Source organism: Bos grunniens, chromosome 18, assembly GCF_055505025.1.
Source record: "Bos grunniens cultivar Pamir isolate PY7600 chromosome 18, Bosgru_T2T1.0, whole genome shotgun sequence".
NCBI lineage: Eukaryota > Metazoa > Chordata > Mammalia > Artiodactyla > Bovidae > Bos > Bos grunniens.
In genome coordinates, this window is record NC_141182.1 from 7,034,339 (window position 1) to 7,106,427 (window position 72,089).

Consider the following 72,089-nt stretch of genomic DNA (forward strand, 5'->3'; position numbering starts at 1 on the left):
CACCTCCATGCTGTCAGGAGTAGCCCTGCCCTCCTGTCCTGCGTGGCAGCCGCTGGCCTAACACGGAGGGTCAGAGCCTGCTCCGAGGCACCTGGGTGGGGGCACAGCAACCACGGGGCTGGGGGGGGGACAGGCCTTCTCCTACAATTGTGGCCTTCACAATTGTGAATTCAAATAACCCAGTTACATAACGTGGCATTTGTGACGGCCCATTGTTCTGACCAGCCCTCTCTGCTTTTGTCCCCTCCTCTGTGCTCCAGACCCTGAATGCACACCCATGCAGGGACCACGCGCACACTGCATTCTTCCTTTTCCCTTCAGCTGAATTGGATCTTTGCATCCGCTGGTTATTTACAAGTATTCCAGCTTCCTCCTCCACAGCGTGCCACAATATTTCCTAACTTGCCAGCACTAGAGAACAGGGACATGGGGGAAGAAAGGTAGAAAGAGGTACTGAAGGAAGGAACAGAACAAGCTCCATCCTGAAAGCAGGACTCCACCTTGGGCCGGACTGTGGACTTGAGCTCTATGCCCAGTATTTATGGAAACGACAAACCAACTGGAAAACCAGACCCCTCCCTGCCGCCCTTGGATGGAAGAGCCCCAGGGCTCGTATCTAGACTTTCCATCGCCTAAAAGAATACACTAATTATCTGTGTAACCAAATAGAATCGTAAATTCTATTATGCTTATTGGGGTATGACCACAGGCCTATTGATAATTGTCCACTGTTAACTTAGCCAGACTTAAGGCATACGAATCACGGGTTTAAGGCATATGAATCATGGGTTAACTTTGATTGTATCTTTCTTTTCCTTTGTTCAGACTAGTTTCAGAGAATCTGGGGAGGTGGGTTTGGGCACGTACACTTAGGGTATATAAGGTTTTCACAAAAACTGGCCGGAGTCCTTGGCTAAGAGGAGACTCTGCCTTGGGCCGCCGGTGTAATAAACTGCACTCCGCTATCTGCATCGTCCTTCTGACTGAGTGTGTTTCCTGGAACGCGTGGCTACAACAGTACCTGCATGAGGGCCTCTGCGAATAAGAGCTGGTTGGGGGGAAATTGCAAGAGGGACGCTAGTCATTGTCTGGACGTGGAGGAAACCCTCCCCCTTTCCCTGTGTGGCTTATTTTAGGATGTCAGCTTATACCCAGCTCTAATAAAATCCAGTTACCGTTGTGCGCCAAGCTGGGGGTTGACCTGAAATATTTGTTTTTTCTTCCAGTAACAAACTGCTTTCTTTTATTATGCATGTTTCTTTGACAAAGAAAAAAAAAGTAGATTTTAAAACAATGACAGGCCATACCAATGTTGGTCCAGATTACCTCTCCTTTAGAAAAATTAAAAAGATGGAGTGATACACAGTTAAAACAGAAACATGTTTGTAGATTTCTACCTTTGGCTCCTTGGAGAGGCTTGAAATGAATAGATGCCGGGAACGAGGCTAGGTTTAAATCTGACTTTGTCCATCTGGAGTTGCCGGCTCAACCAGTTTGAAGGAATGGGACAGTCTTGTGATTCAGTGGCCCCTCTGTGGGTAGCCTAGTCCCAGGGGTAGCAGTTTGGATGACTGAAGGGTTAATGGTTCCAATACCTGCAGAGGCTTCCCAGATGAGCCCTGTGGCTCTCCGGGTCTCCAATTAGACTGTTCATCTTTCTTTTAGGATCTGCCTCTGTATTCCAGGATCTGTTGTGAGACTCATCCGTCAGGTTTATGAATCTGGGAATATGTGTTGATCTGACCTAGTACAAAACATGGCTTGGATTGCAAAACTTGAGAGCTGTGTTAATGGTGATGATGTTAATGGTCTTATCTCCTTCTTTGTGGATGTATTCATACATTAACCCACCCATGTAAAGATCCCATGTACAGATAACACTTGTCCAGTGATTACTGGGTGCTGGGCAGTGAATCAAACGCTTTATGAGTATTATATCACTTAATCCTAACAACCCTATGAGTATCCCAGTTCTATGGATGAAACAGTGAGGCCTGGAGAGACTGATCGAAAAACTCAAGGTCAGACAACTACTAAGGCAAGAATTTGAACTTTGAGTCAGGGAAGCATGATGTCAAAAGAAGAAAAACCTATGCCCCCACCCAGTCTTTCTTTCAAGAAACACGCTTCAATCACTTTTACGCTTACTTCAAGTGAAACAATGTCCTTTGATTTCGCAGCCAAAAGAGCTGCGGAGTGAAAACCCAACAGTGTGATATACTGTGACGTGTTCATGGATGGAGATTGTGTTCATCTGCTATGGCTGTCACAAACTCCCCCAAATTTAGCCGCTTAAAATGACACCTTCTTAGTACCTGACAGTTTCCACTGGTGAGGAGGAGAAGTCCAGGTGGGCTCAATGGAGTTCCTGCTTAGGGTCTCACAAGGCGAGAGTCCAGGTGTCAGCCCGGTGGGGTGCTGAGGTTTGGGGGAGGAGTCTCCTTCCAAATTCATTCAGTTTATTGGCAGAATCCAGTTCTTCTCTGTTGCAGGACTAAGGGGTAGCTTCCTTCCTGGCTGTTAGTAGGACCACTCTCAGCTTCTAGAAGCCTCTCGAGATCTTCATCACGTGGCCTCTTTCATCTTCAAAGCCTGTTATAGCATGTCAAGTCCTCCTGGTGCTTTAAAACTTTTTGACTCCGCTTCTGCCGATAGCCAGAGAAAACTCTCTGCTTTCAAGGGGCTCATCTGATGGGGTCAGGCCCAAGTGGATAATCTCCCTATGTTAAGGTGACTTGGGACTCTAATTATATCTGCAAAACCTCTTCACAGCAGTTCCTAGATTAGCATTTTAGTAAATGATCAGGGGTGAGAATCTTTTGCGGGGGACATCTTTAGAACCTGGTTCACTACAGAGATAAAAATGGGCGCAGGAGGTGACGGGCGACTGAGATGTGGATGGAGAGAAGTCGGGGAGGGGCTGTGCATCTGACGGCCCCTCCTATGTTTGCCCCTGTAGTGCCCTGCCTGTGCCTCCACCAGATGACAGCATCAACAGATGGATTTCCTGTCTATCTGCCAAGTCTCAATTTCCCCATTTGTGAAGTTGGAGGTAAGATTATTCACAGGGATTCGAGAGAATTAAATTGAGGTGGGCTTCCCAGGTGATGCTAGTGCTGAAGAATCTGCCTGCCAATGCAGGAAGTGCAAGAGATGCACATTTGATTCCTGGGTTGGGAAGATCCCCTGAAGTAGGAAATAGCAACCAGTTCCAGTATTCTTGCCTGGAGAACTCCATGGACAGAGGAGCCTGAGCTGTAACAGTCCATGGGGTCTCAAAGAGTCGGACACAACTGAGTGCCTGGGCACACAACGTGCAATGCTTGTGAAGGGCTTTACACAGCACATGTGTGCAGGTAATAGACCTGCAGTAAACACTGGCTATTTTCTTTCCTGACGTTATCTATAGTTAATTATGTAATTAGATGCGACATTGTTAACACTAATAAAAATGTAAGAATAAATACATGGAATGTTTTAAGAGGAGGTGATGCTTGGGCTCCTTTCTGAGGACGATTTAGAAAGTATCTTGGGCTTTTGCCTTCAGTCTCAACAGTACAGCTAACGTGATTGTTTCATCTTCTGCTCGGCTGCAGGTCCTCGAGAGGGCAGTGTGCCCCACCTAGGAAGTCCTCAGAGCAGCCAGTTTGCAGGAATAATAATGCCAACAATACGCAATACACCTAGGACTTGCCGTATGCCAAGTTCTCTACGACACACTTTACAGAGACTGGCTCATTTTCTGCTACAACTTTATGAAACAGATACTAATATTATCCCCATTTACAGTTGAGGAAACTGAGGCTGGGTGAGGTCTGGCAGCCAGTGAGAGGCAGACATGCCCACATACCCAAGCTGTCTGGCCCGGATTCAAATATTTCTCTCCATGCTCTTCCTGTCCTGCTCTGGTTTATCACCCACTTTTCCTGACCATGTTCAGATAGCTCATGCTTTGCGCACAGCCTGCCCACTGCCTGCACGGCCACTTTCCATTTTCCACTGCTCCATCTGCCTTGCTCTTAGGTTTATTCATCTTCTCAAATTTTAGAATTCTCAAATGGCCTGGAGACAGGCTTAAAATGAACATTCTAATTTTGGACTCTGGGGTGAGGCCTGAGACCCCACATTTCTAAAAAGCACTCAGGGATGAAGATCTGTGGACCACTGTTTGAGTGGCAAAGACTCAGGTGGACCAGGAGTTCCGAGAGGGTAGATGTTATTATTTGTTATTTTTTATTATTTTTATTTTCTGTTATTATTCTGTTATTTCTGCAGCCTGGGGCCTGGAAGTCAGCTGGTGAGCCTCACGGGCAATTCTCAAATAAGTACACAGTGAATGGATGAATGAATGAATAAAGTTATATCTTCCCTCCAGCTAGATGTTCATTATGGTCAATTTTAAGTGACTGACGGACTCAGTCCCTGAAGTCAGAGAGGCCTTGACTAGAATCACATTTCCACTTAAGAACCGGGTGGCCTTAGACAGGTTAATAGTCCTGAGTCTCAATTTTCTCTTCTATAAAACAGGCATAAACCACACCTTGCCCATGCGTGCGTGCCAAGTCGCATGCCAAGTCGCTTCAGTCATATCCCACTTTTTGTGACCCTGTGGGCCACAACCCGCCAGGCTCACCTGTCCATGGGATTCTCCAGGAAAGAATACTGGAGCGTGTTGCCATGCCCTCCTCCAGGGGATCTTCCTGACCCGGGGATTGAACCCATGCCTCTTAAGTCTTCTGCATTGGTAGGCGGGTTCTTTACCACTAGCATACCTGAGAAGCCCACCCATAGCTTGCTTTAAACAGATGTGAGAAAATGAGACACTTCAATTCCCATCCATGCCTGAGTTCAAACGTATCACCGCTGAGAGCAGCCACTGGACTTTCGTCAGCTGTCGACTCGTCGGTCCCTCGGGTGGGGAGGTTCTTGTTACCTCAACAGTCCATTCTCAGTAGATTCATTCACAGAGTGAGCCTTAGTGCCAAAGATGGGAACAAGAAAGAGCCAGAGGAGGATCTGGGGCCGGCAAGAAGTGGGGTTAAAGGCTCTGAGTATCATCTGTTAGGTGGGGGTTCAGCTGAGGTCACAGTTAGTTACCTCAAAGGGTGTTGCAGTAAAAGACGAGGCCAAGAAGACCAGTTTCCATGATGGGCAGCATTAGCTGAACCCATTCTCCCCTCCCACCCACCACTTTTTTCTTCTTTTCTTCTCAGTTTCCAAACCTACCTAGAATTTATTCCGAGAAGTTGATCTTGGCTTTAGCCACACACGACCTAGGTAAGAAGTGAGTGTCCAAGCCCAATATGAATTCTTCAATGTATCCCCCTTTATATTTGAGTTGAAATGTTCATTGGGTATCTTAGTTTCTCTTATTTCCAGATCTCCTATGAAAGTTTTTTTTTTTTCCTTTGCAGGTATTTTTTTTCCATTCCATGGATTTCCCAAAGAATGGGAGAAAAGAAGAAAAAGAAATTTCCTTTCCCAGACAAAAGGCTAAAGTTTCCACCAACACAGATGGTCTGGCTTAAGGAAAGTTTTTATAGCCGTCTCCTTTTTTAAAAAATGTATTTAAGTTTTCCCTATATGGAGCAAAAATAAAGAGAAAAATAGCTCAAGAATGGACTGAGATATCAAGTGAGAGGCTACTCAAGCACACAAAATGACAGAAATGACCATGGTTCAGACAGGTTTAGTAGGGAGGACCCTGGAGCTGGGGAGTAAGTGACAACCAGCTGGAAGCCCTCCAGGGTGACTTACACACCCGCTTATGTTCACCAAGAGTGATGCCTGCGAACGGCAGATGGATCGCTAACATGCTTCCTAAGCGCACTTCCCCTCCCCTTGCCCTGGTTGTGTACATGATGTTCTGGTGGCTTTGGTTTGGGTTTGACTGAAGTGCCGTCACTTCCAATGGCCTCTGCCTCCATCTCTGGCAGCCAGCAGCCTTCTCCTCATCCCATGCCTTCATCTGGACCTTTCCATGATTCCTAACTAGTGGTCATTCAGTCATAACTGAGGCAGGGATCAGATCCTTGCCTTATAATCAGAGCTGGCCACTCATCACGGGGCTCAGCAAGTTAATTCAATGCCACAGGGAAATATATCATTCTGGGGTTTGGTTTAGACATTTATCTCCCTGATTTCTTCCTTCTTCAATTTTGGGCCATTACCCAAAACTTTGTGGGGCTCTGACGTAAAGCAGACCTCTGTTTGAACCCAGCTTCTACGAGGATCAGGCTGGAGCACCTCAAGCAACTTTCCTGGGTTCTTAGGGTCATCTTTTGCACTAAAATGAGGGGTTTAAAACATGAGCCTCATAGACATGTTGTAAGAAATAAGTGAAACAAAGTCCTGGTATCTACCTGGAAAAAGACAACACTTTTCAAAACATAAGCCGTGGCTCAATTGTCTGTTTGGTTTTTGTTTTGTTCTTTTGGTTATATCTGGAAAGAGTAAGAAATAGCCCAAATTCAGTGGGTTCCAAGTATCCGTGGGATAAATAATTTTGGCCACACAGATACATTCAAACAGGAGTGCTTACATATCAGAAAGTCAGTACACTTGCATTTCAGAAATCGTGGCCAGGGTTAGGGCTGGATCAGTTTGCATGTGGACAAGCAAGACCTGCTCTGAGCCCCTTGGCAAGTGGCTGCTTGTTCGCCGCTGTGTGCCAGCATGTGTGGCTTTACCGTTGCCTTGGATCACATGCTTCCTTTCTGCCTCAGGATCTCTGAATGGGCCATTTCTTGTTGCTTTGGGTCCTTATCCTTCACTCAATAGAGCCACTCAAAAGTGTCAGGCACTTTGGTAGGGCACACACTGGTGACTGTGACCTCACGGAGCATATGCTTCATGGGTATATGAGGATAAGGATCACTGCGAGAAGACTGAAGCAAGTGATCCAATGAAGGTATAATTTTGCCATATAAGTACTATGAAAATAATTAAACAGGGTCATGGTAGAGAAAGTGACTGGATACAAAGGTCAGCGAAGCCCTTTTTCAGGAGGAGCTATTTTCAAATGAGGAGATATTTTGAGCCGAGAGCTAACAATGCAGATCATGTGAATATTTGGGAAGGATCATTTCAGACAGAACAAACAACAAGGGCAAAAGCCACGTGTGATAACTTGTTCCCAAGATGGCTCCAGTGATTCCTTCCTCCCTGTAGGTTGATGCCTTCTTGCCACCAGGAAGTATAATCTGATTCCCTTTTGTCCTTGAGTTTGGGCTGGCTTTGGCAACTCTCTTGAACTGCCTCAGAATGAGAGAGGAGTGACATTCTGGAATTACTGAGGCCAGGTCATACAGAGTCTTGCAGGTTCTACCTGGACCCCTCAGATACCACTCATGGGATGCTCCCACTCTGATCCCAGACACCATGCTTTGGTAGGCCCAGAGACCGCATGGAGATGCTCTAGTCAACAAGCCTGGTTGAGCTCCTAACCCACAACCAGCAACAGTCGCCACGTATCTGAACATCCGCCTCGGATGTCCAGTCCAGTCCCAGTTAACACCCAGGTGCAACCCGAGCAAAATTCCGCCCAGCTGAGCCCAGCCAACCACAGCACTGGGGGAGGCGGTCATGAAGTTCTGTGAGAAGCCGCTACCATTTCAGGGTGATTTCTTACACAGCAGGAGGCAACCCCCCTCGGGCTCTTCTCAGTCTCCATCCAGCCCATTTAGCCTTGCTAATTCCTTCTCATTTTTCAACTCAAACATTCTTCCCACAGAGAAACCTTCCTGACAACCCTCACCCCAGATGCTGAGGTACCTTCCCACATGTTCTCGTAGAAACTTATAGTTTTCCTGCATAGCACTGACAACAAGTTAGACTCTGTATTTCTTTTTATGATCATTTATAATTGTCTCCCTTAGTAGAATCTATGTTCATGATGATAAAGTTTTGTGTGTTTTACTCACTGTAATATCCTCAGCACTAAGTATGAAGCCTGGTACTTGGTAGGTACTCAACAAATATTTGTAATAAAGGAATCATGGAACAAATGGTTTAGCTTCAGAAGAGAGTTCTGGTGGTTATAGTCAGCCGACTTTGATATTAGACATTGCCCCCAAACACTAATTCAAATCTAGTGGCCACATGTGACCAGAGGTTTAATCAGAGGAAGCTTCCAAGTCAAAATATCAAGGGTCCAGGGCATGTGAGGCCCAGAAGAATTGATTAAAGGATGGTTCTGTGGTCTGAGAGGACAAGGCATCCATAATTGGACATATACCCTAAGCATTCTGGTTCTCAAACCGCTCATAGGAGAGTTGGCAACTTGAAGTTCCTTGAAATATTCCCAGCATCTCACACGAAAGCCATAAACAACACACACACACACACACACACACCCCTCCATGGGCAACATGGCCCAGGAAATTCCTCCTGGCTTATTCTCTTCCTGGTTCAGAAGCCTCTCTGTTCTCTCTGTTTTCCTGCTAGCTGCCTTTAGTAATAAAAATACTTTTTATATCTTGCTACTAGGCATTATGAATTTACTATTCACCACTTGCTATGCCAAGTGCTTTCTACTCATTATCTCATCCAATCCTCTCAGAAGCCTATGAGGTACAGAGTCTGTCTCAATTACAGATGAGGAAATCAAGGCACAAAGAGGTTAAGAAATTTCCCCAAAGCCACAGGGCTAACAAGAAGCAGAGTGAGGTCTTAAAAACAAAAACAACAAAGAATCAAGCAAACAAAAAAGATCTGAATGTCTCCTAAATGCAGGTTCTTGTCCACTCTGTTCAAAGCTCATAAAAGAGAGTGTGCCCTCTTTCTTGCTAGGGCCCATCCTGTCTTGGAAATCTGGCTCTGAACTCATTAACGTGGCCCTGAGCTGGACATGCCATGGGTGAAAGCTCACGGGGATGACCCACCAAGTTTCCATGCTGGCAAACCTGTGGCCCTGGGGATCAGGCGCCCCTTCTCCAACACCCGCTCCCACCGAAGTCCAGAGACACGGCAGGATGGGCAGTTCTTGTGCGGAGAAGGCGCTCCACCAGCAGCCACCTGCAGGCTGGCCCCGCAGGACACTGCTGGGTGCTTACAGAACCCGAGAGACGGTGGAGGAGCCGAGCACATTGTCGGGCTGACAGCTGGGGAAGGAGCTTGGAAATCGGGGAGAATCCCCCAAAGTGCAGCCAAAATGAAACTTCAGGTGCAAACAGAGCTTTATTCTGGGTGGGCCCGTTTTGAAACTCAAAACTGATAAACATGTCTGGGAATTTGAAAGACTGACTCAGAAATCCCCGGGCCCTTGGCTGGACCATCACGTTAAGGCCATGGATCCCACAAGTGAGCTTGCTCTAATCTTCTCAGCGCTTCCCTGACTCTGCCCCAACCCCCGCCTCATCCCCGCCCTGCAAGATAGCTGCCTCATCAAGTGTGAATCATGAAACCGCATAAACTGCAGCAAGGCCATCCTCCTGCTGACTTCTGGGAACATAAACAATAATAACATAAATACGACTGACTAAAGGCTTAAGCCAAGTGCTTAAAGGAAATCTATATTTTTTATGTAAACAGTCTTCTGTTTACCGACGTGGTCTGGTGGCTCTGCTCAACTCAGGAAGATCTGAAACCAGCTTGCTGTGGAAGCAAAGGGGTATAACCCATGGCCTGGAGACTGCCAAGGAAAGAAAATGCAAAAAGCAAACTGAGATGGCCCGTTCCTCTTCTGTAGTGTTGGAAGGCATTAATTAGCGACGTGAGGTTAGGTGATTAGACAGCAACATAGTCCTTTCTTAGCTCGGAGGGCAAAAAGGTTTGGGGTGTATGGGGTGTGTGTGTGTGTGTGTGTGTGGCTTAGATGAGACAGAGGGAGAGATCAAAGGTGTTAGAGAAGTTTAAACTCAGACTCTGCACAAACCATGGAAAAATTTCCCACCGTCCTTCTGTGTCTCTTTGTCTCAGGGCTGACTGCTGATCCTGGGAGGTGATCTGCACGGTTAGAAGATGTCAGACAACTTGAACATTCCTCATTGTTGCCAACCACAAATATTTGGGGTTTGTGTTATCTAGGTTATAATGAGAACCTGCCAGGGAAAAATTCAGACATACAAATCTCTGTGTAAACTACCTTAAGAGTCTTAAGCTGACAAAAGCCAGAGCAAAGTCTGAAATTCTGCCCTCAGAGTACCCATAATTGAGGCTCTGGCTCTTCACATATTGTAACAGGATTCCAGCAGGGCTCGGGTTTTCCACGTATGCCATTCTATGTTTGGGCCAGAAAAGTCTTGCTTGGTTCAACTGTGGCCTCAGCCTGACGCAGGCACTTTTTCAAAGCTTCTAAGTATCTGGGAACAGGAAGGGTGATGGGGTAAGGCAGTCTTCAAGGCTTCTTAGAGATGATGGCAGGGGGCAGGGGTGAGGACAGTCCTGACATTATCCCTTCCATTGTCACTGGACGGGGCATTTCCAAGTTTAGTTTTTGCATTTTCTTTCCTTGGCAATCTCCTGACCACGGGTTGTACCTTTGGCTTTGTCTGTCCAGAGCCCATTCTCCTCCTTCTGCTAAGACCGTAGTGAAGTCGTTCGTTCACTTTCAGAAATGTAAACCTTGAGCACACTCTCTCAGTCCAAAAGCAAAGGCAGCTAATCATTTCCAGTGTCTCTGTGCTAAAGAGGCTGGTTGTGAATTCGAGGCCACTGGCCTTTCCAAGTCTTGCTGGTCCATCTCTTCCCTGTAATCTGTGACCGGCCCAGTGTCTTTCAACACATCTCACATTTTATGCTTCAGATCATCAGAGTTGGCTTCCGTTGCTTACAGTCAAAGAACCCCAACTAAATCCTCTCCTTCCAGACATCGTGTTAGCAGCTGGGGATTGAATGGTGAACCAAACCTCTCTCTGGACTTTTTTTTTGAATAAGACCAAGTTTCGCATTCATTTTCTTAAACATTTCATCTGGAGTCTCTCCTATGTGTGTGTTACCAGCATCCAGCAGTGAATGAGTCGATATGCCGTCTTTCCTTACCAGTGGTGATGTCCGTGGGGGAGGAGAGATACTGCACGAGCAATTACTACATAACACGCAAGCGCTATGTGAGGCAAAGCTCGGAGCATAACCAGAACGTTTCTCAAGAGCCAACTCATCTTGGGACCTGGCAGGATCCTGCCCTTGATGGGCTTGGTGGTCCGACGGACAGTTAATAATGAATTATCTCATTGAAGCCAGTGAGATTAACGATAAGACAGAAGTGACTGTAGGAACATGAGAAAAAGGACCACTGATGCTGGTCACCCCTGCCTCCCATCCCGGAAAGCCAACCTGTGCTAGAACAGCTTAACTATATGTTGAGATTAACTACCTTAGCTGGGTCTCTGACCCACGAATGGAGGTGCACCAGGGTCTTCACCTTTGTAGCTCACAGGCACAGGGATGGTTGTTGCTTTATTTTTTGAGAATTTTCTTGGGTGGGGGTGGGGGGTGATTTTTAATTAGATTAAAATATACACAACAAAATCGGCCATTATAATGATTTGTAAGTATACAATTGTATACTTGCATTCACAATGTGTGCAACCCACACCACTGTCCATTACCAAAACGTTTCATGATCTCAAACAGAGCTTGGGCACCCATGAGACGGTAACTCCTCCTTCCCCCGGGGAACGTCTAGTCCGGGGTAACCTCTAGTCTACTTTCCGTCTCTATGAGGTCACCACATACAAGTGCATCATCCAATAACCGTCCTTTGGCGCCTGGCTTACTTCATTTAGGCTACTGTTTCCAAGGTTCATCTATGTTGTATAGTGTTATCAGAATTTCACTAGTTAAACAAATTTTCATTGGAGGATGATTGCTTTATAATATTGTGCTGGTTTCTGCCGTACATTAGCATGAACCAGCCTCACGTATTCACGTCCCCTCCCTCTTAGGGAACAGACCTGGGCACACAGTGTGGGATGGAGAGGGCGGCAGGCCCTGAGAGAGCAGCAGAGGAAGCACATACACTTCCATATGTAAAATAGAGAGCCAGCGGGCATTTGCTGTGGGACACAGGGAGCTCAACCCAGAATCCCGCTACTTTTTAAGGCTGAGTAATATTCCATCATTTGGATAGACCACACTTTGTTTACTCATTCATCCATTCATGGACATTTGTGCTATTTCCACCTCTTTGCTAGTGTGAACAGCACTGCTATAAAACACTGGTGCAAAAGTTCCTGCCTGAGTTCTGGCTTCCAGCTCTTTGGGGGATATACCTAAGCGTGGGATTGTTGAATCATATGGTAATTCCATGTTTAACTTTTTGAGAAGCTGTCAAACTGTCTTCTGTAAGTCTTCAAGAAACCAGATGAGTGAGCCTACCTATACACAGGTCTCATAGGGGGCAGGTGTGCCCTAACTATAGAAGAGAGATCAAGCAATTAACAACAAAAAAGAATTGATACCTTTTATAAGACACCTAGAATGTGTCAATCAAGTACTGTTTTTTTCATATTATCTCTTTTATATAATAATCATATGGGGCAAGTGTTTTTAGTTTTACACTCTTTCTCCATTGTGTTTATCAAATAAAGCAGAGTCAGAGAGTTTAGAAAACCCTCCAAGGTCACTAGACAATAATTTCTGTTTGGCTCCAAGCTCTTTCCTCACCCTCCTGTAGCACAGTTCCTCTCAGTCAATCTGCACACAAACGAGGTAAATCACCCTGGGCAGGGAAAGCGTCCAGCGGGCTCAACCAGAAGTCTAGATGCCTCCTGGGTGAAGTTCCACACTTCAAGGCAAAGCATGGGGCAGTTTCCAGAAGGTTCTTCCTGGCCCTTGGTCAACCACGTCTGGTAATGAGAAAGCAAAGAAACAGGAAAGGAAGGAAGGAAAGAAGGAGGGAGGGAGGAAGAAACAGGAAGGAGAAAGAGAAAGGAAGCGAGAAAGAAAAAGGCAAGCAGGTAGCAAGGAGGCCCTGTGGCTACGGCGGGCCTGCAGCCTCCAGGCTGGCGGTCACGCACTCTGTGCTGGCCAGCCTTTCACATGAGGCTGTCCCTGCTGAGGTTACCGCCCTCCTCACTGTGGCCTCAAGGAACCCAAGAAACACACTCATTGCCTCTTTGGTTGTTTTATAAACAGTGCTTGGAAACCACGAGTCATTATCACTCTTCTGGCCAGCCAGTCAGACTTTCCATGCCCTTGTGTGTGATGCCCTTAATCCTCTCAAAGCCAGCATCCTCATTCCCCTAAACCAGGAGGATTGTTTACTTTGGCCATAATCGGGACAGAGTTTAAGTATCAGCCTGTCCTCCCTCAGCACCCAACAGGCTTTAATGCTATAATCCAGGCATTCGTCCCACCATCCATGTTTTTATTCACGCTTACCCCTTGATCCTCCCGAGTTGCATCCAGGCAACTATACATCCATATAGTACTCATCCATTCAGCTCTTCATCCCTCGCCCACTCATTTACTGATGCAGGCATCCACCCATATTCCCTGTTTTAATTGCTCAACTGTGTATCAGTTCCTCTATTTATGCACCCATTAACCCAATAACCAATCCAGTAAGGTAACCATTTATCCAGGCATAGGTGCATCCCTCCATGCATCACTTCCTCAGTCACCCAAGTGCTTATTTATTCAATCACCTAACCACCCTCTCATTTCCTTCTCCAAGGGATTTTCCCGACCCAGGGATCGAACCTAGGTCTCCCACATTGCAAGCAAACACTTTACCCTCTGAGCCAGCAGGGAAGCCCCCTTCTCATTATAAACCTATACTATTTTAAACCTATAATAACCTATTATATATCAGGTATGATTTTGATGTTGGAAGAACAAGGATGAACAACATGATTCCTGTTCCCCTATCCACTCACCAGTCTCCCATTGACTGGCATCTATTCATTTATCCAGCTTGTAGAATCCAGCTTGTAGGCCCTCAATTGGTTACTGGGTGGATCCCAAGGAGGTTCAAAGAGACAAGTAGAGATGAACCCTGATTCTATTCCTTGCATACAGTATGACCAAAATAACAGTTGGGAAGGACTTGGCTGCAAAACAGTAAGTCAGCAAGAGACAAGAGTCTGGAATTGGAGACTCCTTCTGGTACTAAAGTCAGTCATAGTTATATTAATAAATGGTTCAGAACCTTCTTGAGGGTCGGAAGGAAGCTTTAAAATGCCAAGGTGATTAAGACACTTCCATTTACCCATCCATTTGTCTACATTTTTATTGTCCAACAATTACAGTAAGGGCTCTTAACCAGCATTTCATGAGTAGGTATAATCACATAAGTCTAATTCATCCTTGCATTCCCAGTCTCTTCCATAGCTACTAACACACAGCAAGTGCAAATTAAATATTTGCTAAATGAATGAGTGTTCTCAGTTATGACTAGATAAACCCAAACCAGAAAGGTGGGCCCTTGATCAGATAATCTGGCCAGCCCTAGGGCTGAGATGAGTACGTTCACTTTCTGTACGATTGCTTAATGGTAGTGTGCAAGATTCATCCTATCTACATTTAAGCAATTAATATGCCCAGACAAGGCCATGACTAGTTTAGACATGTCTGCAAGACTTGGCTTTAGCTGTTTCATGGAGTGACTCCTTCTCCCTCAGATTCTAACACCCCACTGGAAAGGGCTGAGGCTAGATTCATGGATTAAGAGCTAGTCAGCCAGACTGCGGAATTCAGTAGTTGCAATTACTTTTGTTTAACACCGCCTTATGAGGTCTCCATAGAAGCCCTTAATCAAACTGACTGTTTGGGGTAACTACATTTGTATCAGATCAGATCAGTCGCTCAGTCGTGTCCGACTCTTTGCAACCACATGAATCGCAGCACGCCAGGCCTCCCTGTCCATCGCCAACCCCCGGAGTTCACTCAGACTCATGTCCATCGAGTCAGTGATGCCATCCAGCCATCTCATCCTCTGTCGTCCCCTTCTCCTCCTGCCCCCAATCCCTCCCAGCATCAGAGTCTTTTCCAATGAGTCAACTCTTCGCATGAGGTGGCCAGAGTACTGGAGTTTCAGCTTCAGCATCATTCCTTCCAAAGAAATCCCAGGGCTGATAGCAGTACACAAATGTTCAGTTGGGGAAGATCACTCTTTGAGTTTGGTCAAGACAGTAATGCTATCTGAACAACATAGATTAGAGTCTTGTCTTTGATTTTTTTTTAAAAAAAGTCATTTAAATTTGAACCTGGAGGCAGCACAGCATGTCATTGGTAGTAGTATAGAGGACGCGGGGAGAAAGCCGGAGAGATACAGGCTTGCTTCAGGTATCACTTACTAGGTCTGTGGTCCTGGGCAAAGTACGTGGACTGCCCCTCATCCTCAGTTTCCCCATCTGCAAAATGTGAAAAACATCCATTACTGTACAGAGTTGGATTTTGATAACCCGTAGAAGGGGTCTAGTTCAATGCCTGATACAAAGAGGCCCCAGTAAACAGTAGCTCCTCTTTTCCTGAGTCCCTGAATAGCTGCTCGGTCTGCCTGCTCCACTTTCTTTGAGATAATTCACTTAAAACAAAACAAAACCTGTTTTGAGGTCTGTTTGAAACTCTGAGCTCTGCAAAGGGCTTTCACCTCCATTACCTCATTTGTGCATCACCATCCTTGTTATTATCATCAAAATTATAAGTATCCCCATTCTACAGATAAGAACACTGAGGCCTGAGTTGAATAAGGAACTTACTCGCTTCCCATTAGAGTCAGACTTGAACTCATCATCTTCAGACTCTGAGACTGGTTCTCTTTGTATTAATGGAATCATTAGTAGCAGACTCAACAGAACAAATAGGATGGAAGAGACAAACAGCCACCGAACCCCCTGAGACCTTCCAGAGTGGACAAGTCTAGGTAACGAGTATGCGACTTGCTGACAAGACCCAATCAGATTATGCCCTTGTGGGTCCGGCTTTCTCCCATGTATAAAGAGCCTCATTCATTCCTTCTGTGGCCTTTTGACTGGCCTCCAGCACAGAAGATGATACTACAGCCCAAAAAGCTGTCCTTTTTTCCCAGATTCCTACAAGGAGTCTGTGTTTTATTTCACTATTTTCCTGGGTGTGCTTCTATTTTCTTATTTATTTATTTGAACCACTAAATTATCTAATTAGTGACATATATCGTTGACACATGGGCCACTATGAATATTTACTGCACACTTGTTCACACATTTATCTAAATAGGTGGCATGCCAGAGCCATGTAATAAGGAATAATGATTCTTTAGAAGAGTTACGGGAAATTATAGAAGGGGGGAAAAGTTTTTGCACAGTGGGTTGCAGCTTCCAACCACATCTATCAATTCTTCCTGAGATAGAGCAATTGCATAGTAATGACAAAAAATTTATAGTAATGAATAAATCAATACTCAGCTCTGCGGCAGTTTCAGATGTTACTTTTATAGGTCTTCCCGTGTCTATTATATATCCCTTAGCGCTGGAGCTGAGAGAGTGCGGTGAATGCCAACAGCTACAAGGAGAACGGGAAGGGCCCAGACTCCTGGATGCCGGTGATCCATCACCATCGCCTCAGAGGGAGACCCATTTATATCTCTGAGCCCTACAATGGAGTAGCTCGCGGTTTCAGCTACAAAGTGTTTGTTCTAAAGAATGGAGCTGTCGTTTGTGATGAGCAACATGGAAATGCAAAAAGAAATAAACAAACTAACAGATAATGAAGGGAAATGCTGTTGGAAAGGGAGGAAAGAGAAATGGAGAAAGAGGATTTTAGCCCCAGACGGTGTCTCCCTGGGCTTGACTGATGAGGCAAATATTTACTGAGTACCTACTATGAATCAAGCATAATTCTAGGCAGGGCAGCACGGTTTTCTTGTCAATGGTCCGAGAGGAAATATTTTAGGCTTTGAAGGCCAATGGGCTCCCCAGCCATTAAGCCACCCTTTTCTGTAGCACAAAAGCACCCGTATACAATACATAAATGAATGAGTGTGACTGCTGCTGCTGCTAAGTCGCTTCAGTCGTGTCCGACTCAGGCTCCCCTGTCCCTGGGATTCTCCAGGCAAGAACACTGGAGTGGGTTGCCATTTCCTTCTCCAATGCATGAAAGTGAAAAGTGAAAGTGAGGACGCTCAGTTGTGTCTGACTCTTAGCGACCCCATGGACTGCAGCCCACCAGGCTCCTCCGTCCATGGGGTTTTCCAGGCAAGAGTACTGGAGTTGGCTGCCATTGCCTTCTCCAAATGAGTGTGACTATGCTCCAATAAAACTTTATCTACAAAACAGGTGCTGAGCTGGAGAAGCACAGTTTGCCCACTAGCATCACATTTCCCAAGCCTGTGTGCCAGTGGATTGTGGCATGATTTGATAGGTACACAGACATGGTGTAAATAACTTAGAAACACATGAGAAGATTTCATTCCAATTTAAGTCTCTTATAACCCTCTGATTATATCAAGGAGAAAGTCTCTGTAGGGGGCCAGCCTTTACCTTCCCTCTAACATTTTGCTAATCACTTTTTCAACAAAAAGAGAGATCCCAAGTCTCTTAGCCTTGGCAAGCAACAGCTTCTAGAGAGAATCTTCAGTCTTGTTTGGTTTTTGCAGAGTTTCTAGTCACTGCAAGTGATACTCGCTTCCGTGTACCATTTAGAAAGGCAGAAACGGGATTTGTTAACCTTGGCGTTGTTGACACCCGGCTGGATACTTTTTTCTTGGCGTGGGAAGGCTGACTGTGCCTCACTGGATGTTCAGCATGGCATCCCTGGTCTCCACCTGCTGGATGACAGTAGCACAAACATGCCTCTGCCACTTCTTTCTTTAGCGACACTGAGCCTAATTGTCAATTAGACAATAAGCCTAATCCCGTGCCTCATTTTCCTCATCTGTAGAAAGGGGATGATGAAGACAGTAGCTCCAACCTCAATGAGTTGCTTTGAGGATTAAAGCAATTAATTCATACAAAGTAATCAGGAGGGAGCTTACCTGGGGAAAGCATGCAATTAACATCAGCCATGGCCATTTGTCCTAGTAACAAAGTGCTTCTGCTTTAAATATATTTATTTGTTTACTTATTCATGTGAGCCAATTAAAAAATATAGCCTTAAATAAATAGTACTTTCGATAGTATAAAGGTATGCCAAAACTTATGAAGATGTTTTATAAGTTGAAGTTGTGAAACTGATATATTTCAAGAGTGAGATTTGGACATGTTTTATCTAAGCTCTATTACTCATGAGACATGCAACTGTGGACCAGTTACTAAGTATCCTCCCTGGGGAAAACTGTGATTCCCTCCTTACAGAGGTGTTCTCAGGCAAAAATCAAGATAATACTCTCAGGAGTTACTTAACAGCCATGTAGGTACCCAATAAATGTTACGTCTCCCCTCCCTTGCTTCTGTTGTTACTAACTCTTATGGGTTACATCAACTCTCAATTGTTGTGTAACAACCAGAGAACTTAGTGGCATAAAACAATAGTCCACTCCCCAGCTCATAGCTCCAAGGGTTGCAGTTTGGGCTGAGCTCAGCAGGGTGGCTGTTCTACTGGCCTTGGTGTGGGGCATGGATATGGCAACAGTCAGTTAGTGACTTAACTAAGGCAGCCTCCTTTACAAGTCGAGCTGTCAGCGCCAGCTGTCTGTGGGGCCTCTCACCCTTTGAAGCATTAGCCTGGATTTCTATGTGGAGGTGTCCACGTTCCAGAAGAACAAGAGCAGAAGTTGCATGGTCTCTTGAGGCCTATGCTCAGAAGTCACACCATGTCCTTTTGACCACGCTTTGTTAGTCAAAACAAGCCACAGGTCAACTCAGAACAAATCGTGGGAAATGAGCTTTATTTCTAGGTGGAAAGAGGAGTGAAGGCCCATCATGAAGGAGTGTGTGCACAGCAAGTGGGATTCACTGGGGCCAGTTCCACAAGAGACTACATTGTCTGCCTACAGCTTAGCACGCAACACCCCCTCCCTCTCGACTCCACAAGGACTCGCACACTGAATGTCATTCACATGACTAACATGCCCCCGTGGGGTGTCCAGATGTTTGTGAACCCCACAGATTACACGGGAATTACACAATACCACAAACATTCACCATCACCACAACTATTAATGGCACATCAGTTCAAGGTCGCTCCCTGCAGTTTGCATTATTGCCAAGCGAGGCTGTGGAATCCATAGCATTTCCCACCCTGTTCTAAATTCGTCTCTTCTCTCACATTCAAGAAAAAATGGTCAACGTGAGTCATATGCTGTCAGATTATTATTAAGATTAGCTGTGTCTTGTCTTCCTTAAAAAAAAAAGTCATTTATCTCACTGCTAACACTTCATTATTAGCAACAAATGGCGTGAACAGACCTCAAAACTGCTAAGAAAAGAGGCAATGCATTTGGGCAGGAATCACTAGTCAAAATAATTTTTTCAAGTTAGGAATCCATTCCCACCCCACCTTTTTTCTTTTCAGTAGCTGCAGCCTAAAAATAACATCGATATTTTCTTATATTTTCTTCTCTCTGGATGGTGATCTTCTAGTGATTTTTCTCTAGCATACATCAGCCATCCTCTTCCAAAGTTACACCTCAAATCTGTATGTTGTTAGCAGCCACAGTATTTTCTATATCTAGGTGATAACATTCAGACATTTCAGCAACGAACAAACGACTTCTTCTAATGTACACTCCCCAACAAACAGTGCCTACCCCCAACACAAACCCCAATCCTAGCTTCACACACAATCACCCACCTTTCTCCAGTTTGGATTCCACAGTCCATCCCTACAATAACACTCTGTCCCTCTCGGTTTCTGCCCCATCCCTCTGTTGCTGCGATGGTAAACCTCACCCCTGTCAGAACTCATCTCTCTTCTTGCTCCATGACAGGGCCTCCGTGCCTGAAGCAGAATGTGGCTGGAGGAAAAGGCACACGCTTACTGGCCTCACTTTAGATGTATGACCACATATCACAAGTGGATCTAAAGCACCATCCGAAAAGCTAAACACAATTCCCCAGTCAAAACCTCCTCCCGTTTATCCAGATGACCACTGGCATGTCTTTTGACTCCTAAGGCAGCCAACACTCATTGTCAACAGGTGACCTTGATTCTTACTTTATCAATCAGAAGAGCATTTTCTCTATTCTACCTGCATTCCTACATATAGACTCAGGCTTTTCTTCTCTGCTGTTATGATGACTCACACATCTCCATTGCTCTCTCAACCTACCCACCCTTATCCATCCAAGGACTTTGTTCATAAAGTTACTTTTTCATCGCCTGTGTCATCAACTGAGTGAATCATTCCCGTCGGCATTTGAACATGCCAAAAGATGTCCTTCTGACAAACGAAGAAATTTCTCTTGACCTCACAACTTTTTATTTCTTTCTAACTCAACCCATTTCTTTGCCACCCTTTCAGAAAACTTCAAAGCTTACCTCACTACTGATCCACTGAAACAGCTCTTGTGAAACCCCATATCATTTTCATCTCCTTCAACCCAGTTCCCATATCTTAGACTGCATTGTCTTTGAATTCTCAGTGCCATTTGGTATACTTGGTCAGGGTATTTCTTCTTAAAGCATTTTTTTTTTTTTAATCTTAGCTTTTCAGTCTCTACACTTCCATGGTTCTCCTCCAGCATCATTGGCCCATCCAATTCTTTGGTCTTTTCCCAATCTTTAATGCTGGTTTATTCAAGGATTTTGACCTTAACGTTCTTCTTTCCCATAGCCACAACTCATTCTCAAGACGACCTCATATGGCCTCTTGGCTTTAAATACCAACTCTTTGCTGGTGACTTCTAAATTTATATCTAGTTCTGATGTCTCCCTGGAAATCCAGATTCATATTCATCTGCATAGTTGACATATCCACATGGATGATGAATAAACATCTCAAACATTAGAGATGCAAACTAGAATCCATGATTTCCCTCCTCAGACTCATTCCTTACCCTTTTGGTAAAAGGTACTGCTTTGTACTTAGCTGCTCAATTGAAAAAAAAAACAAACAAACTAAGCAGCTGTCCTTGCTTTCTTTCCATCGTCCTTACATCCAACTCATCAGTAAGTCCTGTTGGCTATTCCTTTAAGATATATCAAAATTTGACTCTTCTGACCACCTGTATGGCCACCAAGATTTCTAAGCTGGACCTGTGAAACACACTAACAGATCTCCTTTCTTCTAATCTTGTCCCCAAAGTCGATTCTTCACACAGCAGCCAGAGTGAGCTTGGTTAAGGTACACATAAACTGGATCGTGTCACTTCTTTTTTCATAAAGCTCCAATGATTCTGTATCACACAGTGGATGCAATCCAGACTCTTTGCCTTGGCTGTCGTGATCTTACCTCTGTCTGTCTCTCTAGACTCCCCTCCCACACTCCGCCTCACTGGCTCTGTTCCGCTGTATTGACCTTGGTGCTTACAGACACGCTAGATTCATTCCCATGTCAGAGCCCTTGTATTTGTGCTTCCCTCTACCTGCAACTCTTCTCCCAAACTTTTCAACGACTCATCACTCATTTCATTCATTTCTTGGCCCAATATTACCTCTTCAGAGAAGTATCTCCGACTATCTCCCTAAAGCCAGCATGCCATTCATCAACCTCATTCCTTGTATTGTTTTCCTTTAAAAGAGTCCTATTACCTGAAATTCCATTATGTAAGTACTTGTTTCCTCAATCACTGTCCATGTCTCTGCCAGAATATAATTTCCATGAGATCAAGGACTTAATGCACCTCATTCAGTGTTCATTGTACAGCACATGGTAGACACTAAAGAAACACTTAATAAATGATGTTAGTGGTAGAGATAGTAACAATTGCAACATGCTCTTAGCATTGTCACATTTTTGTATGCACATTAGGCATGATCGTTTGGCTTAAATAAGAAAAGAAGCAAGAAAAGACAGCTTGTGTTGGCATAAACACTTTATGTAAATCTCTACCCACCAGCTCCATTTCCTCCAGATTTAGATGGAGTTTAAGGAAATGGAGTACACCTATGTCCTAATGTCCTGATGTTTAGTAAATCAGTAGCTTTGTCTTTTTTTCTCCTTGCTGTTGTTGTTCAGTCGCTAAGTCATGTCTGACTCTTTTTCACCCCATGGACTGCAGCATGCCAGGCTCCTCTGTCCTCCACTGAGTCCTAGAATTTGCTCAAATTCATGTCCATTGAGTCAGTGATGGCATGCAACCATCTCATCTGCCGTCTCCCCCTCCTCCTCCTGCCTTCAATCTTTCCCAGCATTAGGGTCTTTTCTAACAAGTTGGCTCTTCAATTCAGGTGGCCAAAGTATTGGAGCTTCAGCATCAGTCCTTCCAATGAATATTTGTGGTTGACTTCCTTTAGGACTGACTGGTTTGATCTCCTTGCAGAAGGGACTCTCAAGAGTCTTCTCCAGCGCCACAATTCAAAAGCATCAATTCTTCAGCATTCAGCCTTCTTTGTGGTCTAACTCTCACATCTGTATATGACTACTGGGAAAACCATAGCTTTGACTAGAAGGACCTTTGTCAGCAAAGTGACGTCTCTGCTTTTTAATATGCTGTCTAGGTTTGTTATAGCTTTCCTTCCAAGGAGCAAGTGTCTTTTAATTTAATGGCTGCCGTCACTGTCCGCCATTATTTTGGAGCCCAAGAAAACATTTGCCACTGCTTCCATTTTTCCCCCTTCTATTTGCCACTAAGTGATGGGACCAGATGCCACAATCTTAGTTATTTTCATGTTGCATTTTAAGCCAGCTTTTCACTCTTCTCTTTCACCCTCATCTCTTTAGTTCCTCTTCACTTTTCTCCTAGTAGTGCCTGTAAGCTCTCTGCCCTCACATCAGACAGGTCAGAATTTATAAGAACTCATCAGTATCTTCTATTACATAAAGACATAAACTATGTACAAACAGGTTTCATTTATTTGACGTGAACATTAAATATCATCGATTTACAGTGTGCAATTCATCCCAGTGACTGACATCTGTCTAAAGCAAGCTCTCAGAATGTTTGTCTGTCTTGACTCACTCAGACAGGGATCCTGGAATGGTATTTTGGCATAGTCCCCCACAAAATTACCATTGACTTTAGTCTAGAAGGATTATTTGGATGCAATGTCTAAGTTTTATTATTGCTTATTCAAGTAGGGCTACTTTCCGGGCCTAGGCTTACTTGGGGTAGGAGACCAAGGGAAAAGAGATGCCTTAGCAAGATGGAGACATGCAGGAAAGCAAACACTCTGCACTCATTGGAAGCTAGCCTCTTATCACAACAGCCACACTCAGTGATGGGATTGCACTCAGAGGCACCTTCATGATGCCTGTGGTTGTTAGAATTTGTTTGGCTCAGCTTTTGTCCTACTGAACTAGCTTTCCTGAGCCTTTGTGTCTAGCAGAGCTGTATCGAATGGCCAAAGGATGAGCCCCTTTTCCTCTTCACTATGCTGAGCAGCTTGCAGAAGTCATTGACACCCTCAACAAACACACATGGGGTTGTATCCCACAGACACATAGTCAGATTGCATTTCCCCAGCCCCCTCTGGGATAGGTATGATGAGTGACTTGGTTTGACCCAGGTACTGTACACATAGGCGATATCAGCCCCCTCTGCTCTTTGTGGAAGCTGTGAGAGCCAGGGCACCACTGGATACGTTCATGCCCTACACCAAGAGGATGGCAGCAGCACATGCTGAAAGGACGCCTCCTTCAGCCGGGGGCCCGTGCGACTCCCAGCTGGCCCTTGCTGGAGACGTAGCGTGAAAGAGACAGAAAGAGAGAGACCCAGCCAGAAGCTCTGACTATGTCAAGACCCTGAGAGTTGCAGGATGTTGGGGTCCCCAGCTTGCTCCTACTGACTGCTCTCACCCTCGGAGGACGCAGGGTCTGGGGAAGGGCTGTCAGCTCTGTCAGCTTTGATATTAACAATTCAGTCGTGGAGCTGTCTTGACAAAACAGGGTCTGCGGTGAGGCGGGAGAAACAGGTGCTGAGACAGTCATTACGAGAAACCTCGGTAGAGACTGAGTCATCTCTGAAACACTTGCAGAATCCTGACTGGCCTTTCCCTGTCATCAGAAGCCAAGTTTCAAGCAGAATGTCTGTGTCTTTATCCTCCAGCTCCTTGTGGTTCCAACCAAGCAGGGAGCTGGGACAGCCGCCCTCAGGCTGGCCTCTGAGCGTGGAGCGCAGAGGTTGATGTGCAGAGTAGAAAAGGCCCTGCTGGGCCCAACAGTGGTCCCTGAGGTTCCCACAAGTAGAGAACAGGCCTCCTGTGCCTCAGTCAGGGTCAGGCTTTGACGTCAACCAGACTGAAGTCCGTGTCTTGGTTCCTCTGGCTGTGTGACTCTGGGGGATTTATGTCACTTTTCCAAGCCACAGTTCCTTCAGCTATGGAATGGGGATCAACATAGTGTATACCACAGATGAGGGATGTGAGATCTGGGGAGATGATAAATATCAAGAGTCCCATACTATTAAACCATACGAAGTTGCCATTTTTGCTCTGTTGACAGTTTCATGTAGTTAACTTACAAATGTCAGTTACTAGGAGCTGATTTCACTCCTGGCAGGATTCTGATAACTCAGGAAGGGCTATTCCTGGCTCAGAATTCATACACCAGCATGCCTTCAGACACTTCCCCTTCAACTGGCTTCTCAAAATGGACTAAGCAGGCTCAGTCACGTCTATATAAGCTCCGGCCCCGAGTCTGTAAGCACTTTGCCACAGGTGAGCGGCCTTGGCCAACGGTCTTCCCTCAAGACCAAGTCAGAACCTCTGCCCTGTGGCATTAATTATGCTCCTAGACAGTCTGAAGTACGTCAGCCATACAGAACCAAAGAGCTGCCTCTGAAAGATCTGCTTGAAGATTTGCCCTAAAATAAAATACGATTTATGTTGTTCCCTGCCTGAGATATAGAAGAAGCACATGGGAAATTTATAACAGAGAGGAGCTTCTAGTTTTTCCACACTGCCTAGCAGACGAACTCATGACATGGCCCTCGCCATGGTTATTTCCAGGTTATTCCAGCTGCTTATTCCAGCCTCAGGTGTCAGGGAAGTGGCAAAAAGCACTGGGCTACTTCTTGACTCCATGAGTTGGCTCCTGCTGTTCCCTCTTTACGGAGAAGGCAATGGCACCCCACTCCAGTACTCTTGCCTGGAAAATCCCATGGACGGAGGAGCCTGGTAGGCTGCAGTCCATGGGGTCGCTAAGTTGGACAAGACTGAGAGACTTCACTTTCCCTTTTCACTTTCATACATTGGAGAAGGAAATGGCAACCCACTCCAGTGTTCTTGCCTGGAAAATCCCAGGGACGGGGGAGCCTGGTGGGCTGCCATCTATGGGGTCGCACAGAGTTGGACACGACTGAAGCGACTTAGCAGCAGCAGCAGCAGCAGTTCCCTCTTTCCCTCTGCCTGAAATGCCTTTCCTCTCCTCCACTTTCTTCTTTCCCACCTCTGGAGCTGTGCTTTAGGACACATAAGCTGCTAGATGACAGAAAGGACCTTGTCTGTCTTGTCCATTGCCATCTTCCTAAAAAGCTACCTGCATTCAATAGGCATTGGTTGAATAACGACTAAGGAATGAATGAAAAGACCTAGTTTTGAATCAAGAGCTTCAGAAAGGTTACCTTGGCCACAGGCCTCTCTGTTGGCATGCTCTCCCCTGTTCCCCTATGATACCTCCATACCTTTACACAATATCCTATTAGTCAAAGCCAGAGGCTGTCCTTTTCACACTCAAGATTCCCCAGTGGAGTACCTGGGCTCTGGCTTGTAAGGTGCTCTATAAATGTGTCCCTGACTCTCATCCTTTCCTCTCTTTTCTCAGGGACTTGTGAGGAGCCCTGGCAGCTCAAGCAGGGAAGCGTGACCCTCAGAACCTAAGAAGAAAATAAGTCCAGCTCGGGGAGCTACCTTGCAGAGAGGGACTTGGGCTTTTCACAGTCCATGCCGAAGGCTGTGAATTCTTTACGTCTAAGCAAAATGGCAAAAAGGGAAATATAGGTCTTCATACAAGTGATTTATTCTGTATCAGAAACGCATTTACCTGGCCTATTTTGCTGAACAGAAAACCTCAGGTTCACTTAGTAAAACTCAATCTGAATATTTCTATCCTTTATTTCCATACAGATTAGCTTCATAGGGCCTCGAGTATAAACACCACAGATTGGCTTGCGGGTTCTGTGGGGGGAAAGAAACAGCGTGGAAGGGAGATCACCGCTATTCGAAGTTTCTTCATGGTTCAGCAGGCGGCTGCTAAGAGTTCCAAAGGAGCGCGCAGAATAAGAAAAGTTTATTGATTAGTGTACAAATAACTGTTGTATAAGAAAAGATACTGAATGGCAGGCCGGCTTACCGATGGCTTACGTCTTACAGCCCCTTTCATTTCCTGGCCTTGGGAACCCGTCTCGATGGGGAAATAAAAGAAGCAAAGTAAATGCGTTTTTCTGAGTAAATAAGAGTTTGCACCAGGTTAAAAAATAAATAAACGAGACCCTTTCTTTGTTGCTGACTTGGAAGTAGACCTGTCTACGCCTGCTTCTTTATCTCTTCATGAAAACATCTTATATTTTTTCTCTTCTGGCCAACACAACAAGGCTTGAGACCTGCACTCCATGACACAGGTATCAAGCTTGAAAGTGGTCCCCTCCAGGTCCCAGCCTTTAGGGTAGTTTTTAAAAAAGGAGCAAAAGTGTCAAATTCCTGCTCATTCTTGGGCTTATTTCTGAAGGACCCTAGCCGAAAGAGAAAAGTCATTGCTTTGGACTTGGTGAAAAGTAAATACAGGCACAAAACCAGGATTTCCACACACGCTCTGCCCTGCTTTGTCTCTGTGAGATCTTGGCAAGTGGTTGTCTTGTTGGAAGGATTAACTAAATGAGGCGCACAGGAGCCTGGGAGGAGGTAAGCGCTTGGGCAAAGCTTCAGTCAGCGGCTGTGATAAGATTCCAGTTACAAGAAAATCTAGCGAGGTGTGGGGAACAGAGAGAGATGTGGCTAAGATGTGGACCAAGAACATAGTGAGGAACCTCCTAGGAGTCTGGCCTGGTGTTCACAGACTGGACTATCCCAGATCTGAAGGGAGGAGAACGTGTCAGATTCTATAGTAAGGTCCGCTGACCACGCACCAACCAACCCTGGACCCCAGAGACAGTATTTCTGCCCTTTCATCCCACACTTAAACCTTCTGGTTATGTTACTAAGAAGGCTTACATTGACCCTGGCTGATCATCAGCATTTCTTGAGCATTTACGTTTTCCTTTTGCGTACAGTTATAGGACCCCACGTGCAGGGCGTTGGCAGTCAGCCCACCGACAGTGCTATAGTACATTTCGTCTTTTGTTGACACAGCATTTATTCCCCAGATTATCATCTTTTTCTGAACAGTGATTGAGTTCAATCATGTTATTTTCAAAGTCTGTGTAAGTGTTTAAAAAGTGGACTGCCTGAGGCACTCTCATATGTTGCTGGTAGAAACAGCTGTACAACCCTTGTGGTGGAGAATCTGACCGTAGCAAATTAGCATGCCTTTAGTTCTTGACCCAACAGTTTCACTTGTAGGAATTTACCCTGGAGATATAGCTCCCACCGTAAAGTGTGCGTAAATGTATTCATCTAGCATTGTTTGCAATTGCAAACATTGGAAACAACTTAAATGCCCATCCACAGAGGATGGTGATCAGCGCTGGGACAATGACCAGCAGTGAACAATGTCGTGGTGGAGAACAATGCGAATGGGTTCTGCAAACTTGGGCTTCCCTGGTGGCTCAGTCAAGAATCCGCCTGCAATGTAGGATACCTGGGTTTGATTCCTGGGTTGGGAAGATCTGCTGGAGAAGGAAACAGCTACCTAGTCCAGTATTCTGGCCTGGAGAATTTCATGGACTGTTTAGTCCATGGGGTCGCAGAGTTGAACACGACTGAGCAACTTTCACTTTCAATTCTACTAACTGATAGGAGTGACTTCCAGGAATTACTGCTAAGTGAGGAAAATCAAAGTACAGAGAGTATCTATAATATGCTGCTTCTTGTGTAAGGAGGAAAGGTAAATGAGGAGATGTACTTGCATCTCCTAATTTATGCAAAAAGAAATACAGGTGGGATAAATCAGAAACTAATGAGCTTTGTTATTTCCAGGGATGAGTAGAAAAGGATCAAAAAGAGCTGAAAAGACTAGAGAGGTGGTTGCAGGGTCTGGGAGGAGTTCTTCTCGGAGGACAACTTTTTGTAGAGTAGTGACATTTGGAAGGATGTCCATGTTTCATATTAAAAAAAAAAAAAAAATCAAGAATCAAGGACAAACCCTGAAATGCAATATAAATAGTGATAAATGAGCTAACTCTGTTTCAAATAAATCACATGACAAAACTGAAAGAATAAAAATGAACCCAAATAACCTAAACACAGTAGCTGGTTGATACTCCTCACAATACAGAAAAAAATAACTATGCAAATATTGAAATCTAGTTAGTAGGTTTGCTCTTCATTGTTATACGGATTAGCAATTCTAAAACCACTCTCTGTGTATTCTAGGGTTGATGAAATAAGTAAATACATTGTGAAGAGTGGATTTGTGGTTTCTTCCTTGACAGCTCAGTGGTAAAGAACTCCTGCCAATGCAGAGACATCAGAGACATGGGTTCGGTCCCTGGGTCGGGAAGATCCCCTGGAGGAGGACATGGCAACCCACTCCAGGATTTTTGCCTGGAGAATCCCATGGACAGAGGAGCTTAGTGGGCTACAGTCCATAGGGTCACAAAGAGTCAACGTGATTGAAGTGACTTAGCATGCATGCATGCTCACTTAACAGTCAAAGAAGGAAGAAATAAATGCGGAAAAGGGCCAGGTCAGCATGAATCCTGTGTTCTGGATTGGAATTCAATGGATATTTGATTTATAAGGTAGATAGGTAAAGACACAATTCGATGAAGATGCGTACGGGTGTGTATGTGGATGTATACATACACCCATGGATCATACATGTATTTTGTAGCTCTGCTAAATTAGAGGGCCTAGGCCTAGAAACCAGTTTATAAATGTCATCATTGTCTCAAAGGATCCAGGGCTCCTTGGAGAAATGAATGATCCAAGGGCAGGGACTGGAAAAGTCTAATATTAGCCTGGAAGGGTTCATCCTAATTTTGATTATTGTATTCTGGTTATGTGAGAACGTCCTTCATTTTAAGAAACACATACTCATATCCATAACATGTTCCCCTACAGTTCAGAAATTACATCTATACATATTTATGCATAATTATACATACGCATACATTATGTACTCTGCTGTATTTACTCACTTGCTGCTGCTAAGTCGCTTCAGTCATGTCCAACTCTGTGCGACCCCATGGACAGCAGCCCATTATGCTCCTCTGTCCGTGGGATTCTCCAGGTAAGAATACTGGGGTGGGTTGCCATGCCGTCCTCCAGGGGATCTTCCCAACCCAGGGATCTAACCCAGGTCTCCAGCATTGCTCGCAGATTCTTTACCATCTGAGCCACCAAGGAAGCCCAAGAATACTAGCGTAGGTAGCCTATATCTTCTCCAGGGGATCTTCCTGACCCAGGAATCAAACCGGGATCTCCTGCATTATAGGCAGATTCTTTACTAGCTGAGATACCAGGGAAATCCATGTATACATTATATCTACACATATATGTGTTTTTGCATACACATGAAGATAAAAATTCAGAAAATTTATACATATATAATTTTTTCTTTCATTTATATATGAAAAAGAATAATAAAGCAAATTCAATAAAATGTTATCATTCAGAGAATCTACATGAAATATATACGTGAATTCCCACAACTTTTTGGTAACTATTTCAAAATAACAATTTTTTTTAAAATTAGGAAAGTAGAGCACAAATCAGGAGAGTAGCAACAGCATGACCAAAGTTTGAGAAAGACTATGGTTGATGATGATGACCAGTCCTGAATATTCCTGAATATTGGAAAGACTGATACTGAGGCTGAAACTCCAATACTTTGGCCACTTGATGCAAAGAACTGACTCATTGGAAAAGACCCTGATGCTGGGAAAGATTGAAGGCAGGAGGAAAAGGGGACGGCAGAGGATGAGACGGTTGGATGGCATCACCGACTCCATGGACATGAGTTTGAGCCAGGTCCAGGAGTTGGTGATGGACAGGGAGGCCTGGCGTGCTGCAGTCCATGGGGTCACAAAGAGTCAGACATGACTGAGGAACTGAACTGAACTGAATTGATGCTAGAGCTCCAACAAAGGCCCACAGTCTGCAAAGACAGCAAGGTTGCAATGATGTATCACATCACCCCCAGCCCCCAGCAAATCCCCACTCTAACTATAGATAAAGAGTTATCTGAGCATCAGCAAAACCGCAGGAGCCCAGACTTCTGATCAGAGGCTTGGCTCATGCTTCCTGGTCATGAGAGGAGAAGGTGGACAGGCAGTATTTTAAGTTCTCTACTAGGCAGTAGTTACATGGGAACATCCCAGCATAAAAACAAGGCTCCGCAGCTCAAAGCCAGACACTGGCTTTAGGGGATTACAGGCAAGCTTCAATTTGAATTGTTTAGTACCACGAAGCAGCCAGGACCAGGGCATGTTGAGCAGACAACTCTGATCCAAGGAGAAAGACAATTCCTTTAGGAGAAGGGCATGTGTTCACAGAGGCCATAGTTTAGTTCAGTTTAGTTCACGCATCCACACGAGGGAATGAAGGGAACCTAATATAGTGGGGAAGGGAGTCAGAAAGTCCTTAATCCCGATTCTACTATCTGCTAAAATTTCCCTCCTTCCTGAACCTCTTTCTATTCATCTGATAAATGGAGATTTAAAATATAAAATCCTGCTTTACAGGGATGCTTTGAAGATTTAAAGGTCTTTATTTAGTCAATAAATATTTATTGAGTACTTATTTTGTGCCAGATAGCATTCTGGAGAGGATGATGTCAGCAAGACCAGGTCCACACCTCCATGAAGCTTATAGTCAAAGGCTTGACGTGAGAAAGACTGGGAAGGTTAAGGCGACTGGAACCTGGTGAGGGAATGGGTGACTGGTGAGGAGAGAGGAAGTAGGCAGGGGCCCCAGGCTTGGGGAGCAGGGCAGGGAGTTTGGATTTTATTTAAGAACAGCAGACAAGCTGTTGGAAGACTCTAAGCAAGGAAAAATTATACTCTGGTTTGCATTCTGGCTGCTGTCTGCAGAAAGAAATGGGCAGTGGAGGGGTGAGGATGGGGGTACCTAAGTGGACAGAGATACCACTAAGGATCACTGCAGTAACTCCAACAGGAAACAATAGCTTGAGCTGGGTGGCAGCAAAGGAAACCTTCAGGAAACGCTTCCTTAATGACCCAGAGAGTAAATATTTGAGGCAAAATTGAGGGCAAAAGGCAGACTTATAGGTACCTATTTATGTAAGCATTTAAGACCATTGTATTAAAAATAAAAGTCACTCTTAGCTCAAGGGCTATAAAGCAAAACAAAGCCCAGGCAGTTGGCTGGCTCTGGACCCCAGGCTGCAGTGTGAGCTCTGGTTAGGGGATGGCCTTTGTAAAGTGGATATGCCAACTGTTTGCACAGTGGATCAGGACTTGGAAAGAACTTCATGCCTCATGATTAGTGGCAAGTGTGTTTAGAAGTCCCTCTGCTTCCAGGAGGGAGATACCTGGTTCAGCTAATGTTCTTTTCATAAAATGGATTTCTGGAGATTACACATAGGGCAGGAGACCCTCTCTATCACATTTTGGGGTGTAGGGCCAGAGCCTATTTATATGCAGGGAGTTCTGAAGTTTCCACAACTGTGTTTGAGTAGGGGATGCCGGTGAACTTGCCCCTTGGCCATGACACTGATACCAATGGCCCAGGAAAACCCAGGTTGTTATCATTTATTGAAGGAGTAAGGGAGAGGATGAAAGAGAGTAGGTACCACTCAGGTGCCATATGGTTTACCTACAGTGAAGTTGAAAGACCTGTAACTCCCACAAGTCAAAGCTGGGATCTGGTCCACCAGCCACCAGGAAACCAATCCAGAGTTCTCTATCCAGAAATGGCTAATCCATAGGGATTAATAGCTTCCCTCGTGGCTCAGAGGGTAAAGCATCTGCCTGCAATGCGGGAGACCCAGGTTCAATCCCTGGGTTGGGAAGCTGGAGAAGGAAATGGCAACCCACTCCAGTATTCTTGCCTGGAAAATCCCATGGACAGAGGAGCCTGGCGGGCTACAGACAGTCCATAGGATTGCAGAGTTGGACTGACTGAGTAACTACACTTCTCACTTTTCATAGATACTCTTTCCTTCAAGTTTAAATTTATAGCTTATTGCATAATCTATATCATATTTGTTATAGATGCTATACACAGCTGCTATATTATATATGCATATGTGTCATATAAAACATATATATTAAATTACATATATACATATTTAAATTATAAAAATGTTAATTTTTGAAAATTTACCCAAGGTGGACAAAATGTTTACTGGATCTTGATAACAGTCAGTTTTTTTTTTTTTTGATAACAGTCAGTTTTTAATGTTTCATTTTAGATTGTCACATTTTGATTTTTTTTCAAAGTAGGGCAAACTTTGTCCTTATTAATACAACTTTGATTCTCAAGCTTAAAAACAATCCTGCTTTCTGAATTTTTACTTTTCTAGTATTTGAGCGATAGCATATTCTATAGTGTAGAAGACTCTTCAAAGGCCTTTCTGATAGCCGCATGGTGGTAGTTTTAATATTTGTGGACACCTGGACTGTAGCCTGCCAGGCTCCTCTCTCCATGGGATTCTGCAGGCAAGAATACTGAAGTGGTTTGCCATTCCCCTCTTTACAGATATCTTTTTGTTTCAGATTGCTTCCTTAGCATGAACCTAGGGGGTCTCTTTTCTAAGGCAAATTTGCTACTAGAAATAATCCACTGATTTTCTATCACTATGTGATAGAATGCAGATAAAAGTATACATTCACAACATCTAAATTTTCATAAATTAAATGGTATAAATCTTTATTCCTTCATTTGCTAATAAATGTATTTCCCCCGTGGAGCTACTTTTTAATCTAACTCCACTTTTTTTCTTTTTTCTTTAGATAGCTTTTGAGAAAAAGTTAATGCTTTCCCCATATCCCCAGTCTTTGGGTGCTAATTAATCCCTACCTGTTTAAGTTAAAGTAAGTTATCTATAGCTCTTCCCTTGTCCTGAGAGGTAATTTTCCTGTCTGTTTCAAACGATAACCACATCAGTGATGATGACATTGTCCTCGGGCGCACGTGTGAGAAGACAGCCATGACGAGTGGGGCCAACTTGGTTCGGAGATTCCAAGACATGTCTCTGGGCAAGTCTCCCCCTGAGCCCCCCTCCCCTCCCAGTCTACGGGGACAGATTTGGGCTTGTGTGGCATTTGAATGCGCTTGATCTGCCCTTATGTAAGAAGGATGACTCATGACAGTGTGAGTCATCCAATCCCACACCCCGGGTACCTCCGCCAGGCCCCTGGAGCTCCCCACCTGCCCTGATCCCCGTCTGAATAGAGAGCGTGACTCAGCGCCGGGGAAGGGTGGTTCTCCCTGTCTGGCTGGTGTCCTCGGCTCCAGGAAGCTGCGGGCTTGTGGCGTGGCCACCGAGAGGAAGGCCACGCCATGCACGTCAGCAGTGCCCCTCGGAGGGAGCCCCACACAGGAAGGGACCGCGGCCTCTGCCACCCAGTGCCCAGGTGCGGAGAGGAAACACAAGGGCACAGGGACTTAGATTTTCAGTGAGTTTTAGTCCTCCCTCACTGGCTCGGGGGCAGTCAGAAGAACGTGGATAATAAAAATAACCGTACTCACTGATATTTTGAGCTCTTACAGTTTGCGGGCGTTGCACAAGGCTCTCGACAACTGTTAACACATTTAATCCTCACAAAAAGACTATGAAGTGGCTATAGCATTCAGTCCATTTGACAGATGTGGAAACTAAGGCCCAGTGGGAGTAAGTGATTTGATCACATCCACAAAGCTGGACAAGAGGCAGATCTAGATTCGGAACTCAGTCTCCAGGGCTTTCTCTATTAACCGCTAGACCAGTCGTCTTGACCTGTCGAGTGCACTGAATCACCCAGGAGTCTTGTTAAAATTCGGATTCCGATTCAGCAGGTCTGAGGCCGGGCCTGGGATTCTCCATTTCTAACAAGTGTCCAGGAAAGGCAGATGCGACTGGTCCCTGGAGCACATTCTGAGTAACATGCTCTATGCTATAGTATCTTCCCTGTGCCTCGGGCTATTATTTAGTTGGAAACATTTTATTCACTTGTCCCTTCATTTGTCTACCTATTCTTTGCGCATTTACACATCCAGCCAACAACCACTGATCCCTCACCATGACTCAAGTGCTGAGAAAACAAAGATGGGCACGTCTCCATGGCAAATAAAGAGAAAATCAGTTCAACACAGAGATAAAACCCACCACATACAGCCATAATTATAACATGATAAGATCTAAAATAGAAGGACTAGTTCTGTAGCAAGGCAGAAAAAAGAAGGGGTGATTCCAGCCATGAGTCAGGGCAAACACCCCAAAACATGGTGTGAGGAAGCCCAGGTAAAACAAGCCAGGAGAGATGCTTTCATGAGCTATAGAGGTCCTGTATTCCAAGGAAGGTGAGCTGTTCTCTGCATTTCTAGCCCAGCAGGCATGCTGGGGAAAAAGGGAGAAGAGGCTCAGGAAACAGACAAGGAATCTTTGTTTATCCCATCCTTCCACCAAGACTGTTCTCACGCAAATCCTAAGAGCTGGTCACTGCATGTTCCAGTCCAAATGTCACTCCTCCATGCTCTTGTCAACCTTTATATATCGGAAGAGGAGCTGTTCTCCACGGTAGCTTACTTAGCTCTTACTCTGTGCCAGACAACTTCTTAAGACCATTGCATGCAATTCATTTAATATTCCAAACAACTCTGGCACACATAATAGTTATTTTATTTTGTAAGTGAGGAAAATGATGCACAAAGTATCCAAGTAACCTCCATAAGAACGTCCAGCTCTGAAATACAATAGCTGGATTAAAAGGGAGGCAGATTCTTCACTGTTAGGCAGGAGGACCCCAGAGCTACCAAACCTCTTTGTCACCATTATCCTGATTCAGCCTGTTGAATATAAGACAGCTTCACTGAACGCAAGCGTTCCCTTACCTAGACTGTAAGCATGCTCATTCACTCAGTGCGTCAGACTCTTTGTGACCCTATGGTCTGTAGCCCACCAGGCTCCTCTGTCCACAGGATTTCTCAGGCAAGAATACTGGAGTGAGTTGCCATTTCCTCCTCCAGGGGATTTTCCCGACCCAGGGATCGAACCCCCATCTCCCGTGTCTCTTTACATTGGCAGGTGGATTCTTCACCACTGAGCCACCTGGGAAGCCCAACCAGATTGCAAGAGTCTTACAGAAAATGCTCTGGGAAGAAAGAGTAAGAATGTGCAGTGGAGCTTTGGAGCTGAAAAATAAGAATGGAGGGCCAGGCTGGATGGGCAGGTGGGTCCAGGGAAGGAGGGAAGAGTCACAGGTTTACTGTGGCTGCACTTGAGGCTTCACCACGAAAGGGCCTAAAGGAAAATACTTGAAGAGACAATTGCTAAGAATTTTCAAAAGCGATGAAAGACTTCAAGGGAATATAAAAAACATTAAAACTTCAAGGAAGAGAAGGACAAAGAAAAACACAATTAGGGGTATCATATTAAAGCCACTATAACGATACCCCAATAAAAGACTACCAAATTAAATCCAGCAGTATATTAAAAGGATACTATATCATGACCAAGCGGGATTTATCTCAAGAATACAAGGTGTTTCAGCAATGAAAATCAATCCATGTAACACAGTATACTAATAAAATGAAGGAAAAATTCATTATCATCTCAGTTGATAGAGAAAAAGCATTATAAAAACACTCAGCAAACCAAGAATAGACATAAATTTCTTCAACCTGATAAAGGGCATCTATGACAAACTCACAGCTAACATCATACTTAAAAAAAGACTGAAAGCTTTTCCCCTAAAATCAGAAACAAGACAAGGAACTCTGCTCTCACTGCTTCTAGTCAGTATTGTACTAGAAGTTCTAACCAGCAAAAATAGGCAAGAAAAAAAGGCATCCAAATTGGAAAGGAAGACGTAAAACTATCTGTATTTGCGGATAATATTTTCTTATATACAGAAAACCCTAAAGAATACACACATACAATTATTAGAGCTAACAATTTCAGAAAAGATGCAGGATGTAAAATCAACATGAAAAAGTAATTGTACTCTTAAACACTACCAATGAATGAGCTGAAGATGAAATTAAGGAAACAATTCCATTCACAACATCACCAAAGATAAAGAGAAAATCTTAAAAGCCTGAAGAGCAAAAAAGGCACATTCCCACCAGAGAGCAATGGCAGTACGTATGACAGCTGACTTCTCCACTGAAAAGATGGAGTCCAAAAAGTTCTGTAATGGCACCATTAAAAAGCAGCAAGAAAATAATGACCAAACTGGAATTCGATCCTAAGCAAGAATATCCCTTTAGAATGAAAGGGAAAAACAGACATTTCCAGAAAAAATAAACTAAGAAAATCACCCCCACAGAACCACACTAAAATAATCATTCTAAGCAGTGCTTTAGGTGGAAGAAGTATGATCCTAGATGTAAAATCAGAAATGCATGAGGGAATGAAAAGCAGTGGAAAGTGTAAGGATATGGATAATTCTAAAATAATATTAACTGTATAAAATAACAATAATGGTGTGGGTCAATTAACATACATGGAAACCATGATACATCAGATGTGAGGGAATAAACAGCAGAGTACATCATGAGAAACGCTGGGCTGGAAGAAGCACAAGCTGGAATCAAGATTGCTGGGAAAAATGTCAATAATCTCAGATATGCAGATGACACCCCCCTTATGGCAGAAAGTGAAGAGGAACTAAAAAGCCTCTTGATGAAGGTGAAAGAGGAGAGTGAAAAAGTTGGCTTACAACTCAACACTCGGAAAACAAAGATCATGGCATCTGGTCCCATCACTTCATGGGAAATAGATGGGGGAATAGTGGAAACATGTCAGACTTTATTTTTGGGGGCTCCAAAATCACTGCAGATGGTGACTGCAGCCATGAAATTAAAAGACGCTTACTCCTTGGAAGGCAAGTTATGACCAACCTAGATAGCATATTCAAAAGCAGAGACATTATTTTGCCAACAAAGGTCTGTCTAGTCAAGGCTATGGTTTTTCCAGTGGTCATGTATGGATGTGAGAGTTGGACTGTGAAGAAAGCTGAACGCTGAAGAATTGATGCTTTTGAACTGTGGTGTTGGAGAAGACTCTTGAGAGTCCCTTGGAGATCCAACCAGTCCATTCTGAAGGAGTTCAGCCCTGGGATTTCTTTGGAAGGAATGATGCTAAAGCTGAAAGTCCGGTACTTTGGCCACCTCATGCGAAGAGTTGACTCACTGGAAAAGACTCTGATGCAGGGAGGGATTGGGGACAGGAGGAGAAGGGGACGACAGAAGATGAGATGGCTGGATGGCATCACTGACTCGATGGACGTGAGTCTGAGTGAACTCCGGGAGTTGGTGATAGACAGGGAGGCCTAGCGTGCTGCGATTCATGGGGTCACAAAGAGTCGGACACGACTGAGAGACTGAACTCAACTGAACTGAACTTAAAGTGCCCTAACTTAATCATGTTTTCTGAGAATTGGTAAAGGTACTTATTTATATTAGACTCTAATCAGTCAGTGATATTTGGTTTGATCTCTTGTGTGTCCAGTAAAGTAAAAAATTTTTAAAAAGAGTAATATAGTGCGGGAGACCTGGGTTCGAGCCCTGGGTTGGGAAGATCCCCTGGAGAAGGAAATGGCAATCCACTCTAGTACTATTGCCTGGAAAATCCTGTGGACAGAGGAGCCTGGTAGGCTGCAGTCTATGGGGTTGCAAAGAGTCAGACACGACTGAGCGACTTCACTTCACTTCTTCAATATATACCTGAAATCTTCTGGGAATGAACAATTGAGAAGTGCTTGAGGACTTCCCTGGGGTTACAGTGGGTAAGAATCTGCCTGCCAATGCAGGGGACATGGGTTTGATTCCTGGCCTGGGAAAATTCCACATGCTGTGGAGCATCTAAGCCCACACGCCACAACTACCGAGCCCGTGCGCTGCAATGACTGAAGCCTGTGCATTTAGAGTCTGTGCATCCCACTCACTGCAACTAGAGAAAGCCTGCCCAACAGCAGCGAAGACCCAGTACATCCAAGAATAAATAAATAAGAAATGCTTGATTAACCCAAAGTAAGTGAAGAAAGGGGGGAGGTGAAGAGCATAAACAGGTGGGAAGGACAGAACACCACTAGCAGAACAGCAGATTAAAACTCAAATATACATGCAATGAAATTACATGTCAGTGATTACAGTGGACAGCAAGGAGATCAAACCAGTCAATCTCAAAGGAAATCAACCCTGAATACTCGTTGGAAGGACTGATGCTGAAGCTGAACCTCTGGTACTTTGGCCACCTGATGCGAAGAGCTGACTCATTGGAAAAGACCCTGATGCTGGGAAAGATTGAGGGAAGGAGGAGAAGAGGGCGACAGAGCATGAGATGATTGGATGGCATCACTGATACAATGGACTTGAACTTGGGCAAACTCTAGGAGACGGTGAGGGACAGGGAAGCCTGGCGTGCTGCAGTCCATGGGGTCACAAAGAGTCAGACACAACTTGGTGACTGAACAACAACAAATTACATTCAATATAAATGGAGTAGATACTGAAGCATCTAATTTAAAATACAAAGGTTGATGACCTGAAAAATATTTTGTGCTACTTACAAGAGATGTATTTGCAATACGAAAAGTCATTAAACATTGAAAGCAAAAGGATGAAAATGATATTGGTAAGATATTAATTCTCCCCAAACTGATCTATAAATGCAATGTATTTCCAATCAAAATCCCAACAGGTTGTTTGTTGAGATTGACAAGCTGACTCTAAAATAAATATGGAAATGCAAAAGACCAAAAACAGCCAGGCCAATCCTGAGGAAAAACAAACTTGGATATCTACAAGATATCAAGACTTATCCTAAATGTATGATGGTTAAAGCAGTGTAGTTACTGATACAAGATGAAGAGATGAATCAGTGGCACATAGCAGAGAGCACAGCAACAGATCCACGTATATATGGTGAGATACTGTGCAAAACATCTAGGCCAGTACCTGGTTCATCCACGACTTCAAGACAGTTCCTAAAAGGGGATTAATTGGTTCATCCCGTTGCTGTAGAAGGTTTGCCAGGCCCATCAGCTCCAATGAAGGGCTGAGAGCGAGCAAAGGGGCACACTGCCTAGTGACTAAATAATGAACCAATAATGGGCAGGGGGAGAAAGGAACAGCCAGGAGTTGGCTAAGGAAAAAAAAATAGACACAATGACATATATTTACCTTTTCAGATAAGCATTCCCCACTTTCCAGATCAGCCCCGAAGCCTTTTTATTTGTTAATGGATCAACTCCAAAGCATGTGCCCTGGGAAATCACAAGCACCTAATCACTTTAGCAATAATCCCTGAAAAATTGGCCATTACTGGAAGTGACCAACCATTTGGTTGTAACAGCCTGAAGCAAGATTATTAACAGCAAATGTGAAGATGATTATTTTAGCAAATTGCCACTGATTGGTAAATTCAGAACACAAAGGCCTCATGCCTGGCTGAAGTCTCTAGGAAATCATTTTATGGTCATAATAAATGCCTACTGCTTAAGATAGAAAATGCCATTTGAGTCGGTTTTCTCTCTATTTGGAGCAGGGAAGGTGCCCAGTTATGGGCAGGGAAGGATAGGATTTGTGAGTGGGGTGAGATGAAGGAGGCTAAGAAAGTTACCAACTCTACTCACTCATTTTGGGAGCCCATTTTTCCTATTTGCTAAGTTGAAGAGAAGTCTAGTGCTTTAGAAGTGCTTTAGAAGTCTCAGTGAAATCCTTAAATCCATAAATTGAAAAGTGAAAGTATTAGTCGCTCCAGTCAGGTCTGACTGTTTGGGACCCCATGGACTGTAGCCCGCCAGGCTCCACTGTCCTTGGGATTCTCCAGGCAAGAATACTGGAGTGGGTTGCCATTTCCTTCTCCAGGGGATCTTCCATAAATTAGTTAGATAATTCTGGTTTGCAAGAAGATAGAAAGCCCAACCCAAACTTATTTAAACAAAAATGGAATATTTGGGCTCCTTTAAATGAAAATTCCTGGACGATGCCTAGTTTCAGCCCTGGCTTAACTGAGGCGACCACACAGTGACTCCCAGACTCAATTGTTCTTTGCCAGTTTCCTTACATCTCTTCCTCTGCTTCATTGCGCAGAGGGGAAGCTTTGCCCCTCTCCAGGCTCACTGCTCTTTCCCAGGACACCTGGCGAGGGTCCTGCTGTGATCTCGATCTGGTTCTCATCACCAAACCAGTCACAGTGACTGGAGAATGTCATAAGCTAACTGGCCAGAACCACAGGCCAGAAACCCTTCCTGGAACTAAAGATGTGTGCTGAGGGCAGGGGAGAAATCGGATCCCCTGGAAGATACGGAGGTGTGCTAACCAAGAGAAGGGGCCCAGGAGGAGGCCAGGTGCCCCCCACATTCTCCAACCCAGGACAGGGCACCCATCTGTGGCGAATGAGCAGCCAGTGGATTCTTCACTTCAAACACAAATGGATGAGGCTCTCCAGGCCAAAACCGGTGCACGGTGCTTTATTTATTTAATTGGGTTTAATCTTCATTCTGCTTAGTGAATACTAGAAGGAAACAATTAAGCAAAAGGGAGGAAGCGTTTATCAAACTGAAAGAACCAAGCTCAGGGCTGAAATGGATTCTGGAGGAGCAGTGAAGGGCAAAGTTGGGAGCCAGAGGAGGAGAAGAAGCACGTCTGTCCCCCTGGTTGTTGATCGCCGTGCAGCCTCTCCATCATCGGGGAAAGCTCAGACGTCTGCATCTGCACAGATTTCCTGCCTCCTTAACTTCTGCACAGTTCTTCCCTCTCGCCAGGATTCCTTCGTCTACTCTCCTATGCGCCAGACTTTACCTGGTCCTTCAAGACTCCAACTTCTCCTCCTGTAGGGACCTTTCTAGTCTCCTAGGCGTCCAGAGCCACAGTTCCCTCTCATATCACTGGAGAAAAGAAATCGACAGCCAACATGCTCTGTGATCACCCTGCTCCCCTCCTTCATATCTGTCATTAAGAGAAACAGGGGTTCATAGGGGTGGCACTGGTCAGTGAATAAAAGGCACAGGCTGAGGGCCCCCCTGTAAGGATGGGCTCTGGGGACCAGAGAGAGGCTGAGGTGTTGGCGAGTCCATGTTGCAGGGGACATTTCTGAGAGAAGAAATGTTGGGTGGGGAATGTGAGAAGTTCCCAGGGTGTAGAAAGACTGATGATCAAAGAGGGAGCGAGCTGAGAGCCAAGGGTGCGAGTTAAGCGGTGTGTGGGGGAAGCACTTCTAGAGTTGGGGAGCGTGCGGTGGGGAAGACAGAGCACAGCCGGTCAAGGGGTGAATCTGCAAGCTTCGTCCCTATGGGCAATGGGCAGCTGCCACAGCTCTCCAGGGGCCTGAGAAATAGGATTTTAGACTATTCGCCTGGCTAGGGTGTGCCCGGGTGACTGAGTGGAGCCTGAATGAGAGGAGCTCGAGTGCCACTGAGGCGACCCACCTGTGTGCTCTGAGAGTCACCCTCTGTGGTAGAAAGCACCCGGGCATTGAGTCATCAGAGTGGCTAGGGGCACCTAGGGACCTTCCCTCTGCTGGCACCATTCTATGTTCTGCTCCTGTTAGAACTCATTTCATCCTAAAACAGTAAATAGCATGATCATTCCCAGTTTTTCCACTGACGGTGAAAACTGAGGTCTTGAGTGGAGAAGTTCCTTGTTCAAGGTCATCCAGTTACAATGTGGTGGAATCAGATTGCTAAAGCGGGCAGTCTGACTGCTCCCCCCAACCCCCCAAACTCCCCCTCCCCACCTGAGCCCCGCCTTCACCAGCCAGAAGACCCCAGTTCAAACCCAGAGCTCCATCACACCCTGTTTGTGAGTCTGGATCTCAGTTTTCTTATCTGTCCGGTGGTGATAAGGGAACCCTCCTCATGCCTGAAGCATCCAAATGACAGAAATGCTGAGCTCAGAGCTAGGGCTCTGTGAAGGCTCTCATCAGTGCTAATTCTCCTTCTGTTTCAATGGGTCACTTCATCTTGTAATTAAAGTGTATCATTAAGAAAGCAGGAGTCACCTTACACCACCCCCCCTGCCATGGAGAGGGGGGAGTGTCAAGCTGGGGCAGGGCAGCCTTTCCTGTGTTTATTGTTCACCCCGAGGGGTGCCACCGTGCCCCCCTCCCCAAGCCCATCCACTCCCTAGATAGAGCGGATTCCTCCCTGCACTCGGTTCATTTAAGGTCTCCGCCCCACGGAAGAAACACAGGAATCTGTGGCAGTGAACTCAGCAACATTTGTTCCCCAGCCCAAGAATAAACAGAGAAAGCAAGCTCTCCGCGCGTCTTCAGAAGTGCATTTACTGTACTTGAAACAGATGAGTTCTCTCTGTTTGCATTAATCGCATGACTATTTGGTCCAATTATTCTTCCCACTTCAGCAATCATGGTGTGCTTGTTCAAGAAGAAAGAAATAACAACAGCTTATCTTGTTGAGAGCGAAGAACAAACAGTGAAAAATCAGGGTCCGCTCCTAAATGCTACACTTGCTGTCATTGTGCTAAAGAGATGATTCATGTTCTCATAGTAACTCGGGTTAAAAAAAAAAAGAAAGAAAAAGGAGGGTTCTGAAAAGGATTCAGTTGCAATGGTTAAAAACCTTTTCAAAATCAGTCCCAAGGGAGACAAAACTCCCTATTTTTATCACCCAGCTCAACTCTGCTGGCCCCCACTCCAATCACATCTTCTCACATTGACCAATTTTCATAGACTTAAATAATTCTTTCAAAGAACACATTTCATTAGAATAGGGTAATGGACAAGCATTCAGTGACGTTCAATCCTCCTTCTAAGGAGCCCTTAAGGGTGGCTGGTGTTTTCAATGAACAAACAGGTTGCTTCTCAAAGGCTCACAGAAAAGATATCGCAAGGCAGCCTGGACGGGAAAGTGAATAGCGGTGGAAATCCTGCCCTTCTCCTGACACCGGGCGATCAGAGACGCCTGTTTCATGGGCTGGCGTCACCCTAGTCCTCTGCCTTTTCCCCAAACAAACTTTCCCACAGTGAGATCCAGCAACCAAGAAGAACCTAAGGGAAAATATTATTATTTTTTGTTTGAGAGCTTGGTCCTGAACCAGCAGTCACTCCATTTCCTGACCTGTTACCGGAATCCTTGGCTTTTGACTTCCTGTGTCGCCTCTTGGTGAACCCTGGGACAGACAATGGGTATCTGTTTCGGTACCAGCTCTTGATCCTCTCCTCAACTGTGCCTACTACGTCACCTTAAGGAGCATTAGGCCTGATCCAGTCCGGCTGCTGAGAGAGTACCCTGGAACCAGCCAACAGAGTCTGCCCATGGTGCTTCACAGAACGGCCCTCAGTTGGGATTTCTCTGCCTTTTTATTCCTTCGTGATTGTCCCGGGATTATGGGAGTGGGGGAAGACTACCCCAGGGAAAGTGTCATTTTCAGCATGTGACATCAAGAATACCAGCTGTCAACAGGACATCGCTGTCGATATGGCCCTGGATCACCTGGCTCTCCGCCACCCCTCTGCCCATCCTCAACTCTTTGGAAGTCCCTACATACAGCCCATGCCAAAGTTCCTCTTTCATGGCACTCTTTAAGTTTCCTCATCTGTAAAACGGGGATAATAACAATAATTAATCCACAGTATTGGTGTAAGTGTCTTCTGTGTGACAGCGCCGCCAGCTACATCCCTAGTGGCTTGGTGGTGAAGAATCTGCCGTGGGTTTGGTCCTTGGGTCCTTGGGTCAGGGCCTTGGAGAAGGAATGGCAACCCACTCCAGTGTTATTGCCTGGAGAATCCCATGGACAGAGGAGCCCGGCGGGCTACAGCCCATGGGGTTGCAAAGAGTCAGACACGACTCAGCGACTAAAGAACAACCGGACACGACTTAGCGACCAAACACCAGCAATAGTGTTAAATGAGATGCTGTAAATAAGATGCCTAGCTCAGTACTTGACTCACAGAAGGTTCATGAGAAACAGTCATTTTTCCTGCCTTGCTTGGAGATAGATTTGATCCATAGCCCAAATTCAAGCCGTAATCCAGCTCTTCTTTGCGTTTAACTCGAGCCTCTCGAGTGTTACTTGTTCCCATGACTCCCGCACTGGAGAAATCCCCTCAATGGGCCAGACCAGACTGTGAGCCCAAGGCAGGTGGCTACAGTGATGTTCGTCATCATGTTCTGTGTTCAGCAAACGAGTGATGGAAAGATAAATGCGCAACTGGGCTCTAGATCCTGAGGCAGACCACCGCTGTCCCAGATGCTACTAGGGCTCCGTGAGTGACATCCAATGTCCAAACAATGTCTTCCTAAGTGAACCTTAAATATCAGCACTGGCTTCATTCAGTCGAGAAAGACTCCCCAGATACCAGCAGTCTGCTCCCACCTACTCCTCTCCCAGCCTCGGTCTCACTTCTAATCAATCAGTCCATCAAAGCTGCTGGAGATCTTTCTCTATAACTCAAACCTTAGAGTATTTCTCCCCTGATATAAATCAGTTGTAGGACAGAGCCACCGAATAGCTGCTTCTTTCTCAACTCTGTACTATCTTGGGGGGTATCAGTCTCTGAGAGTTAGCTGTTGATTTCTCTAACTCTCCCCCTTGACGTCAAGGACTCTGAGAAAAAAGAAAGGGAAGGAGGGATGGGGAGAAATGAGCTGAGAGACAGAGATGGAGAGAGAGACATCAGAAGGAGACAGAGGGGTGGAGAGGAAGGAGACATGGACAGACAGAGATGAAGATGGAGAGAAAGAAATGCAGAAACAGAGAAGCAGAAGAAAATAATTTTTAAAGAGAGAAAGGAAATGAAGGTGAGAAACAAAGATCGATGGAGGTAGAAGTTACAAAGAACCATCCAAGAAATGAAGAAATTGGAGAAAGAAGGGAAGAAAGAGAGGAAGAAAGTGGGGGGGAAAGCAGGTTGCTGAGGACTGGAGGGGACAGAGAAAGCCGCGGTGGGGGCAGCAGAAAAACCCGCCCCCTCCAGCAGGAAGTCCTTCTGGGCTTCACCCCGGTTCCTGCCACCTCCCATCCAGCCATCACGCCAGGGCCCTGAGGGCCGAATACCACAGTCTCAGGGAGAGGTTTCCCTTCCTAACGGAGCCGTGGCGTGGAGCCTCCATGAACACGCTGTGGATGGAGGCTCACAAACAACTCCCAGGTGGCAAGCTTAGGTCTGCCAAGAGGCTCGGGCTTCCTGGTCTGTGTGGCTTTGGTGTCCGTGGAGTCACTCCTGGGGCTTCACGGAGCATGTGCTGTTCGTGTCCCCTGAGCCCACCCACAGGCTCTGAATCCAGGCACTGCCTTGCTGACAGCAAGACCCCGAGCAGGACATCCCCCAGGGCTGGCGTGCACACTACCATTTGGCAGAGCCGAGAGGAGGCTTGGAGAAGACCAGGGGAACTGCTCACTCCTCCATAAAATACTTAGAGAGTGGGTCCAGTGTGGTGGATATCTAGGGGTGCCTGCATCTATTTATTTACTTATTTAAATTTTTTTATTGAAAGCTAGTTGATCTGCAATGTTGTATAGTTTCCGGCACACAACAAAGTGATTCAGTTATATGCACGCGTGCGTGTGTGTGTGTGTGTATCCATGAGTCTATTTCTGTTTTGTGAATAGGCTCATCTGTCTCACTTTTTTGGGATTCCACATATGAGCGACATCATACGGCGTTTGTCTTTCCCTGTCAAACTGACTTCGCTTAGTATGACAAGCTCAAGTTCCATCCACCTTGCTGCAAATCGAGGGGCCTGCTTTCACATGCTCACGCTGGTGTTTGTTAGCCAAGCACAGCTTTGCACTTGTTATTTAATCTGCCCATGCCTCAGTTTCCCCATCTGACAAATGGGGGATATATATGGTACTAACTGAACTGGGGTTCTTCAGAGGATTAAATGGAACTGGTCTCTCATTTAACAAGAATATATTATCTACTATGCCCTCCAAAAACTGCTCTTGGAGCTTGCATAGGGCAAGATTATAAAAAAGGTAATAAGAAAAACTACACACAAATTGTTGAGTACAGTGCCTGGCACATAATCAATCACCCGAGAGAAACGTTGCTGCTGCTGCTGCTGCGTCGCTTCAGTCGTGTCCGACTCTGTGTGACCCCGTAGACGGCAGCCCCCCAGGCTCCCCCATCCCTGGGATTCTCCAGGCAAGAACACTAGAGTGGGTTGCCATTTCCTTCTCCAATACATAAAAATGAAAAGTGAAAGTGAAGTCGTGTCCGACTCTTAGCGACCCCATGGACTGCAGCCTACCAGGCTCCTCTGTTCATGGGATTTTCCAGGCAGGAGTACCGGGGTGGGGTGCCATTGCCTTCTCCTCGAGAGAAACATTAGCTGTGATTAATTGCACATCTACGATATCGGAGGCACTCCCACAGAACTTGAACTCTATTCACCACTGCCTTGGATCTTCAGAATAATATTGTAAAGTGGTTAAATTCCTGCTCTTTTACAAATGAGGAAACAATTCAGGAGATTGAGGTGGGCTTCATGTGACGTAATTAGCAAATAGGGGACCCAAGTTCAGACACAGATCCATTGAACTAAAAGGCATGCTTTCAATAATAAGTCACTGTACAAAGACAATCCCGGCTTGGGTGGGACCAAGTGGGTACCTAGTCTGCAGCTTTTTTCCACATGCTCCATCGCCTGCCAGAATCGCTGGCTGGAATCTTAGTTCTCCCTTCCCTGCTACTCACAGTGCATCTTTTGCAGAGTAAAAAAACAAAACAAAAAAAAAACAACGTTCTTTCTCTTTTGTGATCTGGAAGTATCCACAACCAAGATCTACCACAGGAAAGCAAAAGAGCAAAGAAAATCTGGACTCTGAGGACCAGAACTTCCATGTTAGGTATTCAACGTTTCCTTCACAGACGACTGAAGAAACTCGGTCCAGTGAATACTGCGGGGGTCAAGGTGCAGCAACGCACGTCAGGCCCCACCACGGGAGTCACCCTGAGCTAAGCCTGGACGAAGCTGATGAGAAGCAAGCACGCAGCAGGTCAGAGGTGGAGGTGGGGGAGGAGGAGGCAGAGGAGAGGGCAGGCAGGGGACATGGAGTGAACACACCAGTTAGTTGGCTTCTAGGTCAATGGCTAAAATCCCAAATCAGCTAATGTCGGATCTTGGCATAAACAACTCTCTGTAAAGTTGTTATCACTAAATTAGCATTTATTAAAAGCCTGTAATTATTATCCTTACTTGTGGGGTGTATGTGCGTGTGTGTGTGTGTGTGTATCCCTCCTTTCAACCCTGTTTATAAGCATCCTCCTAATTTATTTTTGATCAGACTGAACAGGGGCCAAACCTCTTTAGCTAATATTGACATTGGCTGGGTGTCAAATGTCCAGGATTCAGAGAAATTAGAAGGATTTGGTCTTGTTTTCCTTTTTGTTTTTTAACTTAATTATCTTGAATCACCTCGCAATTCAGACCTGACTTTTCCAAGCCCCACCCTACGTCCCAGTTCTCCTTTCTCTGATCTGATTACATTGGCCCACTGCGAGTTGCTTATTTCCTCAAATGATTTCACTGACACCAAATGTGCTCCTAGACTAGCTTGGAAGTTCTCAACAGAAACCAAAGTTCTGCCATCCCTCCCTTGTTTTCCTTGTTTCTGGCGGAGGATTTGAAGTAGTTGCCAAAAAAATGGATGAAACCCAAAATAATAAGATAAATAAAGAAATGGGGTAAAATGAGAAAATAAATGTAGAGAAATACTAAGATTGGTAATAATAACTTATAAACAGCTCACTTTATGATCCTGTCCAGTCACTCAGTCATGTCCTACTCTTTGCAACCCCATGGACTGCAGCACACCAGGCCTCCCCGTCCATCACCAACTCCCAGAGCTTGCTCAAACTCATGTCCATTGTGTCGGTGATGCCATCCAACCACCTCATCCTCTCTCATCCCCTTATCTTTCCAACTTCAATCTTTCCCAGCATCAGGGGCTTTTCCAATGAGTCAGTTATTTGCATCAGATGGCCAAAGTATTAGAGCTTTAGCTTCTGCATCAGTCCTTTCAATGAATATTCAGGACTGATTTCCTTTAGAATTGACCAGTTTGATCTCCTTGCAGTCCAAGGGACTCTCAAGAGTCTTCTCCAACACCGCAGTTCAAAAGCATCAATTCTTCGGCGCTCAGCTTTCTTCACAGTCCAACTCTCACATCCATACATGACCACTGGAAAAACCATAGTCTTGACTAGATGGACCTTTGTTGGCAAAGTAATGTCTCTGCTTTTTAATATGCTGTCTAGGTTGGTCATAACTTTTCTTTCAAGAAGCAAGCAACTTTTAACTTCATGGCTGCAGTCACCATCTGCAGTGAATTTGGAGCCCCCCAAAATAGTATTTCACCATTTCCATTGTTTCCCCATCTATTTCCCATGAAGTGATGGGACCAGATGCCATGATTTTAGTTTTTTGAACATTGAGTTTTAAGCCAACTTTTTCACTCTCCTCTTTCACTTTCATCAAGAGGCTCTTTAGTTCTTCTTTGCTTTCTGCCATAAGGATGGTGTCATTTGCATATCTGAGATTATTAATATTTCTCCCGGAAGTCTTGATTCCAGTTTGTGCTTCATCCAGTCTGGCATTTCACATGATATACTCTGCATATGAGTTAAATAAGCAGGGTGATTTCCAAAAGGGTCCATGGGGTCGCTAAGAGTCGGACATGACTGAGTGACTTCACTTTCACTTTTCACTTTCATGCATTGGAGAAGGAAATGGCAACCCACCAGTGTTCCTGCCTGGAGAATCCCAGGGATCGGGGAGCCTGGTGGCTGCCGTCTGTGGGATCACACAGAGTCGGACATGACTGAAGTGACTTAGCAGCAGCAGCAAGGTGCAAGTGTGACCATAGTTATTCAGCTCTCAAGGAAAACCCACATGTTCAGGGACAATGTTTGTACTGTCTGAAGATACACCAAACTAAGGAAAGTACAGAATTTTCTGATATGTAGGCCAAAGAGAAATCTCTGCTGTGGACCCACCTAAAAATAAACTGTGAAAGACTCAGAATCTTTAACAACATCATTGTGGTCAACACAAAGTTCTCAAGTGATCATCTTACTTGGCCTCCGTGTTGGGCCTCAGGCATCTCCCTGGGGTGATGCTATAAGAATACTGGTTTTCTGATGGTTTGGGCAGGGATTGAGTCACTTCACCCTGGGTCATTTGCTGGTGCTCAACAGCATGACTCTCTGCCCCTTACAAAACCACCTGGGGCACATTTCTTATTGCACATTTTCATCCCCATTTATCACTAGACTAGAAGGTCCGGGAGGGCAGGGACATGGCCTTCTTCCTCATGTGCTATGTCCAGGGTTTCCCATGGCCCCCAGCACCTACTCCAGCAATCACTCAATAAACAGCATGTTGAATGAGTTCATGAAGAAACAAATAGAAGAAAGAAACCAACGCAAGGGAACTGTGTTGGAGGAGAATGAGCCAATCTACGTTAATGACTAGCTTTCATTCAGCACGTATTTGTGGTGAGGATTATGCATCAAGCACAGGACTGGGCACTGTTACTGCTTCTGGTGTATCCTTCCCATCCCACCCCAATATAGCCTGACCAACTCAGCTTCTTTTTCATTCATTTCTCAAGCTCCATGCAGTATCTCCTTTTATCTACATTTTCCCATGGACTAAAAACTTGGGTAAATTTTTGCCACAGTGGCCACATCCTAGTTTATCAAGAAGTGCTGGACATCACAGAGAAAATCTTTTTTTTTTTTTCCTTATACATTGGATGTGAAAATATTACATTTAATTCTTTACATAGGAGATCTCAGGCCAACAATTGTTGGAAATGACTATCAAAGGCAACCTAGCTTCCCTCAAAAGCTTTGAGAGTTCCAGGAGGGACTCAGGGCTGCACAGAACTTGGGAGAATGAACTCAGCCTGCGTTTCTGGCCTGACTTCCAAGCTGCCAGCATTTTTAATGAGAAATGAGGCCAGTGTCAGACTAAGAAGAAGAGAAGGGGACATTTTGAAACTGAGAAGAGACACATATAAACCAGCAGGCTGACCACATTATCTAAACTGCTGTTTTATAGCTGTATTATGCACTCAATTAAAAAAAATGTTGAATGTAAAATATTTATAAAGATAAGGCACTGGCAAGCGGGGCAACTCTGGAGAGGTTTTTCTTTCCTCCTCCTATTAGATACTTTCCTTGATTCTAAGACTAAAAATGCTACAGTCAGCACCAACTTAATTCCACATTGCAATTAGGGTTATGCATTAAACCAGGCCTCTGAACACGACTACCCAAAAGGAGCTCAGAAACTAAATGAAAACCAGACGTGTGGCCGGAGCAGTTGGCACCAGCCAGGATCCCAATATATAGTCATGGTATAGATTTAAAATGAAAATTAAAAGCAGTCATTACAGTTAAATTGATGTCACGTTCGCCAGCTGTTTATTCGAAAGGAAAAGAAAGGGAGTGATCCGGGGATTCTGTAGGCAGCTTGACGTCTGTGCCTATACTTTCAAGAAGATATGTGAGCTCTTTGTCTCGTGGAGAGAAGGTTTGATGACATACCTTTTATTTTTGGTTAATGTCAGTGTTCTTCAAAGTCTAGATTGAGGCTTAGTCAGGGGTTTGCCTCAGAGTCGTCTGAGTTGCTTCTAACATCTACATCTAATATCCACACCTCACCCTGCTTTGATGAACCAGGTTGGAGGTGGACCTAGGAATCCAGATTTTTTAAAATTCTCTGCCAGTGTTTCTAAAACCTGCCCTGGGGTGAAAACATCTGAGGTCCCCACATGGGCCTTCTGGTAGCCAGAAAAAGTGCCCTTTCCTCTGCTTCTCCTGGGGCTGGCCCTGTTCTCCCAACTCCCCTCAGTGACTTCCTTGGCCACACCATGGACCTGTCAATGTGAACTGCTGCTGACAGCAGCACTGTGGTCTCAGAATCAAGGAAGGGCCTCTAATAGGACAGGGTAAAGGAGCCACCCCCTTGCCAAGGAGCCTGGTCGATCTTTACACAAACTTTTACATTCAACGTTTTGCTGAATTGAGCTCACCCCAGAGACCCCTCACCATCATGCTCCATCAGCGTCTCTCTAACAGCCCCCCCCCCCATTTTATTTCTCTCATGGCCCTTATCACCACCTGAAATTCTCTGTCTCTCTTCTTGGTCAGCCCTACATCAGCAATTTAACCCAGTCGAATGTAAACCTGGAGAAGGTTGGAACCTTGCCTGCTGCCTCCAGGTTGCACCCATGGCGAGGTCTGTGCTTTGCTGGCTGTTGGTCCACAATAGATGAATTCAAGAATGAAGGATGAGGTGATTTAATACACCTTGGTTTAGGTAATGAAAGGGTAAAGAAAAAGAAAAAAAAAACCCTCTAGGAAGCCAGTGTTCAGATTTGGGGTACTGAGGCAATTCCAAGGTGGGAGAAAATATCTAAGCTACATGCTCCCATGGTTCACAAATGCAGTCTCCTAACACAAGTTCAGTTCAGGACACACGGGGAAAAGCGAAGCTCACCAAACCTGGAGCCCCACTCACAGGAACTGCTTAAATTAATTAATGTAGGGTGCATCTCGGGCATGGGTTTTGCTCCAAAGCCCCCAACGAGGTTTTCATTTACAGCCCAGGTTGACAATCAGTCCTCTGTTCCCTGTGTAAAGCCCCATGGTTGAGGCGGTTTCGGGGAAAAGGAGAAGACAAGCATGGTAGAGCTTGCTACTCAACCTCCAGACCGACAGCCCGGACATCACGTAGGAACTCGGGGGAAAAGCAGGCGTCCAGCCCACTCCTCCAGGCCTCTGGCTGAAATCTGCGCTGTGACAGGGTCCTGAATGATGGGGGTGTGTGAAGGTCCCAGGAGAGCTGACCTCAGAGGAAGCGAGCTAGTACGACCTTGTGTCAGGTGTCCCCTGAGGCCCCAGCACAGGCGGCCTTGAGCTGGGTGTGCCGCGGTTCGCAGATAATGGAACGCACGTGTGTAAACATGAATTTCTTCTCTCTGGCTAAAGCAAAGTGTGTCTTTGGAGCAATCAACCTCCCAGCTGCATGGGTGTCCCCTTTCTTAGCAGGACGCACTCTGCTTTCTCCCATCAGTCACTCCTCTGAGTTTTATTTCATGCTAGAGAGCACATGGCTGCCAAAAGCAGAGGGCGTTTCCCCTGGTCACTGAGGGCTCCGGCCTTGGCCTCGCCGTGTACTGGTTATGAAAACTTGAACAACTTCCTGGAACCCTACCTGATCCTCAGGTTCCTGACCCATAAGAAAAGAACAATGGTCCTGTACAGCCCATCCTGCAGGGCTGCTTCGAGGATCAAATCAGACCATTTACATTAACGAAGGGAGGTGTAATTATCGTCAGTGTGTTGGTATGACTCACAGCATTCTAAGTGCACAAAAGCCTTGGCTAGGGAGGACGGAGAGGTACAGACATATCTGCAGCTTCAGGGCTGCACCGGGAATGGTCCTTGGAGAATTCCCTGCCTGGAGAAAGCCCTTCTTTTCAAAAGAACTTACGTGAATCCTTGACCATTTAAAAGGACCCACATAGCTGACCCACACTGGAAAAGATCCTGATGTTAGGAAAGATTGAAGGTGAAAGGAAAAGGAAAACAGAGGATGAGATGGCTGGATTGCATCACCGACTCCATGAATGTGAATTTGAGCAAACTCCAGGAGACAGTGGAGGACAGAGGAGCCTGGCGTGCTGCGGTCCATGGGGTGGCAAAGAGTTGGACTTGACTTAGCGACTGAACAACGGTTGCTCAGATGTCAATACTCTGCCTGCAGTGCAGGAGATCTGGGTTTGATCCCGGGGTTGGGAAGATCCCCTGGAGAAGGGAATGGCTCCTATATTCTTGCCAGATTCCATGGTGGGCTATTGTCCATGGGGTCACAAAGAGTCGGACACAACTGAGCAACTAACACTTTAACTTCCACGACAACAAAATAGGATCCAAATTTCTGCTCTTTTTTCCTTTTTTTGCCTTCACTACCAGGGAGCTTGGAGTTAAATGAGGTGGCCCACAGCAATCACTAACTCATCTCCATTTTTATCCAGCAAACGATTTAAAATATTTTTCCAAAGTATGCTAAGTATAAATCAATGATAACAGTAATATTAATACCAGGAACCATGAGTTGCAACTCAAAACACATAATAACATTTTGGTTTGAATTCATCTGTTTAGGCCAGTGCCACTCAATAAAATTATAATGTGAGCCTTTTGTAAAGTTTTAAATGTTCTAGTCACAATAAAAAAAGTGAAAAAAAAAAAAGGTGGAACTTATGTTAATATAAGCCAAGGTAGCCAAAATATTATCACTTCAAAATATAATCAAAATAAGCCATTATTGATGTATCCTATATCCTTTCCCATAATTAGTCTTTAAAAATTGGAGTGTAATTTGTACTTACAGCCTTTCTCACTTGGGCCAAGCCTGTTTCAAGAGCTCCATAGTCACACATGGCCAGTGACTGCCATATTGGACAGCCAAGACTCAGGCAATGATCTTTAGGAGAGAATTGTAATAACATCTAACTTTATCACTCCAGTCGGCTATTTGGTGCTTTATAAACATTGTTAATTTCCTTAAGAACACTTTAAGTTAAGGACTCCCATTTTATTTGTAGATGAGGAAGCAATTGTTCAGAGAGGTAAGACAATTTGTCCAAAATTGAAAAGCAGAGCTAGAATCCAAAGCCAGTTCCAAACACCTGGGCCCATAATTATACCATTCTGGAACATATACTGATGTACTGATTTGAGAGTATAATTGAGATCAAGGGACCTCCCTGTGTAGCCCCCACGGGGTCGTGCTCTCTGTCTGAACACCAGCTCCAGCCATACAATTCAGGGGCTCCCGGAGAAGAGGGGAGTAGGCATGACAGTAGGTATCTCTCCACCAAACCACCGACTTCAACCTGTACAGCTCAGCTGAGAAGTTTGGAAGAAGCAATTATGATTTTATTGCACCCACTGTGCTGACGATTAATGCTGAGTGAGGGTGGAAAATGCACCCTCTCATTTGCTAACATGCACTATAATTATGCATGCCTCTCCAGGTACTATAATTTAGGACTTAAAAAAGCCCCATTTCGAACACGTAGTGCTGCACTTGTAAAACATTACAGATGTGTTATCATATAAATGAGATAGCTGTGACATGATAGCACGATAATAAATCCCCAACTTAGATTTGGAGACAAGATATGTCAAAAACAAATCCACACTGCCACTTAATCTTCTCCATAAACTGTTTATTTTTTCTGAGTCCTACAATAATACATGTCAGACGGCTTTGATAGTTTCCAGATTAATGTGTTTTTCCCCTTCAGGTCATCACAAGACTACTCATTTCATTAAATTAACTCTGCTAGTTGCAAGGTGGAAACGGGCTGCAAAACATAACTGTTTGCACCAAATCGGGAGCCGGCAAGATGGAATTAATAAATAAAACTGATCTCCCTTCATTTCCGGGGGAGGTGGGGAACGCCGTGTTGCATCGCATCTTGATTTCCCGAGCTCCCACTGGGAGCAATGAGCCCCACGGTTATGTGTGTGCCAGAGGTGAGAAGCTCTCACCCAAAGCCACTTTGGTCTGCTATCTGATGGAGCCCACCCCCTTCCCATGATGCCTCTGGGGTGGAGCTGGCCTCACCGGCCCACACCCTAATTAAAAAAAAGGCAGCTGTGGAAGCAAAGGCTTCACCATGAAAGATTCATCCTCCCTCTCTGCGGTGAAAGCCACTGCCAACCAGGCAGGCTGTTTCACACCTGTTTGGGTCCCCAGGAGCTTCAGGCAAGACGTCACCTGACTCCACACCCTGCCTGAAGCCTAATTTTCAAACTGGAAAACCCTCTTGACTACCCCATGCCTCCCAATCATCGGAGGCCCTGTCTATCCAGGAAATCCATGTGGCAGCGTGGGAAAAAGTTATTACAAGCCTCCAGCTCCCCACTGTACAGACCGGAATTGGCTAACGTTTTCTGGGAAAGCCCAGACGGCAAACTTTGTGGGTCACGGGGGCCTCCATCTCAGAGCAGTCAGCCCCGTCACGGTGGTGCAAACGCGACCACAGAGGATATGTGAGCAAGTGTGCGGGGCGAGTCCCAGAAAAACTCATGTATGGACAACGAAATTTGAATTTCAGGTAACTTTTCACTATATGTGCCACTCAACATGTTTATGCATCACTGAATTTCCTTCTTTTGATTTTTCTTCTTTCACTTAAAAATATGAAACCCATTCTCAGCTTGTAAGCTGCACAAAAGTAGGTGTCGGGCCAGGCCTGGCCCACGGGCTATAGTTTGCTGACTCCTGGTACAGAGGGTGCTAGGGCGAATGGCCTCGGGTGCACCCAAGCCCCAGGATGCTCCGTGGAACCACAGCTGCTGTCTGTGAAGCCCAGGAGCTGGCGGGTGTCACTTCTCTCTTGTACCTTCTTCCCAAGACCCCCACCCTCTGAGAGACCATGGCAGAATTTCCACAGAAAACAGGGGCTCCTGGCTGGGATCCTGAAGAAGCCACGGAGACCCCTGGGGGCATTTTCACTCTGTAGACAGAGCAGAAAGTGCATGGGGTGTGAGGAGGAGGCTGGCAGAAATGCAGAGCAGGGCCTGAACCAGGGCAGAGCTGGTGACAGGTAGCAATGAGAAGCGATTAGCAGACTGACTCGCGCCGTCTCCCGCTGTTCCAGCAAAGCCTCAGAGTCTTTCGCAACCCAGTGACCTAGGCAGACAGTGTGATGCAAGTGCACACGTGAGACCAGACTGCCATCAAATTCACTTCTCTCCTTTTCTACTCCCCACCCCCATTTTTTCTAGATAGAAGAACACAGGATCCTTGGCTGGCAGCACCTGGCTAGCTCTGATGCCAGTGTTTGGTCTTTGGCACAGTATGGTTAAAGGGGTCTTGGGTGGTGAATGGGAAATGAGAATGTAAAAAGGGAGATTTTTTTTGCCCCATTTTTTATTCTCCAGGCCTTCTTCCCAATGAAGAAAGCTCTATGGTCCCTTCTCAATCTGAAGAAGGTCAGGCTGGAACAAGGAAGGAAGAAATTGGTCTTTAAAAGTGTTTCATCAGTGACCAAGATGATGACTGACCCGTGCCGGGCCTGTACCCCTCCCCCCACACATGTAGGAGGGCTACGACACTGTCCAAGCCCGATACCCCTGTGGCCACCTGGAAGCTGCACACCTGAGCGCTGATTATTAAAACAGACTTCTCCCAAAGCCGGGGTGGCAAATGTCTGCTAGGAGAAGCCCTGAGTAGAAGTCTCGACCCTCATTTAAATGTGCCGTGTATCGGTCATTGAAGACCAGGCTACGTGCTGTAACAAACAGCAATGATCTCACTGGCCTTGCCAGGGAAGTGTTCCGTTTCCCCTTGCATAAGCTCCAGTGCGGGTAATCCTGGTGAGCTGGTTCTCCTGAGTGGTGCTCCTCCGAATAGTGACCAGGAATCCCAATTCCTCACATCTGGAAACTCGGATGGAATCTTGGACATCAGCGCCTCTCAGATTTTAGTGTGTGACATCCTCTCTCGGAGGGTGACCCACCGCCAGAGATTGTGACTCAGCAGGTCTGAGCTGAGACCGGGAATCTGCATTTTGGACGAGGTCCCAGGCGATGCTGATGCTGCCAGTCCCTGGACCATACTTTGAGCAGAACCTTTCTACATGTTCATCTGCACCCAGCTTGGAGGCTACAGAAAAAAAAAAAAAAAAAAAAAACCTCTTTGGGGCTGCGAGCCTGTGAATATTACCTCTGAAAGCGGTCCTGAGTCTCCCCATTTATTCTTGTACCACTTTGTGTTCAGCCTTTCTTCTGCAAGATGGCCAGAAGCATCTTGTTGAAATGCAAACTTTACCTTCAACTTTAGACCTTTCCTTAGGCCCTGCTGGATACATGTTCACTGGCAACAGGAGGAGAGGCTGATCCCTTAGTGCGGTCCGGAACCCCACACCTCCAGTCCCCGGATACCGACCAGCCGTGTCCACACCCCCCTGCCTTGGCACCTAATATGTCACCCACAACACAGTCCCCTGTGTTGTGGACCTGGGGACCTCTGATAATGCTTGTCACCTGTGGCCTGACTGCTTTCTCTTCCAGGGTAAACATACTTGTCCGGTAGAGCCTTAATCATCTTCTAAATCCAAACCCAAAGAAACACAAATGGCTGGTGTGCTTTTAAAACAATGCTCAGGGGAAGATCAACTCAAATGTGATACCCATACATCCTGTTGGAAAATGATTAATGTTTTCATCCTTAAGATAACAGCAGGGGAAAAGATTGATAGTATCATACAGATGGCAGAGGTGGAGAAAGCTGGTATTTCTATAGCCAGCTGGTGGGGAGATGCTTGTGGTTGTATAGCCACTTGGGCTGTGGGTGGGTGGGGGGACAATCGCTATATAGTCAATGACTTAACAAATGCATATTTCTATATCTTTCCCATCAAACATTCATAGTTATTAACAAGAAGACTGGAGCAGGACATTTAGTGTAATACTGGTTACAATATGAAAAATCAAAAATTACACAAATACCCGTCAACAGGAGAACAACGCTACCAATTATGAACATGCTGTCAATGTCAGATCAGCTGGTTCTCCGAGCACTCACGGGACAGCCCTCTGGGTGTATTGGTGAGAAATAAAATGCAAGTAGAAAATTGATATGTATAACCTGACATAATGCATGTAAACATCTACTGATACACACAAACATACAGACACACTGCCGCTATCTCCCAGAGCAACAGACTCAGAGATTCACATCTAATTAATAACCGTGGTTACCTGTGGGCTTAGGGACGGACGGGCACTTGTCCTGAAAGTTAGCCCTGAACTTTCAGTGTTTTACAGGTGATATCTTACAGGTGATACATGTATTATCTGAACAACTAAAATTTAATAATTTTCCTAAAAGCCCAAAAGGTTTTGAAGCTTTCCCAGTCTCTCTGGCAGAATCTGTTCTTTTGGTGTCTGTGTGCTGTTGAATTATTTGAATGCTACGTCTGCATGCTTTTGAGTTACTTGAGTGTTCTTGCGATCACCTGTTCACGCACGTCTCCTTCATTTGTCCACGTGCTCCCTGAGGATGGAGGCATTTCCGGTCTGCCTGTGTCACTCGGAGTTAAACAGGTGCTTTGTACACAGAAGGTGCTCAGCACACAGGAGTTGGCCGGGGGTCTCACCAGGCCCCTCTGCATCATGAGCCCCCGGGTTTACAACCCCCTCCGTGGGGTCATTTTGCCCAGCCTGCGCAGGGGGCTGGCAGGAAGCTCCATGAGTACCTGCAGTGCCAAGGTGTTTGGACTAATACAGCTAAGCTCAGTTGTTGGAACACTGGAATACTCCTGCGAGGGCTAAGCGTCCCCCAACATCCTCCAACACGGCTATCCTAACTTTCTCCACACTCCAGCAACTAAAGGGTTAAGGCCTGGCCCAGTGGGGGCATCCAGAACCGGCGCCAGAGCTCCGTGCCAGTGACGACGGGTCTCACACATCATGAGGGTCACCCCTCAGCAGTGACAGGAGGCAACAGTGCGGAGTCCTTCTCACCAAGGTGTTAACAGCATCCTCAGGACTTAGGCTGAGACCCAGAGGCTGGTCTGAACCAAGGGACTTGAGGACAGAGCCAGGACTCAGTCCCAGTTCTGTCTCACCTGGAGCCCCCATCCTTCTCCCCACGACTGCCGCCACTGGGAAAAGCTCTGGGTTCTGGGGACCGGCTGGACTGGAACCATGGATGAATGCGCCACGTGAGCTGGAAACTGCAGCCCCTGCAGGAAAAGCACCTGCCGCTGGGTCATGTCCATGGCCCCTGCCCCCTCGGCCATGTGCTCTCCTCCCCACACCTTTGAGCCCAGCCCGCCCCACTTGGCGCCACGGGGCCCTGCACTTTCTGCCGAGCTGGCTCCTTCTTCTTCCGAGAACTCGCCCGCGGCCCTGAGTGCATAGGAGGCTTTGGCTGAAAGGGTCAAGGTATCAGGTTAAACGAAAACCTCCCTAGGATTGTGAAAGAGCCTTGGAGGACAGACAGATCTGTCTGCCCCGGGCACCTGAAAGTTCAGGTGTTTCTGCTGTTTGGTGACACAACATGGGAATGAAAGGGAAGTAGATAAATGTGTTTTTTTTTTTTTTCTATCCACAAGATGCTTTAATCAAATTCTCCAAAGAGGGGGAAAAATAGTTTATTAACGTGGTTGGCATCCCAGACACGACAAGTGACGTTTGTAACTGCAGCTAAATGTCCCGGGTTCCCGGGCGTGCTGGAGGGGGCGGCTGGGAGTTGATGGCCGTTGATTATGACAATGTGGCATGTGGGGCTGGGAGAAGGGATGTCTGCTTCTGTAGCAGCCCAGACGGGAGGAGCCTCCCGCTCCCCTTAATCACAAATCGAGCTGAATGACATTGGAAATGGTAATAATATTCGTATTGATTAGTGACTTCTGTAACCCGAGTTATAAGCATTCTCGAACCTTCAGAGTAATGGTGGCTACAGATTCAAATGTGCCCCTTTAACAAATGAGGAAATGGAGGCTCAGAGCGGCTAAGTGACCTCAGCAGGGTCACACACGGAGTAAGTAGCAGACTGGGGTCTGAATCAGGTGACCTACTGTCTTTCTACCAGTGCCCTTTCCACCACATCCATCAACCCTCTGTCACTGAGAAAATAAAAATCAGCCTTCAGAATACACAAAAAGACAGTGTTACTTTAGAGGCAAGGAAAGCATGTAAATGTTAATAAGACCTTTATCCTCTTTGTTAATGGATTATTAAACGAGGTTAATATTACTGTGATGGAGGGGAGAAAAGCATCCATCAAAATGCCCCCAGGGGCCGTGTGCACACAGTGCCAAAGCATCGATGAAAAGGGAGAAAGCTGCTTGGCACCCGCCTGCTCTGCTTAACCGGTGCCAAGCACACGGATGGAGCAATGGGTGTGCGGATGCTGGCCGAGTGGGAAGTCGTCCCTGAGGCCCAGAACGTGGAGGGTTTCCTAGCACAATGCGGTACTGCTGAGTCACCGCCGCAGAGCACTGGGGCCCGGTTCATTGGTGGTATACTGGACACCATCACTTGTGATGACATCCAAATTGTCTTCTGTGTAGCCCACTGCCTATCAAAGGCTGTCATGGGAAGCTGAGCAGAAGGAAAACAGAGCAAGGGATTAAAGAGCTCTGTCATGTACCAGCCAGCAGGTAACCAGTCGGGAAGTGAAGCAGCTTCTGTCTTAGGGAAAGAGTCAGGAGACCTCGATTCCCAACCCACCTACCACTCACTTGCTCTGACTTCTCTAAGTTTTAATATATTGCTTTGCATGCCTAGAGTCAAGAGGTTTTGGTTTACATTTTCATTTGCTTTGCTTTGTTTGATGGCAGGGCTGACTGAGTCATTACTTCTCCAGGCCTCAGTTTCTACATCTATAAAATGGAGATAATATTTCCTACCTTTTAACGCTCTTTCTTATGAGCACTAAAGAGAGGAAAAGTGATTGGCACTGAGTGAGGTGCAAAAAACAGGATCCAAACTAGAGAGCCGTCAGTATTATTGCACTATTTTTAAGTAAAAAAACAACGCCAACCATAGTAATGGTACTTAACGCCAAACTTGAAGAATTTATAACTTAAGGGACAGCAATAGCCACGTGCAAGGCACTGATGCTATTTAATGAGAGATGCAGAAATGGAAGGTGATGGTCTTTTCATTGTTATTAGTTGACAGCCCCTCCCTAGTACTTTGTGCGTCTGTGAAGGCACTTCAAACAGAAGCTAAGCTAGTATGATTCCAGTACGAGGCTTTGCTCGAATCTACCCAAATAAGGAAGCAGGGCCCCGCGTGTTGAGGAGGACAGAGTCTGTGACCCACAGAGAGCAGAACAACTGCAGTGCTTGGGGGCAGATTCACACATCCTAATGAGTCACCCTGTTAGGAGCCTGGAAATCTACATTCTAAGAAGCCATCCAGATGGTTTCTCAGCACCCTGAAGTCTGGCAAATACTGATCTACCTTAGGGTCTCTGAAAAGAAAGTGACCCAATAGAGTATACAAAAAACCCACAAAGTTTCTGTCCTTAAAATTATTCTTATTTCTTCTATGTTTAAAATCAGTTTTCACACATTGTATACTGCGTGTGTGCTCAGTCGTGTCCAACTCTTCGGGACCCCATGGACTGTAGACCACCAGGCTCCTCTGTCCACAGAATTCTCCAAGCAAGAATGCTGGAGTGGGTTGCCAATTTCCTAGTCCAGGGGATCTTCCCCACCCAGGGATCGAACCCGTGTCTCCTGTGATGCTTGCCTTGCAGGCAAATTCTTTACCACTTCACCATCTGGGAAGTCCCATACTACAACACTCTAAAACACAAAAAAATACTTAAAAAAATCAGTATGTATGTTCACCATGTCTACACATCTGTGCACACCCACATGTACATTCAGAAGAGCCCGAGGACTCTCATCTGGAATACCGATTCCCTGGGGAGCACACCCCTTCGCCTGCCTCTCTGGAGTTTGGCTGTCTGCACTCTTGGCAGGAGGACAATGCAAACCCCTCCAGCAAGTGCCTGAAGTCCAGGTTTTCTGTGTCGTTGCTCAAAGGGGAGCCACGTGCTAGAGGTGCCAGCAGCAGGGGGCCCCGCGGAAGGCTCCGATGGAGACTTCGTTTCTAAAGGCTGACGTATATTCTTGTTCACACAGAATCACTTCAGCCCTCTGCCTAACGATGAGCTATGTCGAGTGAGGGCTAGCCTTTTCCAGCACCTCCTGTTCTGTGTAGATTCATATGTTTAAGCAAGCTAATAAATTCATCAATTCCTTTATCCAATGAACATTTATTGAGTGTCTAATAGATCTGTTATTGTTCTTGGCACTGAGACTCAGCAGTGAGCGAAACAGATGAAGTCCCACTACTCATGACCTTACTTTCTTACGGGGGATGCCAAAAACTAATGTAAGCCAGTGAGTAAGAATGAAGACTGTCGACTGTCGGTTCACATAAAGACTATGCAGAGCACTAAGATAAGCTGAGGTTCTAGAGAGAAACAGGGGTAGTGCTGGGAGAGAAGATTTCCCTAACAGGCAAGTTCCTGGAGTTTAAATCCCATGCTTTCCATCTTTGAAAGTTACAAGAAGATATGCTCTGCAAAACAGGGCTTCCCTGGGGGGGAGCTCAGCATTAAAGAATCCGCCTGCAGTGCAGGTGATACAGGAGATGCAGGTTCTATTCCTGGGTTGGGAAGATCTCCTGGAGGAGGGCATGGCAACCCATTCCAGTATTCTTGCCAGGAGAATCCCATGGACAGAGGAGTCGCGGACTACAGTTCACAAGGTCACAAAGAGTCAGATAGGACTGAAGTGACTTAGCACTCAGGCACGCATGCTCTACAAAACATGGGGAGCAATCAGGAGGAGGGCACAGGCCTAGGAAACAGAGACACAGAATGAGAGGCAGAAAGGACGCTTAGAACAGTGGAGAAAGGAGATCCCAAGACCACAGCGGGGAGCCGTCACGCGAGCCACCAACCCAGGCTGGACCAGGTCAGAAAGCTTAGAGAGCATTTTCCAAGAAAATGATATCGATAGAGTATCCTAGTTTGAGAGGATTTACACCAGTGGTGAGAAGGATGGGGGAAGACTAATTATGTCATGAACTGTGCAAACTAATAATAGCAGCACCAACAATGATGACGAGCACTGTCAGCTTCCAAAGAAACAAAGCCCTGAGCGAAAAAGGCAGCATACTGAACATCAGGCCCCAGCTCTGAGACGAGTTTGCACAGTCATTACCCCGTAAATGTCAAATATCTGGCTGAGCAGAGGTACACATAAGCCTCTTGGGAGGACGGGTCTGGGAAATAAGAATACATGTAGTAGGCCCTGGAAGTTGGGCAGGGTTGTGTGATTGCTATGAATGAAAACTCGATTCTCATCTTACTTAACTGGAAGAAAACAGAAAATGGACTAGTCTTAAAACCGAACATATGGTGCCCAGAACTGAGCTCCCCAAATGACATGGCTGTGGAACCAAGACCCTTCTGTTCTGAACACAAGTCATTAAAGCAGTTGTAAGTGGATGAAGGTTGAGTCCTGGTTTTATTTCAATAACCCCTATTTGCCACGCTTGCATTGATGGCTTCTTCTTGCTTGAGCTGTGCTAAGAAAAATACGTAAGATCATGATAGCTCCAAGAAGAAGCTTGGAGACACGGTGACACAGCCATATTTTGGCAAAGAAAATGAAATTCCCCATTTCGCTTCCCACAATCCACCCCTAGCACCTAATAAAAGGGGGCAATTCACACAAGAACACATCGTGACTTAAAAAATAAGTAAACACTAGGATCACAAATGTTTTCTTGTAGTGCAAGCAATAACATTAGCTGGGCCCATCTTTTAATTACATGGTTTGGTCATGCAAATATTCACAGACATTTTTAGTAAGGCAATGGACTTTTATTTAAATGTGTAATATAAAGAGCTCTCCTACAACTGCTGATCAGAGCTTCTTTCATATTTATTGCCGTCCCTTCTCTCATGCTCCGGCCTTGCCCCAACAATAAAATCCCACTTAGCACTTGCTTTTTCCAAAAAAACATCATTTTTCACCATCGTAGGAATGAAGAGAAGAGGACATGGAAGGAGACTTCTTTCTTTCTCTTTTTTAAGAGACTAACATTCTCCTCCCAAATATTTAATCATAATTATATTAAGAAACATTTATAAAAAGTTAAGTAATAAAATTAAATAGGTTGGAGAAAAACAGAGAAGCAGACAGCAAGGATTAAGTGTAGTAATATAAAGAATAGATTATATTTAATGAAAATTTCCTCAGTGTTCAACATTTTTATTATACTTAATAGTGCTGGGCTTCATTTTTGTCTCCAGTAATTGTGTGTCCATAATGAATGGCCATTCTTATTCCCCCATTGAGCCCTGACAGAAATTAATAAACCTAATTCTGTAGGTTTAAGTTTAATTTTGTTGAAATATATAAAGTAGTTACATATTCACTTAGCAGCCAACCGGAATGCCGCAGCCCTAAGCTTCTCAGCAACTTTATAATGAGTCAATTGTTTCCTGGGTCTTCCTCCCCACCTTCTTGCTCCTGACTTGTTTGCGATGCTTCCAGCTCCAGAGGACATGCATGGCCACGGAGGTGGAACAGCGATCAGGGTGCATGTTGTAAAAGGTACAATTATGTGATCTAGTCCTTTTCCAAGAACAGCTGTTAATGATTGCTAAGCATTCTCTGCTGGTTTACAGTTTGATCCAGAAAGTATGTCATAAAAGAGTGGGGGGGTGAGCGCTGAACAAGCCCTCAGTCCTAAGCAATAAATAATGTACATGGTCTGGTGGCCAGAGCTCGGAAAGTAAGGAATCTTCTTTTGGGATTCAAGTACCAGAATGGGGCTTCCATGAGGATTCGGCCTTGGGGAACTGGAAGGGCTTCAGAGGAGCCACACTGCCTTGGGCTCACACCTGACCCGCCCACCGACTAGTAACTGACTACAGAGGCCTTTTCAGAGAAAAGTCGGCTGCGTCCAGGATCGCCACGCCCCCCTTCAATCCCTCTCTCTCTCAATCCCTCCCTTCATCGGTCCCGTCCTTCATCCAAGTGTTTGCCTTTATCACACACTCTCAGTTTAGGAATAAAATGACCACCACAACCCAACATGATCCTAGACCTCATGGAGTTCATCATTCATCTTTTCTTAAAGGCTAATTCACAAACAAACACAAAAGTGTGATTATAAGAGTGGTGTGGCGAAGAAGACATGCCCAGAAGGGGACAGGCCCACGAAGGCCACTAGAGCTGTCCCCAGGAAAGGACCGCAGGGATGAGATCGGGGGAGAGGAGGGCCTGGCAGGCAAAGTGGGCCTGGGTGTCACCCCAGGGATGGCGGCCCCGTGACAAACGGGGCCCCGAGGACAGCAGCAGCAGCAGAAGGAGGGGGATGAGAGTTCCCAGAAGAGGCCCCACGGGCTAATCTGAAGTCCGGGGCTTTATCACCAGAATGATGAGGCCCACCCAAAGGCCCTGAAGGCACAAGACACTTGCTCAGAGCTGCTGCTGTGAGCCCTGGGTGAAATAAGGCTAGAGAAAAGCTTGTTCATATCATCTCCACCTGTTTCTAAAAATGAAGAGATTGACACCAGGAAGTTTAGTCAACGCTTGAGCACGAGCCAGGAGTTCTGACTCCAGGTGTCTTGTCCCTTCGCCCTATCGGCCTCCACTCCTGGAATCTCTATCAGACCCATTGACCAACCTCAATAAACAGAGTGCAAAGTACCACACCCGTGAACTTGCTTCTGGAGCAACAGGTCACTGCATACCGTTGGTATCTTCAGAATGCTTTCTAGCAATATCTTCAAAGTCTCCACCAATAGACACTAAAAGGACGAGGTAACCAAGACAGTTCTGGACACACCATCCCATAGTAACCCCATTACATAGATAAGCTATGTGAAGCCAGAGATTTATAGCCTCATAGCCTCCATCTCATTTTCCTACATTATTTCTGCTCTCAGTTGTGACTTTACACACAAATAACGGAATATCAACGCACAGGGACTTTGGAGTGGACCCAAAACAACCACGCTGGGACTCAGGAGACTACAGATGTAGTCGCAGCTCCTGCCTCCATGTCCTGTGGGTCCCTAGACGAGACTTTCCCTTCTGTCTGGGCCTCCGTCTCCAGGCAGTGGGTTCTAAGATTGGACAGTTGCAGCTCCTGAGTTGGAGAAGGAGAAGTTGGCCCAGGAAGGAGGCTCTGGTCACCCCTTAACAGTAAGGTCCTGACCCTGCAGACCAGGTGAACCTCACTGGGCCATGCTTGACACACCTAATCATAGCAGGAGGGGAAGACAGAAGGCAGCCTGCGAGAGTTAGATTTCCAGGTTGCAGTTCCAATTGCTGTGTGACCTTATGTACATTAATGAGCTTTGCTGGGCCTCGGTTTCCTCATCTGTTAACTCTAAGTCAGCAAATCTGCCCGGCCAGATATCCCACCTTTGCTGTGGATATTAGTGAAGATATCCGTGTGGCTCAGTCCCTGACTGAACCAGATGCTCCATAAACATTCTGCACCATTCTACTCTTACTTCCCACCCATTCTTTCAGATACCCTTCTTTTCCTTTCTCCTTGGCTCCTCTTCCCTTCCATCCACTTTTATCCTGTTTCTCCCTCCTCCGGGGAGAATGGCAGTAGCTCTTGACAGCTCACCTCCATGCCTTCCTTTCTTGGGGACTCTAGTATTCTTTGATGTGAACTTCATTTCTTCAGTCAAATGCAAATGGGAGCTTCGGACTATACCAACTGGAAATGGTGTAATTCCCACCACTGGTAGAGCTGAGAGCTTTCTCTGTCCTTGATGCCTCCATGGGTCTACGTGGACCTGATTCTACTGTGAGAGGCTGTTTTGGAGGGGTATGGGGGGCATGAAGAGAACCCTCAAATGATGTGTCAGAGGAAGAAGGACGAGTGCCATGGAGGAGTAAAGAGACACGGGAGGGAGATAGCCTGGTCTCTAAGACCCACCCCAGGATGGATCTCCAGTCAGGCCTTCTCCAGAATCAGAACGAGAATCTGCTCCTCTGGGGGCTCAACAGACTGAAGCTGCTCTTCTGCCTTCCGAGGTTATAAGTTCACGTACATTGAGTGTGTGTGTTGGGGGAACGTGCTGTCGATAAGAACAGGAGATTATCCTGAGACTGTTCCCCTGGCCCTGCTCTCCCTCACTTCTCTCTGAACCCTGATCTCTCCGCCGGGAGCCCATCACTGCCAAGCCGCAGACTCCAGCATCATTTTGCCTTTTGAATCACACACACACACACACACACACAGAGCAAGGAAAGGCCATCTTCTGATAAGCGGATCAATTAGCAGCCTGGTTATCGGTGGTTATCAGTCCCCTTCTTCCTATCAACACCATAAAAAGGGGGGTTTAAGATTCCAGAAATCATAAGCAGCCCCTTTTCCTAAGTGGAGGACAGGCCGTGGCAATGAGTGATAGTGTTTGGCACCTACTCTTGCCAAATAGAATTAAAAAAAATTTTTTTTTCCCTGGAGCTTGTGAAGAAGGAGAAGGCTTAGGAAATGCTTTTGTTTGTTTGTGAGTGTTGGGCTGGACACCAGCCCTTATCTACTTGGGCAGGGCCAGCCTTAGGTATTGCTTTTATCTATCTATTGTAAAAGCCAAAAAGTTAATAGTAAACAGGACAATGTTCCTGAAAGTAGCAGTGCACACACGCGAGATAGAATGCTATAAATGAAGATATTTAAGCTATCTATCAAATGGTTCATCCGACTCACCCTTTGGTCCGTCCACCTCACACCTAACATCCATCCACCCACATCTTCCTTCCATCTATACATCCATTCACCCCTCTACCCGTCAGTCCATCTTTTCATCCATCCATCCATCACGCATCCATCAACAGATACCTTCTGACCAGCTAACATTTTAGGTTCTTGGACAGTACCTTGATTTTCCTCAGTGAACCAGGTAGACACATTTCCTGCCACGTTAAGTCCTCAGTTGAGGATGGCATGTGGATAATTAAACAGTCTACAGGACAGTGTGATAAGTACTGAGATAAGGAGGAGTTCAAGGTGCAGGGAGAGGACACCGACCTGACGCGTAACTGGGGTTTGGAGCCGCAGCCTGTCTGCGGAGATGCGTCCCGGGCGGACGACTGGCTCTGAGAGCGCCACGTGCAGCTGGGCAGACAGAGGGAGCGGCACGCACTTAAACAGGTTCCACCACTCACTGAGCACAGTGCTTGCCAGACTCCAGGCTTGGCAGGCCACAGATTTTCCTCTGGTTTGTTTTCCCAGCAACCAGAGAAAATGGAGGTTCGAGGCAGCGGAGCTGAAGTGCCCTGAATGATGGCTGGCTTCACCGGTCGCCTGGCTTTCTCCTGCTCCCCCGCCCTCATTCTAGGACTTCACGAGTTCCCCTCCTCCGTGCCTCTCTCAGGGACTTGGGGAACCTGGTGCTTCTGACACATTCTCCAAACAAGATGGCTTAAGTGAGGCTCTGGATTCAAACACTGCTGCTGCTGCTAAGCCACATCAGTCATGTCCTACTCTGTGCAACCCCATAGACGGCAGCACACCAGGCTCCCCTGTCCCTGGGATTCTCCAGGCAAGAACACTGGAGTGGGTTGCCATTTCCTTCTCCAATGCATGAAAATGAAAAGTGAAAGTGAAGTCACTCAGTCGTGTCCAACTCTTCAGGACCCCATGGACTCAAACGAGCCTACCCTTAAATTCCTCTGTTATATCTCCTAGCAGTATGACTCTGGGTAATTTCCTAACCCCTCTCAACCTCAATGTCCTAGGCTGTAAAATGGGAATAATAACAGTATCTAGTTAAACAGGCAAAGTGCTAAGTTCAGTGTATGTTGCTATGTTATAATTTTATACAGAAATAACACAGAAGTAGTCTCTACAGAAGTAGCTCTGAGTTGCAGGAGGGGAGACACAATACGCAGAGCAAAGATGTCTCTAAGCTTTTGGTGGAGGCCAAACAAAGGGGCCTTTGTGTGCTCTTGTCCTTCAGCCAGAGGGCCACCTGGGAGGCACCCTGGGAGGCTGGGAGGTGGTCGAGCAGTGTCAGAGGACCCACGCCGGAAGCCACCCTCCCTGTGACCAACAGCTTTCCCCAGCTGTCCAGCCTCGACGCCCCCCAGCTCAGATACCTGGCACTTTAGGGCAGCCTCTGGGCTGAGTCTGGGTTCTAAGCCTCTTCCAGCCCCGTGGGCCCCTCGGACCAGGGAAGTGGTGACCGAGAGTCGTCCCTCACCCTCCAGAAACACCCGGAGACCAGAGTCAAAGTCCTTGCGGAAGAAGAGCCCCCGGCCACCATTTCTGAGCCCCGCTTTGGGAACGTGTTTGGAAGGAGGTTTGTGGTGGAGGCCCCTTCAGCCTGAAGGGCTGGCCCCCGGCTCGGGGTCCCCGAGGCACTGTCCCCGAGGGGCCCCGTCTCTGGCCTGCTTTCCCACTATTTTTACCCATGTTAATGTGCTTCTCAGATTCCTGCCAACACACTTGGTTTTGTAATGTTTGATAACTTGAACCACCTTAATGAAATATTCATTCTCCTTTCTCTGTTGGAGCAGTCCACCCTGGTTCTCAGAAATTCTCTCTTGTTTTCGAAGCCTGCTCCACAGGAAGAGGATCTCCCCGGTGTGAGGCCTGGGACCCCCTCCCCCGCAGCTTAGGCCAGTGGAGGGGCTGTGGGACCACCCCTCCAAACAGGAGGGGACTGGGGCACCCGTGTCAGACTCCTCTCAGGGAAACCGGGGGCCCCAGGAGATGGGCAGGAGCAGAGTATTTGAGTGGGGAGCCCTGGCACAAGACCCCCGTGCCGGGGAATAGAGAGACCGCCCCGCCCCGCCCCGGAGATGAGCATCTTGGTTAACCCTGTGCCGGGTAGACACAGCCCCCCGCTGGCACCCGCAGCGCCTGCGGAGGCTGAGGGAAGACTGCCACCTGTTGAGGGCCGGAGAGAGCGTGCTCGCTGCAAGGGCTCTGGGCTCAGGGCGTGCGGCTTGGGGGAGCGAGGCAGTGCCTGCAGCATCACCCGGTGGTCAAGGGATGCTGTGGTCCCCAGTGACCCCGGCTACTCAGGGGGGACCTGCTCTCATCACAAAGCCAGCTCGGAACCCCTGCCCGCCCCCTGACGCCCGTCAGGAACACTTCCCACTCACCACTCTCTCTGGATGCTGCATGCATTTTTTTTTTTTAACTGAAGTTTTTCTTTAAAACCATAAAGAGCCCAGATTCCTGAGTGGACAGGTTGACAAGGCATCACCAAGCGCCCACGTCTGGAGCAGAACCCACTCTCCTGGAAGCAGCCCCGTCTCTCCCGTCACAGGTCCCTCCCAGGGTGACTGGTGTCCTGATTCTGTGATAGCTCTGCAGGTAAGCCCGGCCTGTGCTGGCCTGCGCGCAGAGTAAGCCGAGCCTGTGGCCACGCTTCTCTCATCCCGTGTGTCATTTGTGTGACTCGCCCGCCCCTGTGCTAGGAGCAGCTGCGCCTTTCTGAGGTGGGGTGCGGGCTCATATGTGAGAACTGCTGAGAACCGGGGTGGGCTGCTCCAACAGAGAAAGGAGCTGAAACCACCCAGAGGTCCTGACTCTGGAGATCGATGACTCCAGTCCCGTCATTTCTTTGAGAGGGAAGGAGGTGCAGAGACCAGCCGGCGGTAGGTCTGCGGTCACACTGCCTGCACCGAGGTCGCTCCCCTCTATGATAAGGCTCCTGTGCTAACAGTGACAGCTAACGCAGGGCTTCAGGAGCAAGGCACCGGTCTCCCCTCACAGGCCCCAGGGCGTGGGGCTTCGTAATTAGGTCTGCTCTAAGAGCTCCCCAGGGTGTTGGCGTCACCTCACCCCACTCAGCGTTGTGCACACCGTATTTATTTCAAGTGAAAGTGTGTCCGACTCTTTGCGACCCCACAGACTGTAGCCTGTCAGGCTCCTCTGTCCATGGAATTCTCCAGGCCAGTATATTCAAGTGGGTAGCCATTCTCTTCTCCAGGGGATCTTCCCAACCCAAGGATCGAACCCAGGTCTCCTGCATTGCAGGCAGATTCTTTACCAGCTAAGCCACCAGAGAAGCCCAAGAATACTGCAGTGTGTAGCCTATCTCCTCTCCAGTTGATCTGCCTGATCCAGGAATCGAACCAGGGTCTCCTGCCTTGCAGGCAGATCCTCTACCAGCTTGCTGACTGAATGAACGGATCCAGTACCTCGCTGCTCTCAGCCAGATAATGCACCCTGAACGTCACGGGTCCTGATTCTTCCACCAGGTGTGACGAGGACAGATGAGACAGTGAGTGGGTAAGGGCAAGGAAGATAGTTACAAAGGAAAATTCATGCAATGGACAGCCTCCTCTGCTTCCCCTCAGAGGGTTTGGCCTGGACTGCATTTATACCTCCAGCATTTATGCACTGTCCTGGGGGATCCTTCAAAGCCTCAGTTTTCCGATCTGTACAAATAGCAGTTTATAACAGCACGCCCGTGAGTTATTAGTAAAGAAGCCAGGCAGGGAAAGTGTGTCACGGGCGCTCAGCAGTCGGTCGCTACTGTCACCACTTATACGATTACTAGCATGGATCCAACCAGCCGTCGGCTCCGTTAAGCACACTTCTTACCGAGAGCCATCCTAGATAGGGCACCAGCTGGGGTCAGATCTTCAAGAGTGGGGGTTAAGCTTCTCATTAAAGAGCTAGAAAGGGCTAGAGACTTTGGGTCAAGTTTCCTTCCTTCTACTCATCTGAGCCGCCTTACCCTTTAAGACGCCTCCCCTGCCCCCGGGCCCACCCTGCTCTCTCCCCTTGAGCACTCGGGTAGCCTCTGTTGGAGATGGCTTGGCTTTATTGTCACCGCCACGCAGCTGTGGGGGATGGCACCCGGCTCACAGGCTCACTGAGCCTTGTCTTTGAGCTCTGCTGTCAGCTCCAAGGACCAGAACAGTGCCCCGGAGACTCGAAGGTGAGTCACCAACCAGGCAGCTTTGGAGAGGTGCTAACCTGCAGGGTGATTACCCAGGTTCTCCACTGGGACACAAGACACCATCCCCGTTTCCCCCTTGATTGGAATAAATACTTTAAACTAAAAGGAAAGAAAATTCTCCCATGACCCCGCCCTCCACAGACAATGACTTTAACCTTTCAGGACACTGCCTTCCTGTCGTCGAGCTAAGCACTTTGGGAATAGGGTTAACATTCTCTCTTTGCAGTCAGTTTTATTTGTAGACTTTTTCTCTTGAAGCTACACTGTTTGCATTTCCCCAAGCTATTTAATACTGTTCTTTAATAACAATAGTGACCTGATGGAATCACGGGGACATATTCAAACGTATTCCACAATTCCTCTTTGCTCACATTTCTTCTTATGTTTTGACATAGACAATTCTGCTTCATGAGGATAGACTTCCTAAATCGG